General features: G+C 40.6%; 1 protein-coding gene across 1 annotated transcript; it reads right to left on the minus strand.

Moving 5' to 3' along the window:
- Positions 1 to 10,644: 10,644 nt before the first annotated feature.
- LOC124121140 (segment polarity protein dishevelled homolog DVL-3-like) lies at positions 10,645 to 60,598 on the minus strand. The gene is made up of 17 exons (XM_048394671.1): positions 60,562 to 60,598; positions 60,284 to 60,350; positions 59,218 to 59,324; positions 45,252 to 45,323; positions 35,043 to 35,178; positions 33,875 to 33,968; positions 33,217 to 33,286; positions 32,669 to 32,756; positions 32,285 to 32,413; positions 31,792 to 32,012; positions 31,129 to 31,260; positions 29,297 to 29,461; positions 28,478 to 28,495; positions 27,305 to 27,586; positions 25,133 to 25,339; positions 15,722 to 15,952; positions 10,645 to 15,344 (listed from the first exon to the last, which is right to left on the minus strand). Exons 1-17 carry the CDS (start codon positions 60,596 to 60,598, stop codon positions 15,304 to 15,306), a joined length of 2,097 nt encoding a protein of 698 aa, XP_048250628.1. The 3' UTR covers positions 10,645 to 15,303.
- Positions 60,599 to 61,476: the final 878 nt, after the last annotated feature.

Here is a 61,476-nt window from a genome sequence, read left to right on the forward strand (position 1 = left end):
CAATATCATATTATACATGGCTATTTCGATTTGAAAAAAACATGTTTGTTGGTCTGGTTGCACTCAATAATCCAGATGACCACTTAAATAATCAAATATGGACCAGACAATTCAGTGATTGATATCTTGAGTGAAAAGTCTACCCGTTCTATGATGTATGTGTAGTCACGATACTGGGGCTGTGTTAAAACCTATGACCCTGTTGGTCTTAATTGTATGAAATGCTATGGGCCTGTGGGAGAACTAATTGTATTAAAACCTATATGGTCCTATAGGACCTAATTGTATTAAATGCTATGGGCCTATAGGACCTAATTGTATTAAATGATATAGGTCTATAGGACCTAATTGTATTAAATTCTATAGGCCTATAGGACCTAATTGTATTAAATTCTATGGGCCTATAGGACCTAATTGTATTAAATTCTATGGGCCTATAGGACCTAATTGTATTAAATTCTATGGGCCTATAGGACCTAATTGTATTAAATTCTATGGGCCTATAGGACCTAATTGTATGAAATGCTATGGGCCTGTAGGACCTAATTGTATTAAATTCTATGGGCCTGTAGGAGACCTAATTGTATTAAATGCTATGGTCCTATAGGACCTAATTGTATTAAATTCTATGGGCCTTTAGGACCTAATTGTATTAAATGCTATGGGCCTGTAGGAGACCTAATTGTATTAAATCATATGGGCCTATAGGACCTATTTGTATTAAATTCTATGGGCCTTTAGGACCTAATTGTATTAAATGCTATGGGCCTGTAGGAGACCTAATTGTATCAAATGCTATGGTCCTATAGGACCTAATTGTATTAAATTCTATGGGCCTGTAGGAGACCTAATTGTATTAAAACCTATGGGCCTATAGCACCTAATTGTATTAAATGCTATGGGCCTATAGGACCTAATTGTATTAAAACCTATGGGTCTGTAGGAGACCTAATTGTATTAAATCATATGGGCCTATAGGACCTAATTGTAATAAATTATATGGGCCTGTAGGAGACCTAATTGTATAAAAACCTATGGGCCTGTAGGAGACCTAATTGTATTAGATCCTATGGGCCTGTAGGAGACCTAATTGTATTAAAACCTATAGGCCTGTAGGAGACCTAACATTGTGTTTGTTGTTTTTGTTTGTAGTTGTAGTTATCTGTCCTGTAATCAGTTGTCTTGTGTTACTAAACAACTATGGGAATCTACTCAGAAGATACTGTAGTTTTTTTCATAAATATCTTGTACCTAGCTGTGTGTTGTGTGAGGTCAGTTGGATTCATTAGTATGTTAATAATAAATCTGTATACACCACAAATAACATTAGTTTGTTAACACCAATTGCATAGAATGAGAAGTGCATACATAGGGCATATACGGTAAACTGCGCAAAGTGTTCAGACAAGGAACATGACATTTACTTTGGTACATACGGTAAACATTCATATGCGAAGTTTTAGTAAAGATACTAAGGTACACGGTAGAAGATATAGCTCAGTTTTAGAGAGGATATCTAGTTTCATAAGTGATCCTATTTGATGACTGCGGTAATCTATCACCAAGGAGACGTAATAATTTCGGCATAAACGGTAAATAAAATAACAGGGTCATTGATCCGGATAAAGATACGAAGGTACGCGACAGGAGATAGATATCAGTTTTAAATGAGAGAATAGTAAGTTTTCAGTAGCGATCATTTTGGTGACTACGGTAATGTATCACTCAGGCGATGTTATATTGACCAGGCGCATTTCCCATAGCTAACGAACTACATGATAACAGACCTGTGAAGATCCGGGGTAGAATGGGTCTTCTGCAACCAATGCCTGCCGTAAAAGGCGATTATGCTTGGCGTAAGAGGCGAGTAACTGGATCGGGTGGTCAGGCTCGCTGATTTGATTGATGCATGTCATTGATCCCAATTGTGTGGATCGATGCTCATGATATTAATCACTGGATTGTCTGGTCCAGACTCGATTATTTACAGACCGCCGTCATATAGCTGGAATATTATTAGTTGTGGTGTCTTTGGTTGCCGTATACGGTGTCATATTAGGTTAGCAGAAAAATATTTGGCGAATTTATTATGCGGAAAAGTTTACACTATTTGGTATCTTTGTTGCACATGTCATGTCAAAACTTAAAACTAAAAAATTAACACTTACAACCTAAGACGGTAAGGGTCAAAGGGAGACTACTCTTCAAACCTTAAAAAAAAGCATCAAGAAATATATGCAATGTAATAAATCCAAGGGGGGATTATCTCTTGGGCTCAATGAATGTTCCCCCCCCCCCCCGGCCATGTGACGAGGGGGGCCTAGCGATAGTTCTCAATCATGTTTTAACCCCAGCGGTGTTAACATATGTAATTACTGCAATATATATATATTTGTAAAAAGTGAAATATCACAGAGAACCCGTTACCATTACAATTCTTCTTTTATAAAGGCCCTCTGAGACAATACAGACCCGATTGTGTACTGTTTAAGTAATGAGAGGCTAGCTACTAAATTACAAAACTTAAGCTACAGATTTTCGTTGGGATTCAGGGCCAGAAAACCACCACAGAACCCTAAATGCTGGCCGCAACACCGCTAAGCTTACAATCAGGTTAAGATATGTGACGTCGGCGTTTGTGTGCTGTGCTGTGCTGTGCTGTGCATCCTGGTGGTGTATAGACTTTTGCTCATGCCATCGACCACTGGTTTGTATTGTTTGACTGCACGCATTATATACATGTATATGCTTGATTTGCTTGTTTGCGTGTTCTTTTGCTTGCTTTGCGTTGCTTGCTTATGCTATTGCTCAGTGCAGGTGCATTCATTGTCTCACTGACCCGTCCGTTAGAATAGGCCTTCAGCAACCCATGCTTGCTGCATGTAAAATGCGACTAACGGGATCGGGTGGTCAGGCTCGCTGAGTTGGTTGAGGCATGTCATCATCGATGTTTATTATTTCAAACACTGGATTGTCTGGTCCAGGCTCGATTATTTACAGACCGCTGTCGTGTAGCTGGAATATCGCTGAGTGCGGCGTTAACCAACCAAACAAACATTGTCTCACTGACTGAATAAAGCGGCTGACAAACTTCTGAAGAATGGCCATTTGGGTAACCAGCTTCCTTTGTTTGTGATGAGAGGGGCCGAGTGCAGTCTGCAGTTCAATATGATAGAACTGACTGAAGCAACAGAGAAATATTTGAAAACAGCCCTTACCAGAAACCAAGTTTTGATACAGTGGTTTCAAGTCTGATCCTGACTATGAGGTGTAGCAAAGAAATAATTTACATTTCTCCTGTTTTCCACGTCCATTTTTTCAATTTTTAACCCCACGGTAAAACATTCATTTAACTATATATCTGCAAAAGATTGTTTCAATGAAGGATTGGAACTCTCTATTTTCAAGACGTAACACGCGACCAACTGCGCCACAAACACTAGTCATACCTTAACATTTAATATGAATGTGATCGGGAATATATAAATTATGGTTTGATTGCTCGGGTTGAGTGGGGTTGGGTTGCATTGGGTTGGGTTACCGCTGGGACGATAGTTCGATGACAGGAATTTTGATTGTCTCACAAATATCTGAAGCAGCCTGTGCTTGTCGTGAGAGGGGCTGAGTGGGGAGGGGCTGAGTGTGTGTGTGTGTGTGTGTGTGTGTGTGTGTGTGTGTGTGTTTGTGTGTGTGTGTGTGTGTGGGGGGGGGGGGGGGGGGGGGGGGGGGGGGGTCGGATGGTGGTGGTGGTGGTGGTGGGGTGGCGAGATGCGGGAAGGGACGTGCATTGCTCTAATGATGTCTTATAAAATTTGACGCAGCGGTAAAAGATTCATTCAGCTATGCATGTATATTATCTACAAAATATAATGAAAAATGATTGTTACACACAAGGATTTGAACACACGATCTCTGTTTTAATAAAACACTACTCGCTACCGACTGCATACAAATACACATATAATGTCAGATGTAATTTTCTTAGTCATACCTAAACATTTTTCGAGGTTCCCGAAAGGAATTGAACATGCCACATTTAACATGAATATGTACAGGAATTTACATATTTTGACTCGATTGCTCATTCGTGATGTTAGAGACGGGGCCGAGCTTGCAGGGCTACCCACGGCCGACTTGAAACCGCTGTGACGTCAGAACAGGCGATGATGACGTCATACGCTCTGTACCTGAACTATGTGACCTTGGTCCTGAGACAGCTGACAAAGACGCTTTATGCGGTCAAATTTCTGTTGATATTCGGCCAGAAAACGGGTCAACTTAAAGATGACGTTTACTGCCCATTGCTTCAGTGTATGGAACCAGATTTGGAATTGAAGAAATGCCATAATTACTATCCTAATTTACGTGTATTGATAAGGCCACGGAATGTTTTTTTAAAGGAGTTTCAGAAAGAAAATGATTTATATTACGTTGATAAATTATCTATAACGTCACGTGACCACCGCCATATTGGTCTGAAGCTGGATCCAGAGGCGAGACGACAGTGACAGAAGTACAAAATAAGGTGGAGGCACCGTTTTCGCATCTCTTCCAATTTAGAAGATTGGCATGGGGTACAAAGTACATTGTCATTGGCTTGTCTTTTATTTCAAGCATAATTTAGCAATGGGCCGTGTGTAATAGAACTTCAGATACACCGACACTGATCTGCCACTTCTCAGTGATTTCACTGTAGGACAATTATTTATTTTTCCAGAGTATATTGGTTCACCAAATTTAACTAATAATTGACAATAAGTGGAATGAATATGTATAATTTTCATCATCTCAGGAACCGAGCTGGAATATTGCGGAATGGCGTAAACAACAAACCAAATCATCTCAGGATTAAAATACACAGGACAATTCGTGACCCTAAGCACCACCATTCTTCAATGAAATGCCGGGGCGGACTCAGTGTGTTCACAGTGTTCGAAATTTGTAGTCTACATTCACAGCCTAGATTCAAGTTTCATCTTTATTGCAAAGGTGGGAATGTAAGGAGAAATTGTTAAGTTTTACTAGCTAAATTCCAACTACCGGGAACGAATGTTTACACATGATGATAAGTGTTCGTTGTGGCCTTGCAGATAAGTCAACATCAAATAATCCAAATGCTTTTATTTCTGAAACAAATTTAATAAATTTGTGTTTGTTTGTTTGTTGTTTACGCCGCACTTGGCAATATTCGAGCTATATGACGACGGTCTGTAAATAATCGAGTCTGGACCATACAATCCTGTGATTGACATCATGACCCTCGATCAACGCAATTGAGATACGATGACATGCATCAACCAAGTCAGCGAGCCTGACCACCCTATCCCATTAGTCGCCTCTTACGGCAAGCATGGTCGCCATTTACGGCAAGCATTAATTTGTGCTCATACGCTGTCAAACTACATTGAGTCCACGTCGATTTTGATCCCTCCCCAAAGCTTAGCTTTCGACACAGGTCAGTCAGTTCACAGGACCATGTAACTAATACTAATAATAAACAAATTCGCAAAAAACTCGTGGACGAGGCCGTCGTCTGCCAGTTTGTTTGTTATAAATATTAGCTACATGGTCCTGTGGTCAGTCAGAGGCAGGTTTGTTTGTTTCCTTGTTTGTTGTTTAACCCTTTGTATACAGTAATAGTTTGCTTCCTCGTGAACAAATCACCACGAAAATATATTGTCCTTATCCACAGCTAATTCTTACCAAGTGGCCCGAGTTACAATAAACTAGTGCTAAGTATAGCGGAGTTATGCCCCCTTGTCTTTATACGTCTGTTACCTCTCTGTCGTCTTTTGACGTCATAGAGGAAAATCAGTTTTCGTCATTTACGGCAGGCTATATTTGTATTGAATGTATTACGTTTAACATAAGCATATAAATCCATTTGTTATATATTTATGGCGTTCAGATATAAGGCAGTCTTTTGTTCGCTCACAGTTTCTGTAATACAGCTAAATTAAAAAAAATCGTGGCACAGTACTTTTATGGTTGTACGATATAAAGCGGCGAAATTTGCTGTTTTTCAACGCAGAATAAATTCTCGGACAACACTTTGCAATGTCTTTTTTCAAACCGATTTAATATGTGCAGTTACATTTACACCATCAGATGGGAAATTTAATATTCTACATCCCTGCCTAATTTTATAGCCAGTGGTAGATCCTGTGCCGCGTGAGTGCAATTCTCGCACAACCCTAACTTTTCAGATCTTAGGAAAATGTGCGTCAGAAAAAAACCCTCGGCATCCAGAGGGTTAACGCCGCACTCAGCAATATTCCAGCTATATGACGGCGGTCTGTTAGTCCAAAGTTACGACCCGGAGTTTCGCTCACTTGCACAGAGGATACACCTAGCTCTGTGTAGGCTATTTCTTAATTGCTTCACAGATCTCGCTCTCGTGCCTCCGCGTCAGGGTTACATATGTTGGGGTTGGCTGGTTAGAGTGCGTTACCCCAAACTCCATCATTTGCCCTTGGATCCCTTTTCCGCCTCTGTGGTCTGATGGAAAGAGCGCCTGCCCGGAGAGTTGCAGGTGGTGGGTTCGATCCCCGGCCGTGTCAATTTAAACCTAAAGATGTTAAAAGATGGTACTTGTTGTTACCCTGCCTGGCACTCGGCAGTAAGGGGCTAAAACAAAGACTGGTTGGCTCGGAGTCGGTATACTGTGTCTGAGTTGGGTATTCCTTTTAAACTGCGGCATGGTATCTCAGTGGGCTAGCACTATAAAAATCGGCATTAGTCCGGACTAGTACAAACAGCCACACACACACATGCATGCGCGTCGCTATATAAGTGCAATAATCTTGAACGCGATTTTAAAGCCCATTTCACCTCACCTCACCCTTTCCGATCAAGCATCCTTTACGATCTTTGGGGCTTGTACCCCTATCCTATCAAACACCCCTTTACGATCCTTAGGGTTCAGCACCATTCGGAATCAAACACCCCTTTACGATCCTTAGGGTTCAGCATCATTCAGAATCAAACACCCCTTTACGATCCTTAGGGTTCAGCATCATTCGGAATCAAACACCCCTTTACGATCCTTAGGGTTCAGCATCATTCGGAATCAAACACCCCTTTACGATCCTTAGGGTTCAGCATCATTCGGAATCAAACACCCCTTTACGATCCTTAGGGTTCAACACCATTCGGAATCAAACACCCCTTTACGATCCTTAGGGTTAGTTGTTGGGTAGGGTATGGGTTAGACATTACTTTTAGCGAATTAATCCACTCTGATGAAACTTGGAGAAAATGGGAGCTGAGCATGCGTGTAACGGTAAACAACTGGGTGCTGATGACTTGGGAAACGAGCACTTGTTATTTGTGATAGCGCACCTGCTCCCATGGTAAGGTGTTGGCCGAGTTGATCGCCCATCTTTGAATCAAGATTTCCCCTGTGAATATCTGGATTAAAATTGGTCTTCTGCAACCAATGCTCGTCCTAAGAGGCGACTAACGAGATCGGGTGGTTAGACTCGCTGACTTGGTTGCCAACTACGTACATCACTACTCATGATGTCAATCACTGCATTGGCTGGTCCAGACTAGATTTTTTTAGGAATCACCATCATATGGCTCGATTAATGATCAATACGGGGTTAAACAACAAGTAAAAAAACAAACAAACAAACACTAAGACCTAAACAATGCGGGAGGGGAGTAAAACCCTTGAATAATAGACAAATCAACTATCTTGTGCTACATGTTAGTCACAGTAACAGCAGATGTTATTTAGTAGACATTTGTTTATCGTGATTCCTTTGGATTTTGTTGTTCTGATCAATAGACCATGTTTGTTGTTTAACGAGACCTCCTCTTCGGCCTAGTGGATAGAGCATCTGCCCAGAGATCGGAAGGTTGGTGGTTCGATCCCTGGCCCAAAAGTCTTAAAAGATGGTACTTGTTGTTACCCTGGTTGGCGCTCAGTATACTGTGTGGGGTGGGGTATCCTTGTTATCTCAGTGAGCTAGCAATATAAAACACTAAAAAACACACGCACACACGCACACGTACACGCACGCAAACACACACACACACACACACACACAAAGGTGGATGAGTGTAAAAATCTTGAATGTGAGGTAAGACCTCAGGCCACCTTCCTGTTTAACGCTACACTGCAATATTCCAGATCTATGATGGTGGGGGTGTAAATAATCAAGTCTGGACCACACGATCCAGTGACTGGTATTACGAGCTTGACCACCTTCCTGTTTAACGCTACACTGCAGTTTTCCAGATCTATGATGGTGGGGGTGTAAATAATCAAGTCTGGACCACACGATCCAGTGACTGGTAATACGAGCTTGAACACCTGATTTATTTAGTGTATAAGTTGTTGGGGACCTGTAGTCTTGTCCAGGCTCTCCAGGGGTCATTGTATATGTGGGGCTTGCAGAAGTGATTGTCTGCAATAATCACCAAGTCCCCTTTCTGATGTTAGGTTTTGATTTAATATCACACCGTGAGCCACCCATCCCCTCTACAGTGAACACTGGTTCTCTAATAATCGTCAGTTACGTAAGGTGAAGTGGAGATTAGCGATCTAGATTATTGCACTAACATAGTGACTTGTGTGTGGCTGTTTGTACTTGTCCCGACTAATGCTGATTTTATAGTGCTAGCCCACTGAGATACCATGTCGCAGTTTAACATGAATACCCTACTCAGACACAGTATACTGACTCCAAGCCGACCAGTCCTTGTTAAAGCCCCTTTACCGAGCACCAGGCAGGGTAACAATAAGTAACATATTTTTGGTATGACGCGGCAGGGATCTAACCTCCCACCTTCCGCTCTACCACCAGACCATGGAGCCGGTCCTAATTGTCAATTAATCGAGCGTCTACAGTAAGTGATATTCCTTCATCTTTATCATCTCAAGACCCCAAAATACTTTGTTAACGATTGATCCTACTGTTCATGCTTTGCAACTGTCCATGGGCCAATGGTAATATGTTGATTACAAATTAAAATCTCTTATCAATATAAATACTGAGTTCACTTGGGTTGATCCAAAGTACACTTTGCTTGAAAAGACCAATGGCTGTCCCTTTATTTATGTTTCTTTTTCTGTCTGAGGCACATTGCATCTCCATCAGTCTCCAGACCCGTGAAGATCCGTTTTAGAAAAGGCCTTCTGCAACCCATGCTTGCCGTAAAAGGCGACTATGCTTGTCGTAAGAGGCGACTCACGGGATCGGGTGGTCAGACTCGCTGACCTGGTTGATGTATGTCATCAATCAGAATTACGTGGATTGATGCTCATGATATCAATCACGGATTTGTCTGGTCCGTCTCGATTATTAACAGACCGCCGTCATATAGCTGGAATATTGCTGAGTGCGGCGTAAAACAACAAACAGAACCATGTCTCCAACAACTTCACCTGCAATAAGAACCTGACACATTTTCAATGGAACCAAACAGAAAAGCATGCAGACTGCAGACTGCAACAAACGGGGTGCACATATTGAAATTGTGCAATGTTCTTATTACTATGCACACTGTATGGGGATTGCTTCGTGTTTGTAATTTGTGTGGCTGTGTCAAGTGCGTACATATTCCATAGTTAGGTTGCTCTCTGCTGGCCTGAAATCAGACCCTGGATTTAGAGAATAACCACTGAGCCACGAGGAATTATGAATTGTCAGTCACCAGTGAATGTTTGTTTGTTTGTTGTTAACGCCGCTCTCAGCATTATTCCAGCTATATTACAAGTCTGTAAATATTCAACCTTGACCAGACAATCCAGTGATTGACATCACGAGCATCGGTCCACGCATTTGGGACATGATATGACATGCATCCTCCAAGTCAGCAAGCCTGACCACCTGAGCCTGCTAGTCGCCTCTTACATCAAGTCCTGAATGAATGGTGTAAGTGACTGAAGGCAGCCTATTGTTCAGATGTCACATGGCACTTAGACATCAGGGCTTCAATTGACCAATCAACATTGAGACTTGATGAAATGTTCCCGTGTAAATATCCAAAGGTTCATCCACACGAACTTGTGGGTGCCAATCCCGGTTCGCCCCCTTCATGTTTCTGGGTCTGTCGGCACCATAGCCGTTCTTGTCTTTTACCACAGTGGTAAACATCCAAGACCTGCATCACTTTAGACTCCTCCCCATCATGTTGTATCCTAACGATACAAACCTGGCACATTTTCAATGGAGGGGAGATGAAATGGGGCTTAATGTCATCCAAAATATATGTGTGTCTGCATGTAATAGTCCGGACCTATGCAGATCTTACAGTGCTAGCCCACTGAGATACCATGGTGCAGTTTAACAGACACCCCTCTCAGACACAGTATACCGACTCCCAGCCGACCAGTCCTTGTTTCAGCCCTTTTAAGCTAAGTGCCAGGCAGGGAAACAACAAGTACCATCTTTTAAGGTCTTTTGGTATGACGTAGCCTGGGATCGAACCCTGGACCTTCCTCCGGGCAGATGCTCTACCACTTGACCATGGAGGCGGTCCATCTTCAATGGAGATCACACTGTTTGGGATTGTGTATTGTTTGTAATTTGCGTGGCTATTTCTATTCAAAGTGTCTGCATGTTCATTAGTTTGGTTGCTCTCTGCAGGTTGTCCTTGGTAGGCCTGTGATTCCATGAGAACAAAGGAAAGCAATATCTTTGAATATTCGTTTATTATGACAATTTGGTGACATTTACACATGTCTACAGTCAACTCAGATTTTCTTTACAAAAACTGTTTACACAATCAAGCACATGACCTGCTCGGACGCACTCTGCATGCTCTCAACCAGCCGCTACACTACAAAAATAACCCTACGTAAGGCAACATTTCTATAAATAGTCATTCATAGCTTCCCTATCTGCATATGAACATAATAAAGCCCCTGCAAGAGCTTAGTCTAAGAGCCCTAACGAAAGAGCATGGTTTAAGAGCCTCTGTAAGTGGTTTCAGAGCCTCTGTAAGGTTATGATGTACATATACTCATGGGAAGAAATAAGGGGACAGCAAAATATGTAGAGAAAGTTAACTGCTGTGTACAACCTATAGCCTTTATGTCAGCAAAATGGCTGCCATCTTTGGGAAACTTTACGATGTTGTCAAACGTGTGTTCCTCTACTTCTTTCCATCATCAAACATATAAATGTGTTCCTTTACTTCTTTCCCTCAGTATAGTATGAGAGTTGCACAATAGCATGGCAATGAAACATGAAAATAACAACAATACCCTGTACTCTAGGAATACAGGTTCGTGAATGATTTCCTTAAAACAGGACTCCACAAAAGGTTGGTATCAGTTCACTGGGCCAACATAATGGTGACTAACCTACCACATGCAGTCAAGTAACTTCTCATCATTAAATTTAAGCCTGAACCAGATGGGTGGCTTCAGGTTAAATGGTGTAATCATGTCTTATAAAAAATGGTCCTATCGCTTCATGTCAGGTCAGTCTGCGAGAAAACACAACTACGAAAGATGATTCAAATCTTAGAAGTCCTTAGTCTTATTCGAAATGGCAAGGACTTCTTCGCTCTCCCACGGACAAATTGACATAGAATTTCAACCAACTATCTAACTTTCTGTCATATAAGCATAAATATTTCACAAAAAAATCACTTATGAGGTAGAATTTATTGTAATGCTAATCTTCCTCATCTTTGTGCCCCTTCAAATGAGAAAAGAGACAGATCACCACTCATTCATTTAGATAAGGGACTGGTCATTGCTTTTATTTGGAAAAAAAGTCATTTTCCCTTCTTTCTTCTCCTCCCCCTACATACTTGTGTTAAATTTTGTGACACTCCTCCCTCTGTTTCCCCGGTGTCATTTTCTATTGAACCCCCCTCCTCCCCTAATCTCACCGGCTCTCCCTCCCCCATAATTAATGACCAGTCCGTAAGTAGCAACTGAATTTGACAAATATTTAAGTTCTCATCAGCTCTGTGGTTGAAGTTGGTGAAAGAAGGTAAAATATAGGCAAAAACATAAAATTTGGCAATGAGTCGAGATCTGATAATAAATTAAAACATATATCCGCTCTTTAACACTGAAGTAAAAGTCCAGCTTGTAACTACAACAAAGCAGCTCTAAAACTTGTGCGTTGATTGTAAAGGTTCATTACAAACTTCTGTTTCAAGTGGTTTGTATGTGGGACCTGCTATATGGTAAAGCAAGGATATTGCACTGTAGACGGGAAAGGTCCTGTTCTGATGTTTTGGCGATGATGTCGAGGACAACTAGCACCCAAGTCGGGAAACAGAGACAGTTCACCTGGACATGATGGAGTGAGCCAGTGACTTTGGTTTTACGCTGCTTTTAGCAATATCCCATCAATGTCACGGCAGGGGACACCAGAATGGGCTTCAAACATTGTACCCATGTGGGGAATCAAACCCGGGTCTTTGGCGTGGCGAGCGAACGCTTTAACCACTAGGCTACCCCACTCCCGGACATGATGGAAGATGATGGTTGATTGGATACACAATAACAGAGACAACAAATCAAGTTGACAATATTCATATATCTTCACAGTTCAGGTTTCTCTCGATTTCAGAAATAAGCTCAGGTATCTATTTCAGAATCGGCGCCAGGTTTACGTTACATAACAAGTAGGCAAACAATCTCAACCAAGTCTACACATTAGGCTGTAATAGTGACATATAAAATATACTTGTTGAAACAAACAATAAGTGATGCACACAAGAGCAAGTTAAATGGATGGACACCAGATTATCAGCAGAGCAATGTGTTCATGCCAACACTCGTTTAAAATCATCGATATGTCTTATCACAACTTCGTACTTGACAAAGGGAGACAACTCTCATCAACATAAAAAAGCACATAGTAAAACTGTACAGGTGAAGAAGCTTTGTACAAGGACAGAAAATAATATACAATAGCAGATGTAGTCTGTACAAAAGGTTAAAAGTTGTCAAGATAAATAGCATAGTCCATCCGAGCAGGTTTCTCACTAACGGCCACTAGAGTCAGCCGGTCTTGCATACTATGTACCATGCACTCCCACAGCATTCATTCGCACTATCACTCTAGCAGTCATACACTGGTGTTCTGCATTTGTACAAGGCATTCATTAACAAGAGAAAACCACTCAACCCAGAAACCAATGGAAATAGTAGCTGTGCTGTCTCAGGTTCAATCCCAAGTTGTTGCTCTCGTTACAATTATCGAAACAATTTCTATCAACTACTGCTCTAACTAAATCGTAAACTACCATACCATGAGTATGTATGCAAACATGAAAAGAAAACTTACAAACAATTCATCAGAATTACAGAAGTAACAATATACCACCATGTCAAAGACTAAAACTCATTATTATCCACGTTGAGCAATTTTCTCTTGTTTTCAACGTAAACATATTTGACTACCATGCATAACTCAATCTTAGCATGTCCATAAGACATTACACACATATGTATTACATAACTCATCGTAACATGTACGTGTGACGTATGTCTAATATATTACGTAAATTAATCAATCGTAGCATGTAGGACTTACGCATACTATTTGTGCAGGCCTCACAATTTGTGCCACAATGATTGACTTACAAATATAATGTAGGACTTACGTACATCGTAGCATATTCGATAAGTGATGCATACATCGTAGCATGTTCGACGACTTATGTACACATCGTAGCATGTACGTAAACTGCACACGCGTCAGTGTAGTACGTAACTGAGGAACTGCTTGTAAGAACATGGCCTGCAAAAGCAAGGGGTATAGAAGACGACAAACAGTTCACCTTTTAAGTCGGTCTTCGACTGACGTTTGACAAATGACCTCCAGCTGTTCAACATCCATTATCTTATCAAGGCACAACAACTTTCAGAAATTGATTTTAACAATGAATTATGCTAACACTAATAGAATTCCGAAACTTACGTAGTTATTATGGAATTTGATTTAAATCACCTTCATACTTACGATCCTTCATGGAAGGAAAACACTTTATTCAGTTCAATTTTATTTCTTCCAGGATAATTCAAATTATGCCAATAATAGCAAAAATTTCCAAAAATGTCCTCATTAGGGATTTTTATATAATCACTATCAAATCAATGAAATTATGCCAGGTGGCTACCCTCCCAATATAATTAGACAATTTGAACTAATAAGACAATTTCCAGTTCAAATAAAACTTGATTGTCGAAACCTGAAATAAAGCTTTAACATAAATTATAAAATAAACATATTTCTACTTTCACACCATTGCATGAAAGTTCAATTAATTTAGCTCGAAATTGGATGCAGCTGGACACTTTGATATGTTTCTCAGGTCAAACTCATGACGATGACGTCACTGTCAGCAGATAATGAGGTCATCATGAGTGTTTGATGACGGACATGCTGGCCACTGAGACGGAATATTGCATGCCAAAAGGATGCTGGGATAGGTGGGAGGGGCAGTGCTGAGGATGACAGGCCATGCTTAGAATGGGGCTTGGGTGTGGGTTGCCATGCTTGCAGAATTCTTTCCGAATGGTGTCAAAATCAACCTATGTTTTGCTTCTTCCAAAACTGGATTAGATTTAACCATTAGATAAAGTCCTCTTTATCAACACCCCATGAAAGAATTATGCATGAGTTAGTTTATTAAAGGTAACGCATGCAGACAAGCAGATGTGAACAGAACAGCAATAGACAGGCAAAGAATAGAAAAAGTATTTGTGATCAAGCAGACTGCACTCTGTTTTGACAGTGTTAATTTTGGCAATGGTTACACAAGCATTTGGAAAGCATGCATAAGGTGAGTGAGGAAAGTGAATAAGGAAACGAAAGACGAGTTGAAACAAAGGGAAGTAACTGTTGTGGAAACTGAAAACCAATTTCCAGCATTCACGTCTTCTACAGCATTCAGTCAAGCTACACACCTACTGGCTTCTTCAAAAATAACTTTGTATACAATGTTGTGATCTCTCTCTCTCTCTCTCTCATGGACAGGATTCATTGGCCGGTCTGTCCTCGGTGCTAGGTATCACATGATGACACGTCACATGACTAACCACGATCATGTCTATTGGTGCACACCCACCCATGTGAAATCCAAAGCAAGGCTTTGAGAAGTCCAACAGAGGTTTATGCAGCAGGGTTAATTGCATGATGGGAAGGAAAGAGCGTCAGAGAGCGAACGAACGAACGAGGCGGGCGGGCACTGTAGAAGGGTTAGCGTTGTTAGAAGAACGAAGTGGGTTAGATGTGAGATGGCGGGCGGGCTACGGGCGGGCGGGCAACGGGCGGAGGGAAGAATGCAACGGGCAGGTGGCAGACAGGCAGCAACTTTCCGTCAGTCAATCGTGGTCGGTATGTCCTCAATCTCTAGAAGAGCTACAATAAATAACAACACCGTAGTCATGCATTAAATACACACAGGTTTACAAGAATGCGCATATGTAGTAACACAGTAGGCTGAAAATGATCAAAGAAAATAGATAGACATTGTTTCAAATCAGATCCTTCGGACGAACATTGTGTTCTGGAGCCAAACTGTTGTTCCGATCTTCCACAAGTTTGGACATAAGTTATAAAACTGCGTATAAGTAGTCTGCAGTATAACGATTCACTCTACACTCAAGTGACGAGTTCTGGTTCACTGGTGAATTGCTCAATCACTCTGCATGCAATACAATCAAGCTGATTGGCTCTGGAGTCAGTCACATGACCTGGACATGTGACCAATCACATGACATCCACAAAGAACTCACATGGGTTTCCCATGGCCATTCTAAAGGACTGCCTGCTCCCACTGAGGTCTGCTGGCATCTGTGCAAGAGGCCCAGGAGGTGGGGGGAGGCTGCGATCGCTGGGGGCACCTCGTCGCGCGCTCGCTAGGCTGGCTGTGTCAGTGTCACTGCCGCCGCCGCTCCCAGCAGGACTAGCAGATTTTCGGTCGGACTTTTCTTTCTCCTTCTTGCTGCTACCAGATGCACTGCTCCCTGAAAAAACAACCACGTCTTTGAGGAGAAGGGCTTTGGAATTAATACACTGTACTAAACTGTAGATCTCATGCAGACACACTTTACACATTCAAATGCAAATGTTCTAATCTTACTGCATGCAGTTGACATTGTTTAGTGAAATCATAATTACATTTTTTATCATAATTATTCACATTTGTAAAATTATTTGTAATTTTGTTTATGTTCAATAACTGATTAATTAATTATAACTTTTCATTAGCATAAACAATGGACATATGCAAGACTACCATGAAGGAAACCTACTTGACACTGTTAATGTTAATTCTACATGTTAACCTAGGAACATGAACTACGTCACAAACCACAGCTTAACGTCACACTACAGTGACCTCCCTTCACCAGGACATGACAGACACCACAGTTTGAAGCACGTCACACGACAACACAATGAAGAACACTGGTCAGCCAATGTAGCTGTTCTATGCTGTGTACGAGGAACACGACACCATTCCCGATTATTTGCTGACAAAGCATGTTTTCTCTACGACCCCACCTAACTAGCCAAGATGTAATATGTGTTGACATACAGGTAATGCTTTCAGCACTGACTTGGCCCTGTGTGAAAGCGGTCATAATGCTGACAGTGCAATCAAACAGCTGACAAACCCAGGAGTGTTGAAAAGCAAAACGGTGACACAAAAATAATATGATAACCTAACAGTGAGCAAAAGCTAATGTGGAATGTGGACATCCTTTAAAAAGAAAAGAATGTTGAGGCTGTGTCCAACTTCTACAACTACTGTAAATCTTCAAATTAATGCGAGCGTGAATTAAATGCGAAAAATGAGAGTGGTCTTTGTTTGCATTTATGAAACTTTGCATTTATGTCTCCAAAATGATTATCAACAATAAGACAGCCTTACCGCATATTTTGGATAGCGGAAATACCAACTTGAATATATACACAAACAAGATTTAAGTCATTTAAAGAAAAGGAATTACACAATAGGCTTACAGTGAGTTATCAGTGCTGGGGTCAAGAGCTCTACCCACTCGTGTCAAACTAGGCATCATTGACCATTCCAATCAGTGATCTGTTGTTGGTTCAATTATTTTATTGCCTTAAAACTTCCTTAGCGCCAGTCAACAGAAAAAACATATAACTGTGTTGTTTTTAACACAACAATGTTTATTGTTATTACGGAAGTGCTTTACTCCGTGCTTATAAGCAGTGCTATTTGTATTGGATAGGATTAAGGCAAGGCTGTGTATCTTTCCACTGTGGATGGGGAGGGGGGAGTTGCATTTTTGGCTCGGTGTCAGCAGTCGTATTAATTTGGAGACGCACTAATTTCAAGATTTACAGTATATGGCTTGTAGTGAAGAGAACAACCCTTTAGGGATTCCGGTCAGTTACAGTCCTCCGTATCCCATGCTGGTCACAGGAGCTGACTAACGAGGATAGGGTGGTCAGGAATCAGGACTTGTCAGTGTGTTATCTTGCCCATGATAGTGGCTCATGTTTTCAGTCACTGGTTTGTGTGGCCCAGACTCAAGCCAGGATATTGCTGACTGGTATTAAACATTCACTGAAAGCAGCCACGAGGCAATGACACAAGCACCTGCTGCACTGCTCACAAACACCCAGATGTAAAACAAACAACCTGCTGCTCCATGTTGAGAGAACCAGAGGAGATGTAATAGAGGGAAATGACAGCATCATTGTACAACAGCTCAACTACACCTGAATTATGATGATGTAAATGAGGGTACTGATGAACAGGGAGAAACTAGCAACGTGACATGGCTGGTAGCACAGCACATAGGTCCTATCAGTCTGGAGTGGTAGCAACGTGACATGGCTGGTAGCACAGCACATAGGTCCTATCAGTCTGGAGTGGTAGCAACGTGACATGGCTGGTAGCACAGCACATAGGTCCTATCAGTCTGGAGTGGTAGCAACGTGACATGGCTGGTAGCACAGCACATAGGTCCTATCAGTCTGGAGTGGTAGCAACGTGACATGGCTGGTAGCACAGCACATAGGTCCTATCAGTCTGGAGTGGTAGTAACGTGACATGGCTGGTGGCACAGCACATAGGTCCTATCAGTCTGGAGTGGTAGCAACGTGACATGGCTGGTAGCACAGCACATAGGTCCTATCAGTCTGGAGTGGTAGCAACGTGACATGGCTGGTAGCACAGCACATAGGTCCTATCAGTCTGGAGTGGTAGCAACGTGACATGGCTGGTAGCACAGCACATAGGTCCTATCAGTCTGGAGTGGTAGCAACGTGACATGGCTGGTAGCACAGCACATAGGTCCTATCAGTCTGGAGTGGTAGCAACGTGACATGGCTGGTAGCACAGCACATAGGTCCTATCAGTCTGGAGTGGTAGCAACGTGACATGGCTGGTAGCACAGCACATAGGTCCTATCAGTCTGGAGTGGTAGCAACGTGACATGGCTGGTAGCACAGCACATAGGTCCTATCAGTCTGGAGTGGTAGTAACGTGACATGGCTGGTGGCACAGCACATAGGTCCTATCAGTCTGGAGTGGTAGCAACGTGACATGGCTGGTAGCACAGCACATAGGTTCTATCAGTCTGGAGTGGTAGCAACGTGACATGGCTGGTGGCACAGCACATAGGTCCTATCAGTCTGGAGTGGTAGCAACGTGACATGGCTGGTGGCACAGCACATAGGTTCTATCAGTCTGGAGTGGTAGCAACGTGACATGGCTGGTGGCACAGCACATAGGTCCTATCAGTCTGGAGTGGTAGCAACGTAACATGGCTGGTAGCACAGCACATAGGTCCTATCAGTCTGGAGTGGTAGCAACGTGACATGGCTGGTAGCACAGCACATAGGTCCTATCAGTCTGGAGTGGTAGCAACGTAACATGGCTGGTAGCACAGCACATAGGTCCTATCAGTCTGGAGTGGGTTTAACACAGCTGTGACCAATATCTCCTTCGTATCATGGAGTCAACTTTGTGTTTGAGGAAAGCACTAAGGATGCACACTGAAGAGTGAGTCAGTGAATATTGCTTAACGCCGCATCAGCAATTTTGCAGCTATTCGCGGCGAGCACATTGAAGATGTTCACCACTTCGGTGAAATCCTTGATTGCAAGCAGAGGATTCTAGCAGCTAAAGTGTTTCAACTGGGGGTGATGAGTTCAAGATATGATGACGATGCTTGGTGATGATATTCAGGAATGACACCAGATGTTTGGCAATGATTAAAACATGACATTCCATGCCACAGACAACATCATGATGAGACTATGAGTGAGTGAGTATTGTTTTACACCGCTTGTAGCAATATTCCAGCAATATCACGGAGGGGGACACCAGAAATGGGCTTCACACATTGTACCCATGTGGGGAATCAAACCCAGGCCTTCAGTGTGATGAGTGAACGCCACTAGGCTACCAACCTCCTATGATATTGATGTCATTAATCACTAGATGATGAGACAATACTGATGTCTGATTACCATGCCAACATGACATTCCAGGCTATGAGATGACAATGGTGAATGTCTTTGGAGACGATAGCATGAGGTCAAGGTCGTTATGCGTTGTCTCTGATGACGATAGTGAGATGATGGTGTTCCGTGCAACGGGTCACTAACCTGTCTTGTTTTGACTCGCGGACGTGGCGGCTTGTGCCGTGGTTTTGACACCAGGAATATTGTTGTTAGGTTCAAACGTATCATCATGACAGAGAGTTTTGTGAAGGAACTTCTCGGCCGCACCGTGCCAGTGCCGGGGGAGACACAAACATGCATTTTGTACTGGTAGTCAGAGAGAGAGAGAGAGGGGCATATGTCAAATACTGGATACCATGGTAACAATGTTAGTTACTATGGCAACCATATCTAAATGTCAATGTTTACAAATGATAGATAACTTCACACAGGCTTTCTTCAGGCCATTAAGGCCAAGCACCTGCTGACCCAATTTGGACAAATTTGGACACATAAATGTTTTGGGGGGTAAGAACTCTTTTCAAAATTTTGATCATAATCAGAACTTAAAAAATAGGATTTATCAGTCACATTAAAGTCCAAATTGTGACATTTAAGCTTTAAGCTTGTAAATAGAGCAGTGCAAAGTCTATACAGTTTTGGGGACAAAGATTCTGATATCATTTCGACCTACATCTGTAAATGTCAGACTGAATTATCAACCATGTTAATTAGTTTGTTCTTACTTTAAGCAAAGTGTGAACATTCCGACCAAATTTGGACACCAAAAATCTTGTGGTTCTTACTAAGGGTCTCAATATTACGGATCAGTTGGATGCATCTTTTTCAAAATTCAGCAGCGGTTTAAAAAAGGAACTTTCCATTTAGGTACCGTATTTACCGTATTAAGCACCTTGTTCCAGTAAGCGAACCCCGACCAACTACTAGACCAATCTGTAAGTAATAATTATAAGTGCCCCTACAAAGACTAAACATTTATGTGATTTACTATTGTAGAAGAAGTTTCAGTTTCATCAACGTTTGAACTGTTTGAATATGGTTTTAGTAAACATCCTCCTTTGCAATTTCCGAAGTGCCCGGGGTGCTTTTACGGCAAATACCGTATGTGATTAACCTATCATCAAAATCAACAGCAGTGGTTGAAAGTAAGTGGGGGTCCTGAGAACCTTGAGATTGCTGCTAGTATTTATATCTAGGGATCCCTAAATTCTGGACAGTTAACATCAGGTTTTTTGGCAAGGCCTGCTTGACTTTAATGCTCACTTTGAACACTGAGGGAGATCGGAGACTAGGCAGATCCAAAACACAGCATTATTAGCCAGTCTTACGATATTTAAAATGGCTGAGAAGGAGAAGCAGAAGTTGAAGTCCCCTCTACTGACAGCTGAAAGACTGGTGCAAGTTATCATCATGTGAGAGTAGCCCATCATACAAAACAAGATCAGTGATCACAAGAAGAGGACATTAATTGAAGATTATCCCTAGATAGTACAAGCAATCGTGGGATGTATCATTTGAAATATTGATTTGTGTTGAAACATCAACAATTATATCCAGAAAATACTTGAGGATGTCTGCTGGTGTTTTTCGTGTTCACTGCCCACACGCTGTTACATAGCGTGAGTTTTTTAACAACACATTTCTATCACCAATGTGGTGCAAGTCAGATCCCTAGACTTAAAGTCAAACGTCAACGACAGCGTCATCGTCATTTCAAACAATATATGAATAATTCCCATTTTAGTCAGGTCTTGTATTGCTTAGTGCAAAAGCAAACAGAAGCACACAATATTCTTGAAACTGTGAGGTCTCTGCATTGTAACCTTGTTTTGTAAAGTCATAGCTCTCTATCTCAATGGAATGTCACTGCACAGTACATAGTGAGGTAGTTTGGAACAGTTTCATCCATTTGCTAAGAAAATAGCACACTATCGTCTAGGAGTAATGATCTTTTCTTACAGATTACCATTTTATCCAGATGTGGTAGTTAGTAAGCACACAACACAATATACAGTAACACTTTCGTTCTGTTTTTAACTGAACAGTGACATCCAATAATTCTTATTTGAATATTACCATAGAAAATGTGAAAGACCAGCAGACATCCTGCAGATAAGATTGTATGTTCTTATTTTCTCAAGAGCGTTGTGAAAACTAGACATAGAAGCTGACAATGACTGCAAAGTAGGATAGCCTGCAAAAAACTGAAACTTGTAGTGCATATTCCAATACTCCTATGCTTCCATAGCCTGCCTGCATTCACAGCTCCTATCAGTCCAGTTGGGGGACATTTCTCAATGTCAAAGTTCAGGATGAATTCCGGCAACTGCACCTTCGTGTGTCAGAGAAACCAATATCAAGCAAGCAGAAAAGAATAGCAAGCTGATAACGAACACACTGCTGCGGAAACGGAAATGGCGCAACATGGCAGAGCAAAAGCTGTACACAGAGAACAAGGCTGCCGAACAGCACTGGTGTGTGTCGTGTCAAGACGAGACAGGGGCATGATGGGTAATGTCTATTTGAAGTGACGATGAAGGTGATAGGTGTACATCCAGGGTTTTACTTGACAGTGTGAAGACAGCCACTGCCAATACAGTGAAGATGGAAAAATAGATGTATTGTTTCTATTTGTTTTTCATGATCCAACTATTTCTTCTTCCAAATGTATTTATTTCTGTTTACAGATTATTAAATTTGATGTTGTTAATACAAATATAATTATTCTTGGTAAACTGAAAAATAAATAAATATGTGGCTGGTAAGATGAAAAATATACTTGACAGTTTTACAGGTAAGTCATTTTTTCCCCCATTTTAGAAGTAAGACAATGCATGAAGAGCAGAATAAAATTCAAGAGTCGTCACAAATAGAATGAAAGTGTGGTTACAATCTATTCTCTCTTTCCCGTAAAATTAAAAAAAAAAAAATGAAGGCAAGATGCAGTGGTACATGATGCAAGTAGAAACAAAACATCATCCTATTTTTACTGAAGACTGATCGTTCAAAGAAGTAATTATACAGAAATGAAGTTTAATGCCGCACTCAGTGATATTCCAGCTATATGGCGGTGGTCTGTAAAAAATCAAGTCCGGACCAGACAATCCAGTGATTGACATCATGAGCATCGATCCACGCAATTGGGACACGATGACATGAAGTGAAATGATACAGCTGCAGGTGCCATAAGTTGATAATAAGTATCTATGTAGCATGTGCCAATATTGATGAGTTTGTGGGCTGCCGGTGTCATAAGTTGATAATAAGTATCTATGTAGCATGTGCCAACATTGATGAGTTTGTGGGCTGCCGGTGCCATAAGTTGATAATAAGTATCTATGTAGCATGTGCCAATATTGATGAGTTTGTGGGCTGCCAGTGTCATAAGTTAATAATAAGTATCTATGTAGCATGTGCCAATATTGATGAGTTTGTGGGCTGCCGGTGCCATAAGTTGATAATAAGTATCTATGTAGCATGTGCCAATATTGATGAGTTTGTGAGCTGCAGGTATCACTTCCACACAGGAAGATAGACATCACTCAGTGTAGGTACAGACAGGAGACATATTGTTACATGTGCCATGTTATGATGATCAATCTGTAGATGCAACACCATTCGTACATCATGCACAGGAGTTTAGCAAAACAATGAAATGTTCCACCAACAACTGCTCAGATCATAGTTAACAACTGACAATCAAGGAAAGACAACTCTAAAACTGCTTCTACTTGGTAAATGTCTTCACTTAATGCTCCTTCGAACTCTTCATGCAGAAAGAGCAAATGAACTGTTCTTGAAAACAATCAACTTAGTTTAAAACTTGATGTTGTGACAATGAATGAAAGAGACTGATCATGACTCCACAAAATGAACATGAGACAGATTTGAAACAAGAAAAATTGAAATTGTCAGCCAAAATAATATCTATATGACACATTTTGTAATTATCTCCCTTTGTATACTTTTACACGGCATGAGAGAATAGTTTCACAGCCAACAGTGTACTTATCAATTTATTGGTCGGTATAACCACATGATCCACATTAAAACCTTTACTGACCAGACATGAAAGTAGTCTAAAACACATTGGATGAAGTCATTATTCTCATGATACAAATTCCATTTTAATATGAGATACAAATAAGATTTATTCCATAAAATCCTAGCTTTGTGAAAGGTTTATAAGTATCCATATTCCATGACAATTTGGAGTTAACTACAAACGGTAAAATACACAGCATATCACATTGTCTATTCAGATCTCTTGCAGTTAATTCAATGTTGACTTTAACTTTGTCTACCCAGCATTAGTAGCAATGACGGAGGAATTAGTGGCAGCGGTATGGGTGATGCGTTAGATTAGCTGATGCAGTTATGGAAAGTACTTATTACAAAGTTATCCATACCATTAAGTACTCAGTTTGTTTTACAAAGACTATTCTCTTACCGTTTGGCCTTAATCATGGTATTACTAACACTTAATATGCTCAAACTGGATGGGGCCATTTTCTAACTTTAAAAGCATGCCTTATTTTTGTATCTATAAAACACTATCTATTAATACTAACCACATATACAAACAGTTGACTTCTTTCATGCTGACAAAGACACCTAAAGGCTAATTCTAACATACTACAACATGCTGACAAAGAAACCTAACAGGCTAATTCTAACATACATAATAGGGCTGGGACGGGTAACTCGGGTACTCGTGTCGGATGGGTCCTGAGTAGGACCCGGGTACCCACAGGACTACCCAGACCCGTGGTTAGTCACGTGATATATTGTTAAATGACAAAAACTCACTATAGCGCAGCGGTTACACTAATGTCGCTAATGTTCGCATTTCCTTCTGACGATGCACACATTCCTTTTGACTTGTATATGTTTGAGCAAAGAACAAGCTTCAGTAAACTTCAGTGAACGCATGATCTGATTGTTTGATACATGTATCTAAATAGTATCTGTATCTTTTAGCCAGGGCTGCGGTAAACAATTACCAATCAGGCATTTTGTTCCCAACTCTTGAAACTTGCAGTGGGTACCCGTGTAGGGTCGGGTAATAGGGGGTCAGGTACCCGGGTACCCGGGTAGTAAATTTGGACTCGTCCCAGCCCTAATACATAAAGTACATCATAAACACTGATTTAAATAACTACACATACAGTTACTGATGATGGAAATAAAATACATCTACAACTATGTTTAGGATAATCTAGATAGGGTCCCCGTAGCTCAGTTGCCTGCTGGTGTGTCAGTCAAATGATTATTTCAGAGAGAGAAACATTAACATTGAAGACTGGCTACTTACTATCAAGTCAAATTATTAACCATTACTTCATGTACATAACAGTACCTCAAGGTCACTGATCAGTTAACACTTAAGCCACAACTGTCAAGTACTTTGAGGATGTCCATGGCGAGAAAATATTTGATAGCCTCACAAAGCTGGTCAGTTTCCAGAGGCATCTCAGTGAGAGGGTTACAGTATAGGAATTTGCAAATGCCCCATCAAAGTCACATATTTAATAATGTGACTTTAAAAACAGAAGTAAAGTTTTTTGTCAATACAAATCCGAAACTTGTTTCATTTCAAACTGAGGGTGGACAAAAGAAGGGCAAATCATGTGACCAAACAATCAGCAGTCAACTTTTTGGAGGGGGGTTGACGGAAGTGCAAGGAGAAGACTACAAACCCAAACTACTCGAGGAATTTCTCCTCCATGCAATATGATGTCTGCTCCCATGCATGGCGTGGGCGGTGTGCTCCGCCAAGCTACGCCGGTGGGGATCACACGAGGAGGACTGTTGATGGTGATGGGCACTTTGTTTATCCTTATTTTCCCAAAGCTTGCGCAAATGATTGTATGTACTAACTAAACATGTACAGTCTTTAGCAGCGACTGAAATCAACAGGAAATCAAAAGAAAATCACACATATTGAAACAACACAGTACAACAGCTGGCATTCCTGGCCAGACTCGGGACATGAATGAAGCGAAGTGTGCAAGCAACTAGGCATGCATAACGAGCAACACAGAGAAGCATGCTTGACGTGATGTGTGTGAATGTCATGCCGGGAGGGTGGGGAGGGAGGGAGTGAGTGAGTGAGTGTGACATGCTCGGAACTGATGAATCACCATCACAATCAAATGATAACCACAGATCTTAAATAACTAGTTTACAAATTAACCACTTGTTATATCTGGACTCCATACTTTATCCTAGATACATATTAACGACCTTGACCTTACTCTTCACAATGCATCCGTTTACAGAGTATCTCCACATACCAGTTCAACAAAGATCAGAAAATTTGTGAGAGATTCCAATATGAATAATGAAAGATGCTCTGAAGCAAAGAAGCAGGTCATGTGACCCAGACTGAAATGTCTCGCAGACTAAGCATGTGTGGCCGTGACCTAGCAACCAACATGCAGCCATGACAACGCAGGTGTCGCCAGGACAACCATGGTAATGTGACAAGTGGCAAATAAAACAAGCAGCAGCTAGGAAGCAAGAGTTGCAAGCAACGGTAAGACGGACTTGCCCGTATCATGCTACTGCAGAGTAAGGAACAAACAAACAAATCAAAGTTAGCCTTTGAATTTCACATTAGTACAACAGCAACAACTAGTACCATCAGGTCATCTGTCCTCTCTGTTGTCCAAAATATCTTGGATAATACCTATAGGCCTAATCCGTTTCTCAAAGCAGTGTTTCTTCAGTAAATTTACACCATGGTTGTCCAAAATATCTTGGATAATACCTATAGGCCTAATCCGTTTCTCAAAGCAGTGTTTCTTCAGTAAATTTACACCATGGTTGTCCAAAATATCTTGGATAATACCTATAGGCTTAATCAGTTTCTCAAAGCAGTGTTTCTTCAGTAAATTTACACCATGGTTGTCCAAAATATCTTGGATAATACCTGTAGGCTTAATCAGTTTCTCATAGCAGTGTTTCTTTAGCAAAGTAGAAACATAGTTGTCCAAAATATCTTGGAACACTTAATCCATTTCTTAGGTTATGTTCCTTTAGCAAGTAACACCACAGTTATCTCCCTTTGACTCAAACGCATCCAATTATAGTTCTTAAATTCCTCAAAGTTTGAGATTACATTCAATAAAATGAAAATGATCTTAACATAAATGGAAAATATTTGGTCAAGATTAACCACCCCGGTCAATATTTCCAACTAGTCATGGCCAAAGAGGTCTTTGGCAACCAACATTTGTTTATTGTTCTCATTCTTTTATATTAATATATCACATTCAAACACATGTTTCATAGGCACATAATAAGAATGTACTTAGTTGAGCATTAGCAAGACTAAATATTAGGTTAGTAAAAGCAAATCACCCACAGCCATTAATGTCTAATTGGCAAGCCAATAAATATAAACAGAGACAAAATGCTTATTTTCATCATAAAAATGGGAACATAGAAAAATACATCTTAACTTTAACATGAACTCAAGTTTAAGCAAATTGAAATGAAATACTTTTAACTTGTCTCAATTGCAAGCTCAAATAAAGCAAAGCGAGAAATAAAACAGCAGTAATTTTGGATTCTCTGCACAAACTTTCTTTGTCAAATTGACAAACCCCCTATAACCAAAATACTCTAACAATTATATACAAAGCTAAGGATTCTTTTTGGCTAGGAATGGACAATACCATTTACATTGAAGGGGAGACAGGTTGATACATAAAACACAAACTCTCTTTAAAAAAAGAAACCTACACCAAAATGAATCAATCCATAGATGATGGATCTGAACGGACAATTCCATTCGTCCTCAAAGGGATGATAAGTAGGAAGACATACTACCCAAAAACATTCTATTTCCACAACCACCGCCTTACCTGATGCACTATGGACACTCCCTGCACTGCCATTACCTCCACCACCAGGGGGCACTGCACCAACAGGTGGGGGCGGCATGCCGTCGACGAAGCTGCCGACGTAGCTGGTGTTGTCAGTGCTTGTGTAGCTGTAGGGGGGTATATAGCTGAGGTTCTGGGGCAAGTAGTTGGAGCTGCTGTAGGGGTATTGATTGTTCCACGCAGGGGGTGGCAGGGGGGCGAGGGTGTCACGGTCGGCTTCTGATACAGAGTCCACGTCTTCAAGACTCAGCGATGTCAGATCTGGAGAAGGAGTAATGAATATACAGTGCTGTCCAGCATTTAACTTGCATTATTTCTATAATACCTGTTGTTATTTGTTGTTTAATGCAGCACTCAGCAATATTCCAGCTGTATGGCGGCGACGTGTAAATAATCGAGTCCTGACCAGACAATTCATTGATCGTGAGCAACGATCCACGGTGTCAGGGTATGACACGCCATCAACCAAGTCGCCGAGTCTGACCACCGTTTGGTAGCAACTTACAAATTTATGAATATCGATACCAAATAAATAATCCAGTGCCACAGAAACGTTTATGTGTAATAAGATGGACAATGAAGAGGCAGAAAATTTAAACCATTAATGGGCCAGCCGTTCTTATTTGTCATTAAATTTATAACTTCCAGGTCATCATAAGTAATGTTTTATCAATAAACATACAGAAACATTAATATTATTACTTATGCATATACAGTTTTGTTTGTTGTTTGTTGTTTAACGCCGCACTCAGCAATATTCCAGCTATATGACGGCGGTCTGTAAATAAAAGAGTCTGGACCAGACAATCCAGTGATTGATATCATAAGCATCGATCCATGCAATTAGGATCGATGACATGCATCAACTAAGTCAGCGAGCCTGACCACCCGATCCCGTTAGTCGCCTTTTACGACAAGCATAGTTGCCTTTTATGGCAAGCATGGGTTGCTGAAGGCCTATTCTACCCCGGATCTTCACAGGTCTGTTGATATACTGCCATACTCTGATATGCTGTGATACTCTTGAGTCAACATAGTGATACCAAACTTCCCACCAATGACACCACTGTTTTTAAGTAGTTTAGAATTCTGGCAACTGATTAAGGAGGAGATATGGGAGGTGACAAATGCAATCAGTGACTGCAGGCTTACCTGGATACTGCGGAGGACCTGAAACAGGAGAGAGGAGCAAGTATATAACATTGTATACACCACATGGGAGGTCATTATTATATTGTTGTTATACACCAGTATATACACTGGGCCACACAAACCACTGGTTAATATCATGAGCACTGTGTCAGGGTGTAACTTTTATCTGATAACGCCGCACTCAGCAATATTCCAGCTGTATGACAGCCTGTACAGAATCAAGTCGGGACCAGACAATCCAGTGACTGATGTTGTGAGCAACGATCCTTGTGATGGGGAACAATGATACGCTATCAAGCAAGACTGAGTCTGACCACCCCATCCATTTGGTCACCTTTTACCACCAGCAGACATAGCTGGGTACCTATTCTAACCTGGGTTCTCCATGGAAGGTCACACAGTGATGACACACAAGCCTGACCCCCCGGTCAATTTTAGTTGACAAGCAAAGGTTAAAGTAGACTACTCTAACCTGGAATCCCTATTCACACTACATTATCATGGAAATTAAAAAAAAACTGACCAAAGATGATGTCGTAAATTAGCAGGTGAGTGAGTGTGTTGTAACACTGCTTTGAACAGGATTTCAGTTATATCATGACGTGTCAGCTTGATGTGAGAGGAAATGCTAAACAGTGTGAGTTAACAAGATTTGCTTAATGCTACTTTGAACAGTATTCATGTTAACAAGTTAACACAAAATGATTCAGGCCGTAGACTTTACCACATGAACATGGGTATTGTGCTGACAAAACCTGAAATATAATCAGGCAACTCTTGGATTTGAACACTGAAAATGATTAAAAGACAAAACTTTACCACAGAGATCTCCAAAGACGTAGTAGCACTGTTCTGAAAACGTCAGCTTGTTGACTGTGTGCCGGATGTAGCCAGCTTTCAGCAGATTACAAGCATATTTCCTTGCATCTCTCCGGTCAGCGAAACCCTCCACGTGCGTAAAGAGCCAATCTACAAGATCGGAACCTGAGCGAAAGAATAAATGACCTGATTATCATGTCACAACAATTTGTCCGAATTTCTTGATTCAAGATCACTCTTTCAGCATCCTTTTCAGTCTTTATTAGATTATTAGTTGAGCGGTTTCTTTACTGTAAATATCATTTGTTAAGAATAAACAATTGGTTTATGTGAGCCTATGGCGAGAATAATACATATCCTTCTTTCCTAACACATGATATTTACAAGAAGACGCACACACAAGGAAAATAATCTCTTTATCAAATAATGCCATTCTTGTAATAATCAATGTTTAACACGTATTTTCACTCAATGAAGTCATGTTAGGAGGAGGAGGAGGATATGAATGAACCCCATGCATCATATAATGCCCAATGATTTAGTCGTGTTTGTCTGCACATACACCCATATATTGCCCAATGATTTAGTCGTGTTTGTCTGCACATACACCCATATATTGCCCAATGATTTAGTCATGTTTGTCTGCACATACACCCATATATTGCCCAATGATTTAGTCATGTTTGTCTGCACATACACCCATATATTGCCCAATGATTTAGTCATGTTTGTCTGCACATACACCCATATATTGCCCAATGATTTAGTCATGTTTGTCTGCACATACACCCATATATTGCCCAATGATTTAGTCGTGTTTGTCTGCACATACACCCATATATTGCCCAATGATTTAGTCGTGTTTGTCTGCACATACACCCATATATTGCCCAATGATTTAGTCGTGTTTGTCTGCACATACACCCATATATTGCCCAATGATTTAGTCGTGTTTGTCTGCACATACACCCATATATTGCCCAATGATTTAGTCATGTTTGTCTGCACATACACCCATATATTGCCCAATGATTTAGTCATGTTTGTCTGCACATACACCCATATATTGCCCAATGATTTAGTCATGTTTGTCTGCACATACACCCATATATTGCCCAATGATTTAGTCGTGTTTGTCTGCACATACACCCATATATTGCCCAATGATTTAGTCATGTTTGTCTGCACATACACCCATATATTGCCCAATGATTTAGTCATGTTTGTCTGCACATACACCCATATATTGCCCAATGATTTAGTCATGTTTGTCTGCACATACACCCATATATTGCTTGTTTGTTGCTTAACATAGCACCCAGCAACATTCCAGCTATATGACGGCAGTCTGTAAATAATCAAGTCTGGACCAGACTATCAAGTGATTCACATCATGAGCATCGATCCACACAATTGTGATGCGGTGACATGCATGAACCAAGTCAGCGAGCATGACCACCCGATCCTGTTAGTCGCCTTTTACGACAAGCATAGTTGCCTGTTACAGCAAGCATGGGTTGCTGAAGACCTATTCTCTACCTGGATGTTCAGGGGTCGCCCATATATTGGAAGCTAATATCTATCTGAACCTATTCGGGAAGGTCAGACGATAACTCATTCATCAAGCAGATATTGCAATGGAGGAACACTGAATCAACTTGATCACAGCTACTCTGTGAGGGATAAACTATCAAAAGGACTATCCATAATTGGCAGCCATTGTGGCCATTTGATTCCCAATTAGTTGCCATAACAACAATCACTTGGTATTGAAGCCTTTTCTGCTCTAAAACATGAAGCATACATATAAACATATATATATATATATATACCTATAAAAGCATTTGGTATCGTTATTTTGAGCCACATTCTGTCTCGGATTTCCAGCCCTGAGTCTGGCTGTGCCATCGCCTTGACAACGGTTGCCATGTCAGTATTCACTGTGAGATTTAAGTCATCAAACCCTGAAAACAAAAAAATAGCTTGTTAATTTTATTTCATTTGTGCTTAAGCCATTAAGTACAGTTTATAAGGGCAACAACCATATTGCAATGTCATGTAGCAACGTATATTGTTTCTTGCATGTATACGTCAACAATCCCAACAGTTTAATCATAAGTACTTAACATAGTATTCAGTAGCCAGCAAGTGCCATATGAGCAAGTTGGGTTTTATGCTGCTTTCTTAGCAATATTCCAGCAACATCATAACAGAAGAAATAAGCTTCACACATTGTACCCATGTGGGGAATAGAACCCAGGCCTTTGATGTGATGAGCGAACGCTCTAGCCACTTAGCTACCCCCATCAACCCTAAACCCTGCAGGAAATAGACAATCCACCTCCATTTCTTGCCCCAAATGATAAAAACAACAACAATGAAACAAATCTGTCCCATAGCCTGAAGGATGCTCTCAGGTATGGGGCCATGTGTTTTGGGCAGTTGGGAAAGTGATATCTCCCTACTACCCCTTCCAGATAGAGGGATGAACTTACGTTCTGACTCAGGTATAGAGCTAGTGAGTGAGGAGCTAGTTGACGTCATATTGCTGATTGAGGTGCTGGGTCCGCCACGCCCCATGTAGTGTTCCCGCATCGCAGTCGTATGTGCAACCCACGCCGACGGGTCGATTGGCCGAACTGGCTCCTGTCTTGGAACTGTGAAATAACCTTTAGGGTTTGGGTCCCAACATTTGGCTACGACTAGTGTGATTGGACTGAAACAAGATGACATAAATCAGTTATCACACAGGTGATTCCAATGGATAATGGCAATATCTGAACATCTCATAAAACTATTCATCAACTATACACTGTATCTGCCAATTGCTACATTAAATACCTTTTGAATACTGTTTGGATATTTTTAACACAAAGCTTATTAAGTGAGGGAATGTAGTTTAAAGCTACAGGATTAATATTCCAGTTATTTGTAATAAAGCTTTACAAATTGCAAAACTATTCAAGTAAGCCAAGGTATTCAACATACCCCGGTTTCTGTACTGCCTCTCGTAACGTCCTTACGGCATCATCGTTACTCATGTTCTCGAAACTGATACCATTCACCTCGAGAATCATGTCCCCTGGTTCAATGCGGCCATCTTGAGCTACAGCGCCGCTGTAATGAAGAAAACAGAATGGCTTCTTTTACATAACTGAAATAAAGTAGTCACTACACAATCCAGTGAGCATTGACCAACGGGATACGGCAACATGCATCAACCCAGTCACCGCACCCGATGCTGTTAATCACCTCTTACGAAAAAGTATGGGAATTCTTCACTGGGAAAGGGTTCCTTGAAGAGTCAAGGGATATCAAGATCTTCCAGTTTCAGTGTTGCCATTATGACAGGCGTCAGTCTGGCGTACTCACCCTTTCATGATGGAGCCCACATAGATGCCGCCATCCCCTCCCTTGTTGCTCTGTCCCACAATACTGATTCCCAGGAAGTTGACTGTATCTGTAACACAAACCAACATCACTGTAACACGCAATCATCACTGTAACACAAACCATCACTGTAACACAAACCAACATCACTGTAACACAAACCAACATCATTGTAACACACATACACCACTGAACATAAGCCAACCTTAACTAATGCAAATCATCTGTTGATCTCAAATTTGAATCTACAGGTCATGAATATTTCTTTTTGTCCTTTCCAATCACATCCAGTGATAAGAAGCATTAGCAACTACAAATCTACTTAATGTTGAAGTTAATATTGACAGAGCCTTTAACAGTTTGCTGACAAATGGTAAGGCATATGTCATGAAGTTTTAGTTGTATAGCTGTTCTTTTACTGATGATCAAACTGATGATAATCCGCACACCATGCATACCAACTGCATATTCTTCCATTTACAAAGTAAACAGCAAGAGACATGACACTACTGAACAGTGCATCAACTTACCCATATTAAGTGTAACTGTTATTATGTTTAGAGACATTGTCGAATCGGTTATACTGCTAAATGATGAAGCCTGAAACAAAACACAGATCAATGATAAACACAAAAATAACAAATTCAATATCAGATGGCAATAACTGTCTACAAACCAACCCTTTCCAAAACTGACCAGAGCGTCAACAGTTTTCAGTATTCACCGAAACACAAGACTCGAAAAATCATGTTTTAAGATTTAATGCCACATTTAATAACACTATAATTTGTGCAAATGATGCCAAGAGCTCAGTTCGAGCAGTAAAGACCATGTGCAAACAAATAACACATTATGAAAAATAATTACAAAGTTTGAGATAGTTATTTAGAAGGTTTTTGGCACAGTGGTCTGTAACTAAAAAGTCTGAAGGAGCAAACCGGTGGTTAGGTAAACATCATGCTGTCGGGGTATGATGACACACAATCAGCCAGTCACACATAACCACCCATTCCTCTATATATCCAGCTCTATTACAAGCCTGGGTAATTGGCAACCTCTTCTCCCCAGGCATCAAAATAAGGGAATATCCCAAATGATTGGTGAGCAAATAAATATCCCAATTACACTAATGCAACATTAGCATTTATTTTATATTAAAAAAAAAATAACATCAGGATATAATCTTACTCTACTGATAGGAGGCGGCCGATGTCTCCTCCGCCGTTTCCGATGGCGACCATATCGTGATGACATTCCTGTTGTATCAGTAACTGTTGAAAACCTGTAACCACAAAATACAATGATCAGATTGGTGCACTGGTCCAAACACTGCACTGAGCAGTATTTCAGTTATATCACGGCTGATAATGAATTTCTGATTTTGGTAGAGACACATACATGAGTTCCCAAGCGATGTGCCATCCATTATCCATACCCAGCAGCCATGTTGACCAACTGGTCCTAGGGGAGACAACTTAACCTGATACATGTTCCAACCCTAATAGTGATAACATATACTACTCAACTTTTGTTAAGGACCCAACTTTTGACTAACGAGGACTAGTTGGGTATTGGCCTGACTTTCATGTTGTAATTTAGTGCAATAATGATTCAGGTATTGTGATGCGTACCACAACATATCATATGCATTCTATCATCCATAATTTGTTATGAACCTGAAGATTTCCCCCCCTCATTGATACCTTCCCAAAATGCCAGAAATTTTATGAACCCTTAAGATGCCTGCATGTTATCATTACAAGGACTAGTGGACTAAAAATGTTAGTTTCTGCCGCTGCTCGGAGATTGTATTCAATGACATTGGTCATGCAATACATAACTCAATGGTACGACAGCTTGTCAAGCGAATTAACCCTTGTTAAAAGGTGAGGTCAAATTGATTTTAATGTCTCGTCCACTTTAATGAAGCGACGTGCATGTACATGTATGCATGTGTGTGTCGGCTTGTTCTAGTACGGACTGATGCTGATTGATAGTGCTAGCTCACTGAGATACCATGCTACAGTTTAACATTAACACCCCACTCAGACACAGTACACCAACTCTGAGCCGACTAGTCCTTGTTTTTGCCCCTTAATGCCGAGCGCCAGACATGGTAACAACAAAGGAACCATCTTTTGGTGCGACGCGGCCGAGAATTAAACCCAGGACCTTCCGCTCTCCGGGCGGACGCTCTACCACTGGACCACAGAGATGGTCCCTTGTTATAATGTTCAGTTTGAGAGTGAGTGAGTGAGTTTTAGCAATATTTCAGCAATATCAGGGCAGGGGGCACCTGATTTTGCGAGAATGTACAGTGATATTGAACGAAGCCAACAATTACATGGTGTCTCACCTGCTATCATCCTCCGAGTCAAAGAAGCTGGTGGTTTCGAGATCACTGCTCATCATGGTGGATGTCTCATACTGATGGGGGCCGGGAGGCCGCTCTCGATGTCGTTCATGCTTTGCATGGCCATTAATTCGGGGACCTGAAAACAACACATCCACTGTAATTTGTGTCAACAAAAGATCCAACCTTTCATGTCCAGTTATTACTGATGGTTTCACATTTTTAACCTTTAATGTCCAGTTATTACTGATAGTTTCACATTTTTAACCTTTCCTGAAGTTGATGCCATGTTTTCACATAGATGTCAACTGCATCTATAGCCACTCAAGATGTAACTAGTAACCTACACAAATCAAACTTCAAGCTCACAGTTTTCCTAATGCACAGTAGAAAAACACAAACACATACCAAGTATGTCCAAAAAATATTCAAACTTGGCAATTTCACTTGTTAGTCAGTTGACTTCTTCTACTGTTTCTATTTATGTTATATGTAACTGAGACTGAACATTCTGTGTTAAGGTCTTTCTTCCAGCTGTTTATTGTTGTTTTGTTTGTTTGTTGTTAAACGCGGCTCAGCAATATTCCAGCCATATGATCATGTAAATAATAGTATCTGAACCTGACAATCCAGTGATTGACATCATGAACCTCGATCCACGCAATTGGAATCGATGACAGGCATCAACCAAGCGAGCATGCCTGACCACCCGATCCCGTTCGTCGCCTCTTACAACAAGCATAGTTGCCTTTTAAAAGAATGGGTTGCTGAAGACCTATTCTACCTCGGATCTTCACGGGTCCTTTAGTCATTAATGTGGGATGTGTGTTCAGTGGGCGTGTCAGTGGGGTGTGACCTTACCCAGTTGACACAGACCGAACACAACATGTGAGGTCACAGGGGAGGTAATGCCGTTAGTGGAGCTATTGTCAGCTTCACGGTACACACTCATCCCTGACAGTGACAAAGTGACAGTCTGCCAACTCCAGTTGTCCCACCAGTTGTCATGGTGATGGACAGGACAGGCTGCCTGTGCAGGGGGTGTACCTCATGGCCTGAGGGTGTAATGTGTATATTCCCTAAATATCTTTTTCACAACAGGGTCACTTATGACCACAAATGGGGTACTGGGGACCTATTTTAACCCAGATCACCACCCAGGGAAATATTTAGAGAAGAAAGCTACTTTCACCAACCTAAAGACTAAATAAATGTCATAGCAATAATTTAAAAAAAATATTGTTTTAAAGCAGTAAAAATGAATTCTAAGTGGAATTATTTCTTGTTTCCACTAATATTAAGCCAAGTTTTTTTCTGTCAATTAAAAATTGAAAGCACTTATGACAGACACAAGGGAACTTGAAGCCTATTTTGCCCAGAAACACCATAGGGAATATTCAGTTTTTCTTACTATGTCATGACTACTCATTTTGTAGCCAGTCTCTTGTGGACAAATTCTGTACAATACATACCATTCTCCATGGACAAAGTCAAGAAGGAATGGGAGAAATATACAGAGGTAGACACCATTGGCCATACACAACTAGTCCACACTCATTTCTGACTAGTGATTTGTTTTGTAAAATAACTTCGTTTTGAGAGAAAAAACTAGACCCTCTATATTTTCACTGGTCTCATTTCTACATCCACATAAATATGCTGAAAGTATTATCTGTTCAGAAACAAAAGGAGATATTGGTAGTCAAACGAGCATTTCAAAGCTAGTCTAAACAAACCCAGCTCTTGAGAGCAGAATACACCAGCGGTCTACGTTCCCCAAACTGGGAGCAACAATCCTATCTATGCACAACCAACACAAACAAAGAAGTTCAACAGTTTTTGCCCGTCTCTATTTTAGCTGGAGAATGTCTGTCCTGATTCAATGTAAACAGATGCATGTGTCAGTAGGGAGGGAAGATGGTGATTACAGAGCAGAATCCCATCCTCACACGATTCATTAGGCTCTTCACACAATTCATCAAGCAGTAACAAGCCCTGATTCCAGCCGACTGTCCCAGATGGTCCCCCTACACTCCACACCTACAGTAACGGCTGGGAGCTTCACCACTACACCTCACCTACAGCGTCGTCTGGAAGCTTCACTGCTACACCAACACCTACAGCATAGGCTTGACTAGTCCGAAAGAACATCTACCACACAGGCCTCAAATACTGGCTAAAATTGCAAACTCAACAATTGAACTATTTACTGGACTTGGCATTCAGACCAGTAGCAAAGTCTCAAGGGTCTAGAAGCTTCACCGACAACACTGCTACACCACACCTACAATAAAGCATCTATTGGTTGTATGTGCCTTATTAATGACAATGTGTAGGTGGTTGAATACACATTTGGATAGAAAAATGTTGAAAGAATTCAATATCTAATCAATCATCCCATCTAAGTAAACTATGAAAATCTTTATGATACAAAGGCCTTGATTGTCATTCGTGACAGTTTTTATATCTATAGAGAGAGTGAATATAGCTATATCATGTCGGCTTGTGACAAAGACAGGATCTGACAAACCAATAGATGGCTGTGTGAAATATGATACAGACTGTCTGGTTCAATAACACTCGATAGACTTGATGACCACTGCATGTTGGTCAGAAACATGAATTGAGGTGTTCCCTGCACTAGATGTGTGAGACTTCACATGTGAGTAAGTTAGGGTTGAAGTGCTTTTAGCAATATTCCATTTATATCACGGCAGGGGACACACATTGTACCCATGTGGGAAATCAAATCCAGGCCTTTGGGGTGACAAGCTGACGCTTTACCCACTAGGCTACCCCTCCGCCTAACTTTATTATAAGAGAAGTCACTTACATTAGACTCAGTCTACTTGTACAGGGTAACTCTTCAATGAGGAAATCATACTCCAACAAATACTACAGCATTGAATGAATACAACATCCATTTGACAAATCAATTTGTGATGATTTATCAATCACTTGGGGCAAAGAAATTAATCCGGCAAATATTAGGATGATTGTTGAGCTCAAAGGTCATAACCCCATCAATGTCGCCTCAACAAGGATCTAGAAGAAAATGTGACAGTTCAACTAAAAATAAAACAGTCACGTCCTAATTGGGTTGTTACTGCCCCATCAGTCGAGGGCAATCACCATCAAACAGCAATCACTAGAGATTCTTCCATTGATCTAGCCAAGTGATTTCACTGCCTACAATCTCATACAGGCACACCATCTCCCCAGGGACTTATTTAGGGTCAAGTTGCATCTTCCCTCAATACTGTATAGCATAAGACCCGTATCACCTTGGTTACAGGCAAGTACTTAATATATGACACTTCAACCCTGGGGTTGACGACAAGGCTTCCTTCTTAGCCTCTCAGTAGTCATCCAACATTTGTATCAATCATTTGTAGCAATCATTTGTAGCAATCCTTAGCCAGATGGATGAGTGAGTGAGTAGGGTTTTTACACCGCTTTTAGCAATATTCCAGCAATATCACCTCAGGGGGCATGAGACATCTTCACTTTTGGTACCGATGTGAGGAATCGAACCTGGGCCTTCACTGTGACGAGCGAAAGCTTTAACCACTCGGCTACTGTATCAGCCCCTCTTTACAATGGCTACTGCTAACTATCTTACATATGACCTGTGTTTGAAATAGATCAAGCATAAAATGTAATGGGTACTTGATGTAACAATAATGCTAAAAGAAAGACATTTTGGAGATAATCAAATCTTGAGGACACCCCTTAAGTTTAACCACAATGCGTCAGATTAACCTTGAGGTGGATGATTGCTTCTGAAACTCGAGTTAGTTTACCTGATGCCAAAGTCTGTCTTTCTTACTTATCACAACACCACACAGAAAAGGTCAAGACTTTATGGGGGTGGATGTGTGAAGTGTTAAGGGTGGGAGACTGAGGCTGAAGGGTTGAGGGTGGGAGGCTGAGGCTGAAGGGTTGAGGGTGGGAGGCTGAGGCTGAAGGGTTGAGGGTGGGAGGCTGAGGCTGAAGGGTTGAGGGTGGGAGGCTGAGGCTGAAGGGTTGAGGGTGGGAGGCTGAGGCTGAGGCTGAGGCTGAAGGGTTGAGGGTTGGAGGCTGAAGGGTTGAGGGTGGGAGGCTGAGGCTGAGGCTGGAGGGTTGAGGGACGAAGAAGACTGAGGCTGGAGGGTTGAGGGTGGGAGGCTGAGGCTGAAGGGTTGAGGGTGGGAGGCTGAGGCTGAAGGGTGGGAGGCTGAGGCTGAAGGGTTGAGGGTGGGAGGCTGAGGCTGAAGGGTTGAGGGTGGGAGGCTGAAGGGTTGAGGGTTGGAGGCTAAAGGGTTGAGGGTTGGAGGCTGAGGCTGAAGGGTTGAGGGCGGGAGGCTGAGGCTGAAGGGTTGAGGGTGGGAGGCTGAGGCTGAAGGTTTGAGGGTGGGAGGCTGAAGGGTTGAGGGTGGGAGGCTCAAGGGTTGAAGGTGGGAGGCTCAGGCTGAAGGATTGAGGGTGGAAGGTTGAGACAATGAGTCAGAAGGAAGAACACAAGGCTGGAAAGTTGAGGGCTGATGAAGCTGGCAGAAAGTGAAGGATTGTTGGATGGAGATACGGGGAGCATGAAGCTTGCAAGGCATGGTCGGAAGACTATGATAGAATTTGTAGACTTGCTAGAATGCCTCCTGGGCAACATCAAAAGCCACATCCGAATCCAGCTACCCACAATCCCCCATCACAGGCTCTGCTAGCACTATCTACAGCCTTCGCCTACTGTGTAATACTACAGACATGGGTGGAGACTGGTTAACTGGCAGTCTGGGCAGGATCAACATCTAGCTACCCACTGCCAACCTCAATGTGTGCCAGCAGTTTCCTTCATCCCCCATTACAGGGTATTAGCATGGCATTAGCCTACAGATCCCCAGCTCTACTCAGCACTGATTCAGTGATTGCCATCTCAACCAGGGAATCACCAGCAGCTGTTGGGATTCTGGGCCTTGTCAGACAAAACCAACCTTGCTGAATCTAGATAGACCTTCTCCATGGGTTGGTGGGTACAGCACCAATGATGGGTGAATACAAGCCCAAGTATAGCCAGTGTACAACCCATCAGCATTATCAGGCTGGATCAATAATATTTATATGGCTGACTTACAAACTATTTGAGTTCATGGGGTGAGTTGACACTGGAATATACAGACCTTTTATCTTACATGTACACAAAATTGCGAATGATTATTTTTTATATTTTAGTTTGTGTCAATGAAATGTTTCCATGCTTTTCTTCATCCAAAATTGTAAACATCAAGGAGAAAAATATGGACTTTTTCTAAAAATATTATTTCTTCATGTCATGTTGCCAGATTGTACTTGGGTTGTAAGAGGCACCATATCCTTTCAACATAGTCTAACATATAGCCTATGAATTCTTTTATTACAAAATACATTTCTCTCCTCTAAAAGTAAAACAAATAATTTTCCTGATGTTGATGTGGAATAAAGCTGGCTAGACTTGCTTTCCTATAAATCTAGATTAGTTTTGTTTTCATAAAATACATATATTCCACAGTCATGGTGCAGGACTACACTTCAACACGGACATTTGTTATATCAATTTGTGAACTGCAATGAAAATATTGATCATTCCATTACAGAAAATTACAAGTATTATCCCCCCGAATAAGTTCCCACTTTCCCTCCTGTGATGCTATTCCCTGTACACTAGAAACAGTTCACAGATAAAGTTGATGAGTATTTCCTAGACCTTAAAAACCATCACCAGATCATGAACTTAGGTGTCTTTGATCCTAGCTTGCGGAGTCATATCTCCCAAGTTTATTAGTGGACCTGTTTGGTCCATATTCTGTCTGATGTTGCTGTGCCAACATATGTACACTACCACCACCATGTATTCATCTACCAGGAGCCACAAAGATCCGGGTTCGAATTGGTCCATGCTTTTCGTAAGAGGCGACCAACGGGATCTTGTGGTCAGGCTCGCTGACTTGGTTGATACATGCCATCATATCCCAGTTGCGTAGATCTATGCTCAAGATGTCAGTCAGTGGATTGTCTGGTCCACGTGCCATTATTTACAGACAGCCATCACATAGCTGGAATATTGCTGACAGTTTTCATTTCAGTTGGTTAATGTGACAAGCATGATTCTCATCATGCCAAGGAATTCCCAAAAGCTACATATAAAACCTTTCTTACTCATCTTAAACAAAATACAACATTTCTAACTCCCCCATAGAAAGAGTTAAGTACTGGCCTTGGGACTTTTCCTCTCCGAAAAGCAACTTGTGTAACTTCAAACCTGAGTTTTGCAGTTCAAAAGGTAAATACTTTGTGCCGTTCCACACAAACCTGACTGAAAAAACTTGCTTGTCCCATACAGCGGACAGATTGAGTTCAAACCTGTGATTCCATTGTAAAGATATTCCCAGTGTTTCAACATCCTCATGTTTTCGTGTAATCAGACAGCAGCCCATCCAAGTCGGGGGGGGGCTGGGGCATATAATGAGACAAGTGGCCCCCAACTGGCAACGTGTCGATTGTGTTGCCTCTCATGCCTCATTCTCAGCCTTTATGGTGGCTCTATTTGAAGAAGCCTACTTGCATGAAATTCAATTTAGAACGGGGAGAAAAGTAAAGTGTACATAGTCTGTGACTTAGAAAGAAGATGTAAATTAACTCAGATGCATTTATTTGTTGAGAAAGTGTTCCAGCGTAACACATACCTCCCTTCAAACTCTTCTCTTTGCCAACAGAAAGTACTTAACCCTATGGCAAATGCTACGTCATTTCACTATTATCCTATCTCTGGAAACTAACTAGGATAGGCTCCAATCTTTAGCTACACAAACACAGTTTAATCGTCATGGTAATTAGGAAGCTTCTTTTCTGCTTCCCTTGACTAAGATGTAATTTGGTAGAAACATCTCAGGAAATTGTCTTTTTTATGATATTCATGAACCGAAATACATAATTTGGTGAAAAGTGATATTCTGTCAATATACCCTAAACCGATAACAGCGCTTTTTGTAATACATATTAAATCTAAAATCCTCACACAAGAATGTCTGGGAATGTGACAAATCTCAACTCTTCTAAAACCAATTTCACATTGAGCATATGCATAAACAGTAAGCTGCAGAATGAATGAGCAGGGAAAGAATGGTGTAGCTGAAGCCTAAACCAGTTTGCCCAGCGTGGAGCTCTGACTGTACATGCTGTAGACACAGCATGGCTGCTGCAGCAGCTGTGGTCATCAGTCATGCTGCAACAACATTGTGACAGGCTCAGCTCCTGCATCAAGTCAAGTCAAGGTGCCAGTTTCCCATACAGACATCCTCTTAAAACATTCACTTTTGTTTGTTTGTTGTTTAACGCCGCACTCAGCAATAGTCCAGCTATATGACAGCGGTCTGTAAATAATCAAGTCTGGACCAGACAAACCAGTGATTGACATCATGAACAGTGATCCACGCAATTGGGATCGATGACAGGCATCAACCAAATCAGCGAGCCTGACCACCCGATCCCATTAATCACCTTTTACGACAAGCATAGTCGCCTTTTACAGCAAGCATGGGTTGTTGAAGACCTATTCCACCCCGGATCTTCACAGGTCTAAAACATTCAGTAACTCACCAACTGTTCCCTGACACATCGGGAACATTGCTGACTGCGGCATTTAACAACATTCACTCTTTGCTGAGTGAGTGAGTTGGGTTTAATGGTGCTTAGAACAGTATATCAGTTATATCACGGTATGTCAGATTAATGTGGGAGGAAAGCCTGAAGTGATGCAGTACTCAAACCATTTTGGTGAAACCCACGAGTACGGGTATGGTGCTGACAAACCCAGAAATATAATCGAGACAAACCGGGATTCAAATCATAGTATTCTGGCGTGCCCACGGGATTTGACTTTCCACAGTGAATTGCAGCGCTATAGATGAGTGGGACACACGTGTCCCTATGATGTCATCAACTTTGGATAAGACATTCTAACTCTATGAAATTTGGAAATATATATACAGGACATTTTGGATGACAGTGTCAGTGTCCTATAAAAGTAACTCTATGAAAAGGTACCTATTATGACCAGTGCTGATTATTAGCTATCCTGTTTCCTACTAATCTTGACTTAGCTAAAAAATACATAATGATGATAAAATATTTAGAATGAACAATGTTAGATACTGTCTGATTTATTATTTCATTTTACCACACGGCAGCCTTTCCATTTGGTCACCTTGTGAAAAAACAAAACACATGATGTATTACAGCACATTAGGAGGTAATCTAAGCACATGTTGACCATCACAGCACATAGTGTACAGCACCAAAACACATGAAACATCCAAGCAATGATGTGGGCAGCACTAAGCTGGTGAAGCACAGTGGGACAGAGGACATTTAACATCAGTGCAACTGCAACACACTCCACAGAAACAAGGACTTTGTATACTAGTGTGCACTAATGTTGGACTACATCACTGTATACATCAGCTGTCCCAGGGGATCTGCTGTATTTAAGGTTTCCTGTAGATTAACATTTACTCCTATAAATAAAATTATCTTATTTCAAAATATACAAATGTAAAAACAATTAAAGACAGCCTGATTTTCTCATATTACTGAAGTTAATCTGTCATGCCAAGACAAGTTAACTATAGTAATAGGAGAAAGAATCAGATGGTCCTTTACTTTTTTTTAGTAGTATACATATCCACAAAATAAATACAAATGGAGCCCAGAATAAAGGTTAATTCAGTGAGGCAAACTAGACTTGCCAAATCATTCTAGACATTAGTTGGATTCATTTATTAGTTTATTCTGTCGGAGCTGGGAGACAGGCTAGGTTTCCTGCAATGTAATTGAATCTTGGGATCATCTAATGTGTTTGTTGTTTAACGCCGCACTGAGCAATATTCCAGCTATATGACAGCGGTCTGTAAATAATCGAGTCTGGACCAGACAATCCAGTGATTGACATCATGAACATCGATCCATGCAATTGGGATCAATGACAGGCGTCAACCAAGTCAGCAAGCCTGACCATCGGATCCCGTTAGTCGCCTCTTACCACAATAATAGTTGCTTTTTACGGCAAGGATGGGTTGCTGAAGACCTATTCTATCCCGGATCTTCACAGGTCAGGGGACCGTCTAAAACATTAGGGTCATGACAAGGACTCCTTGTCTTTCCTGCCTAATTTAGAACACTGACCACTCTGTACCTTGGACTACTAGCCAGAGGCAGGAGTCTAGTCAGATTACAATGGGGCTAGCAAACCTACTAATAGAGCTCATCTGTTCAAAAGTAAGCTAGTAAGAGCTCAGGGGTTTAAAAGCAAACTCAGATTATTCTGATTAACTGGTCTGTAGCCAATTTGAGCAGGATTACTTTAGTCAAGCAAGCTTAGACATATACTACTCAAAAGAAGTTAAAGAGTGCTCGATTCTTTCATATTACTATAGTTAATCCGTCATGCCCTGACAGATTAACTATAGTAATATAAGAAAAACACCAAACGATGAGTTTGGGCTAGTGAACTCGATAGTCTTTTTTAAAAGCAGTTTTACCACAGGCATGGTGCTACTAGTAGCTAAAGTGATGGTGTACATAATTTCTTCATGATTAGCACATATATTTTTCATTATTGAAATCCCCTTAAACAAGCAATGTGGTGCTATGCACAAAAAGGTAATAAGCATGTAGCAAGTTCACGAGGTCTGTGCTTTTTAACCATTAACCCAAACATAAATCGTACATGTTCTAGTCAAGTTAATGTTCCAAAGTTCTCATGCAAAAGAGCAGAATGTGTTGACAAGTATGCTAGTGAATTAGTCTAGGCTAAAGGCTAAAATGTTTTTCTGCCAAACTAAACTAGTCAGTCTAGGCTAAGAGTTTGAGTCTAGCACAACGAGTATCTGATCTACACTGCGACAAGTGCTAGCATACGAACTTGAAGCAAAGCCTCAGTGCAAGACAGGCATGTGAGTACTGTTGGAACAAAGGTGTCTTGAAGCCTTAGTGTCAGCTGAAACAAGCAAGAAGCTTGGTGTTCTCACACCTTGGTGCCATGTGTTACAATCATGTGCCATGTGTTACAATCATGTGCAAGCCAACAAGAGCAAGTGAACATAGCAGCAATCAACGTGCAAAATGTGAGCGAACGTGCATGTTTGGCCGCGTCCATGCTGTGGCAACGCCGATGCTGTGAGCAGAGAAAGGTGAAGGTCTTACCGAGGTGGGCGGTGTGTCTGTCCCTATACTGACTAGAATGATTATGTCGCGAGCTCCGGCTCGAGGGGCGGTCTAACACAACCAAAGAGAGAGAGAAAGACAGGTCAGTCTCATGCTACAATCAAATTAAATAACCATACATGTGATATATAGGAGGGTCCAGACAGGTAAGAGGCCAAAAGTCTGGAAATATTTCTGTATGTTATGACAGTTATACATCATAGAGCTGGAGTATATATAACATATAGGACAAATATTTTTTTCTCTCTGACCAAACAATATCATTCTTCAAGGAGGAAATGAAATACAATTTACTTTGGAATATGAAGCTGGTACAATTTGAATCATAAGAAACAATACATCTAAATGCAACATATTTAATTAATTCCACACTACTCTCTGCCAATGAGGAATCTCACAGAATCCAATGAGGGAGGGGGCAGTTTTGTGGTATCACATGTATGACCCTGTTAAAAACAGATAATGTCATGTCATGCATCATTTCTGGTCACATCAAAACTGAAAGAAAAGAAATAAATAAGCTACAAAGTCAACTTACCCATGCATTCATAATAAAACGTAAGTAAAAGCAAGTTGAATATTAAAGTTATTTGTGTTGGTCTGGCTTGGGTCATGCAGAGCTATCAGAGATCAAGAGGAAGAATAGAAATTGCTGGAACAATGTAAATCATTTTCGTAGTATTCTGTTGCAGAGTAAGAGAGTAAAACTTGGGTTTACAGCTGCCTTCAAATGACATGGTATGGATCTGACAATCTTATCAGGACAAATATATTTAGCAAACACATCCAACTGAAGTACTTCATTTTATAGAAGATTTTCTTTCACAAAGGGGCATAAACTTTACAAATAGTTTTAAATAGCTGTGAGATTGCTTAGAAGAAGGGTCAAACATTTTATCAGATGTAAGCAAAATTATGCAAAAACAATCTTGGTTTGAAATGCAAGTTTAGAACTTGGAAATTAACCGTAATTTTCACTAGTCGACTAAATGATCTGAACAGAGTTGCCATCTATCGTATGGTAAAAGTGAAAGTCCACAATGAAATGTCATTGGTCCGTCCTGAATCTTACTAGTCATGGACTAATGGACTTTTGCTATTTCCAAACCCAGAACTGATCCTTAAGCAACCGTTATGCCATGTTTTTATGGAATCTTTCCTGATATCCATATTTGTAAGCAATACCTCACAGAAATAAGCCAAAGTCTTTTCATGTCAGTTCTACAATAGCATCTTTCAAAATGGCCACCACTTGATGCTATCTGGTGGACAACTAGTGACATGTGGTAAGCAGATCAGGCCTCCTACCAGACAACTACTTCTGATATGTATCCTTACGCACTTCCTATGACAGGAACCACATCAATCAAGAATCAGTACTAATCAAGCAGCCATTAATATTCATTAAAAAGATCAGCCAGTCTCAAGCAGTTTGTCATCTCGACAGTCCTCTCGTTACCATTTGTCTGACTTCAAAGCTAAACGAGTTCCAGTACCTGATGCATATTTTGTGCTGAAAGGAAACTTAACTAAAAAGATATGATTTTGTTTGAAGCATAATTACATATATGTACTGTAACTTTTCCCTTCAATTCAGCTCTATTGCATTAAAATGCTTTAACCAACTTTCAAAACCTGGCCATCCGGAATGTGTGGCAATTCATCTGGTGTGTGTTAAACAAGAAATAGATGAAAAGAAACATTAACAATATTACTGCCCACAAAAGATCAAACAGGAGTCAAAGAATATCCATTTTCACGCCTTCACATTCAGCTGATAATGTGTCAAGTTACATGTTCTAACATAAGCGTTGTCTATTCAGCCTTGGGCTGTTGTCACTCTCATGCTCTCTGTAATTTTTCTCAAAGGATTACCAGAAAACCTAGCTTCTGTTTCAAAGATGTTCATCAAGTAAGGGTAGGTTAATTTTCCCAAACGATTTTTACTGAAACAAACCTTTGCAAATAACCAATTTACAAATGTTCCCAGTTGTCCTGGGACGTGATTAATAACCATACTGAGTGAGGGAGTGAGGTATTACAGCTCTGGGCCATCAAAGGGCGATGGACACCAAGAATAGACTTCACACATGGTTCCCATGCTGGGAATACAATCCAGTTCCCTGGCATGACAAGCTAACACTTCAACCAAGAGGCTACCCCAACACCAGTTTGACGACAGGGTGAGTGATTCAATTAAGCCAAATCAGCAAATATCAAGCTCAATTTTACAAAAGATACTTCCTGTAAGAAAAGAGCACATTATTCTTTATGGATTTGCAATAAATTCCAATACTTTGAATCTTGTGCTGTACCTGGGATTGCCCAGCAGTTCACATACAAGGTTTGAAAAAGAGAATGTCTTCCAGTTTTCAAGCGCAACAGAATAATGCTTCTAATCCAAGAGTACTCAATGTCTCCAACAGGCTGCCCTTTAATCTGATAAAGATAAGCAAGATAAGAATACTGACATGTCATTTTTTACCAAGCTAGACACCTCACTGATAAAACCACTAGTCCTGGGCTATTCCACAAGTGATCTCAGCTCTAAGACGATCATATCTCCCAAAGACTTATGACAATCATAGCTTTAAACTAAGTATGCAGATTGCTTTGTGGACTGGGACTGACCACTGTCTTGTAGACACAGTGATCTGAATAATTTTGTGACCAATGAAAGCATAGTTACTTCCTTTCATTCACTGAAATCGAAATCACGCACAATAATCTGAGACGAATCGTGTCTTGATTCAGTTGGAATAATGCAAACAATTACTTGAGAATCTACCAAGAATACTGAATACATAAGTAGTCTTTAAATTATCTCCCAGACAGTCTGGCAGATGGGGGCAAATTTCATGCAGCCCGACAGAAAAGTCACCAGCCGTGGGCTGGTGGGCAGGCAGTTATTTCGGACATTGTGTAGATAGCGTATTTGTCAAACCCTACCATATGAGTGAGTTATGTTCAACACTGCTTTGAACTGTATTCCAGTTACATCACGGCATGTCAGCTTAATGTCGGGGTGAAAGCCCGAAGTGATGCAAGTCTCAGACGTTTACCACTTTGTTGAAACCCACAAATACGGGCATGGGGCTGACAAAACTGGAAACATAATCACAGCGATTCGAACCTATGCTAATAGGGACCCATGCGCTAGGAACGCAACTCTGCACCGTGAATTGCGGCGCCATAGTCTGGGCCACCCGTGCCCCATGGCTCCTTAAAAGACTGGGCCACCCATGCCCCTCTCGCCTTGCCATATGACTAAGAGCAAGCAAGGCTATATCTTTGCAAATGGTTCTTTATGTATTTAGAATATGGTTACAAATTTGCAAAGGTCACCGGACTGCCTGTCTGCTGGATATATATATACATATACACATGTATGCTCTTAGATATTCATCAAGATCTACAGACAGGCTTTGTCTCAGTATGGGGTGAGGGCATCAAAGTAAGACAGGAATCCTCTACAGGGATCCTAGGTTAAGTTTGAAGTCGGAAAGATCAAAGGCATCGTTCACCTGTTGAGTCGACAACAACTTGTGTCTGAAGACACCACTCTCTAACGGAATGGTTCCAGTCAATCACTGTGGCAATATCAGCCATACATTTACTGGGCATCAACAAACATATGGTCTACGTTTCTCTCGTTGTAACCGTATGACAGTAAACTTGGCATACAGGAGATCTTTAATCTGTCGTCAGTTCATATACACCTAATCATCATCATAACAGTAAGGCCATATGAAGAACCTCTGTATGCAAAACGTCCCTGGACTAACTGTCAATACCTTATAAACTTAACATTATTTCCTCATATCATGGGTTGAACATGAGGGGGTAAGTGACTAGGGCTTCAGGTTGCTGAGAACAGTATTTTAGTCCCATCATGTCAGCTCCATGTGGGAGGATTGCTTCAAGTGATACAGGCTGCAGACACAAAGTCCTTGGATGAAACACATGAGCATGGGTATGTTAGTGACAGACCAACATAATGAATGTGCAAAATCTGGGTTTCAAACCCATGATCAGCTGATTCTGAAAAGAGAGACAATTCTACACGCCAGCTTTTGGTGCTTAAGACCACTGGGTCACAGGTGCCATCTACATAGCTGCCAACTTTCCCAAATTACAATTAGTATTTTGTTCCGTTGTTCTGGTCGGGGCACCAAAGCCTCATGATAGTGTGATTCCGAAACTTGACCACAGCAGTTTCTGGTAATACGAGTGGAGTGTCTCGATTGGACGGATGTAAAACTATAAATAGACTTCACACCAGTTGATAAACAAAAGGAGCTTGTGTTTGCAGCAGACAGTGTAAGGCCTAACAAAACAAGGTTCATACAGACGTGGAACACCAAAATTCAAGGCCTTTTCAAGGCTGCTAACGGTCATGTTCAAGGCTATATTAGTCGCAAGACCTAAAAGCAATATTTATTTTTCACCCAACAAAACATAAATTAACTATAATAATAATTGTCATGAATTCTTCAGGCACACAAATCTACCAATGTGATAAATCTCAATTAAGCATCTTTGGTACATATTTCTGTGTGCTTTCATACTTTGATTAACAAGTTTATGTAAATTTGTACAAATTCAAGGCTTTTAAAGTTAATTTGGTGATTTTTAAGGCATTTCGAGGTTTACACTAAAAATGAAGGCTTTTTCAAGCTTGTTCCAACACTGCAAAATGACCTACAAATTTAGGAATAAATCACATTTTGTATATTTGTTGCACATTCGTAGCCAATATGAAACATTCGGACAACTGTCAGCTATGCATACAGAACACTTTATTTCATGCACTATCTACACTGAAAAAGTGAACACAATTAAGGAAAGCATTGACAGGCAATAATGATAACTTGAAGAATTTTCCCCCTCCCCTTCACTATTAACGATACACCAGACACTAACAGTTTAATCTGTTCTACTGATAGAAAGCACTTCCATTGAAAACAGCTGTAACATTTTTTCTACTGTTGTTTTGCTGGGTGTTCCCTTTCTTTTCACCATCAGCATATCAACAGCTGTGTAATTAGGATGCATCTTCAGAGTAGCTGGATGCAGATTACTGGAGTGAGTGAGTGAATGGCGTTCGATGAAGCCTGTAAGAATAGCCAGGACATACTGGAGGTCAACTGCATAAGAAACGGTCCGCACTACATGAAACTTGAAGCAACCCATACTTGCTGTTAGAGGTGACTATGCTTGTCATAAGAGGCGACTAATGGGATCAGGTGGTCAGGCTCGCAGACTTAATTGAAGCATGTTATCATATCCCAATTGCATAGATAGATGTTCATGTCATCAATCACTGGATTGTCTGGTCCAGACTCGATTATTTACAGACCACTGTCACTTTGCTAGAATATTACTGAGTGTGGCATTAAACAACAAACAAACAAACAAACAAACATGAAACTTGATGACATACAATTAGCCAATCAGAGGTGATCATTCCCCATGTTTCTGCAAGCACTATTCATACACAGATCTATGAAACAAAATATGTTACAAGTTCACCCTTTTCACGATTTGAAAGATGAAGTTTTACAAGCAATCAACGGGACAAGTTCCACGGAAATAATCATTGGTCCCTAAGAGCATTTGATCGACAACTCCAGAACATCGACTGTTATTAATTTCACTCATTCTGCCCTTAAATTGCAAACATTCCATCAATGTCTCTCCTTTCATTCTCTTAAAGGTCAACACAATAAGGATGTTGTCATTACATACGTTTCACTATCATGTCCTGATTAATCTACCAACAGTGTCAAGTGGTCGTCAAAACCGAATCTTATGATTAATATGAAGAAAATCATCCTAATCCATGACATCGGAATGAATATTATTTTTGTTGCTGAAGTTTCCAAAATGCCATCATCCCCTGGTACCACTGAACACCATGGGGCACAGCACCAAATGACCAGCTCCAATGTCAACAAAACTACATTTCCCTTCATTATTTCACAACATGAGCCCAAGTGTTCTGTTTCAAAAGCCTTTATTACTGGGATTGTTTCCTGTCATTATACCTGTTATTAGGACTTTTTGAAGTTAATGACCTCTGACCTACATAACTTTGGACATAAAACATGATCAGCACTAAGTGTCGCATATGAAACTTGTCAAGGGGCACTGCACTTTTGAGTTGCAATGAGAATCATCAATGGCAATTTCTTAAACAATGTCACAAATATTTTCTTCATAAAAGTTCTACTGAAGACAGAATACAAGATTGACAATACATAAACATTTTTGCTAGTTTCATCCAAGGCTAATTAATTGTCCACAGTTCTATCATCAAATCATTCGCCATCCTAACAAATCATATTTCTTTTTCATCAGGAATCACTAATGGAGCAACATTATTGTTCAGTTTCTGCTAGACAAGATTATTTTTTCAGAAACTTCCCAGAAACACCACCCAACCACAACACAACACACGATATAATAATCAGAGCCTGTAACCAATGTAAATCACTGTACCGAACTACTGGGTATTTCAAATAGGATATCCTGTTATCATAACATCATACTTGAATGTGCTGGCATAGATTTATGTTGACACAGGTATTCGTGTTACCATCTGACTTCTCCCTCGCTCAGCAAGGCTCCTGTCACACATGTGTTTCTTACATAGCTGCACCCTATGCAATGTGCTTTAACAGATCAACTATAGCCCTGTCACAGCATCATTACCTCCTCTGCTCACTAAACAAGGCTTCTGTACTCTCTGCCTGCAGACTAATTTCTTCAATACCTCATATTTGAGGGTTTCAATACCTCAAAATTGAGGGCTTAGCTCAGTGCCAATGACATTTTTTAGTGTCTGGATTTAATGTATTTCAAAGTTGAAAAGTCACCAAAATAATTCATTGCAATGAAACAAAGCATATTGCAGATATTTACTTTTTTTAGTACTGCTCTATATTGTAATAGATTTAGAGAAATTATTATTATTCTTTGAGATGGTAGAGAATAACATTCAACCATTTGTCTTGTACTATTCAGATGAGTGACTTTCCAATTATGTTTTTTGACCACACCTTGTTCAATGATGAGGACTGAGTATAACATGTACAAATCCCAAAATATTTCTAAAATTACTCTGTTAAAGCAGCACATAATATCAGGAAAAGGGAAACTTTGCTGTGCTGAGGGGGGGTATTATGCTGTTGTATTTAATCAGCTGTCAGTTTTATCCGGTGCGAATTGAAAAGATAACTTAGTATTTGACACCAGTGCTTTGGTGCAAAACCTCATTGATTTGACTCCAAACTTAGAAAGAAATTGAAAAATCGGAAAATATGTTGGCAGGTTTGTAATTAGTGTCAAGGGAATCTTCCTGCCTGGAAGATGAGAGCTGAAATCAGTGCTGTCAGCTTGGCGATGAATCAGTCACACGTGACTGCTGATAAATACGCATGCACATAAACTCCATGAACCAGTCATCATAACTACCGTCTCCATGCATCCTTGAAGGTACACATTTCCAGGAATATTGTTTTAAGCTTCTATCAAGACAAAAACACATCTTAGGCATCACCTAATTAGAAGGCCCATGGAAAATGATCATTTGATGTACGAGGTCTTTGGGGCTAACATGGAGAACCTACTTTGGTGGATATTAACATCTTGAATTGAGTTTGGATCTTTTCTCAGGCCTTTGATTTACTAAGTATCTTTTCTCTTAATTTCACCATTCCCAATATCTACAACAGACCAGAAGTCTATATGTCAAGGCAAAATTTGCAAAAGGTGTACTAAATCTAAAAAGTAATTTTGGGGTTGTAAATTCTATCAAAATCTATCACCGATGTCAAATTAAGAAAAAAAGGTCAAATTACTTTAGCACACAAAATATCTGAAACAAACTGTGAAAATTGAGACCGAATTACACTTCTCTGTGTGTATTGCCTCCAGCTTAATCACCAGTCTTTATCTAAACTACATCTGCATGTAAGAACGCCACAACCCACAAATAAGCCATTGCTACATTAGTCAGCACTCATTTCATTGCGTTTTGATATTTGCCGAGATAAAACAGAAATAAACGCCTGAGCAAATACACTTGCAGAAACTGTTACATAACTACTTGACAGTGCATTCACATAAAATGTAATGGGCATTCATCTTAAGTATATTATCAAGAGTGGGACTGGGAGGGCGTGTCACTTAAAATATGTTGAGGTAAACTGTTAACAAAATAGGGCTCAAGTGACAGTGTGAGTGAGTACACTTTTAACCAGTAATTTCACATCCATATATCTCCCAGGGACGATCTGGGTTAGAATTGTCTTCGACAACCCATGCTTGTCATAACTGGTGACCCATCAGGATTAGAAGGTCAGGGTTGCTGCTGACTTGGTTGATGCATGCCATCGTGTCCCAATTGCATAGATCAATGACCATGATGTCAATCACTGGATTGTCTGGTCCAGACTGGATTATTTACAGACCGCCATCACATAGCTGGAATCCTGCTGGGTGAGGCATTAAACAAACAAACAAAACAGCCATACATCAAATCTGCACAAAACACACCGATGACTGACAGAGTGAGCAACACTCCACTCCATTGGGCTATGAGGACACAATCTCAGCTTGTGGTTTCCTCCACAAGACTGATTCCTTGTCTACTGAACGTATTCGGTCCAGCAAGCTTGGTTAATAATAATCCATAGATAAAGTTCAAGGGATAGAAGCTAGCCAAGAAAGTCTACTATCCTGAACAGTGAATATATGACACTTTTTTAGGGATAACAACTTCTTTTATTCTTTGCCATGATGTTTCAAAGCTACTTCTTGCCTCTTCACCTGATGAAGGGGCAATTGTTATCCATAAAAAGGTGTCATATATTCATGTTCTTCCAACTTCAAAACACCTATCAAAGACTTTAGCTTGAACAGTGATAACATATAGCAATGCCAATAACTTTGAAATTTCACTAGCCTTTAGTATTACTTTAATATTAACAAAACTGGTCCAGGCTAGTGCTAATTTTCATCCCCGCAACAACACTAAAATAGACTGAAAATGATGGGTAATCTCAAAAGACGTTGGCAAAGACTGCAATGTTCCAGCTCAAGTCAACACTATCCATAGTCAGCTCCCATTGGCACCAACCAATCCCCATTAGTCCTTGACTTACAAACATGAGGCAATAGTTACCATGGAAACCAACTAGGGACACAGTATATTTAGTTCTATTTGTATTCTACCATGGGCAGCTACCAATTTGGATTCTACATTATCAACGCTCATATTCCTATACCACAACACTTGAATCTTCTGGAGTGGTACGTTATCAGTACAACACTTGAATCTTCTGGAGTGGTACGTTATCAGTGATCAGTTAAGCTTCTCCTAGACACAAGTATTGATTTTTGAGTTATTGATTCACTGATCATGGCAGTTTCAAACAATAAATCAACTGACAACATGACAGCTTTCCTTCAACTCTCACCATTCTTGACCTACTTACCTACCACAAACTTTTCAAAACAATGCCAAACCTTACCTTACTTCACAAATCAATCAACATACAGAAGTGCACCTTGTATCACTGTTTAAATCTGGACTCAAAACTTACATTTTCAAACACTACAACTGAATGTGTATATGTTTATTATCTTACTCTCCCCTCTCTGTTGTTTATATATGTACATATGCTGTGTTGTGCATTGAGCATGTCCCTCAGTGATTAGGAATTTTGAGCCTAGAAACACCATTATTATTATTATTACCCCCCCACCTCCCCAAATGATCATTTTCCATAAACTACAACACAGTAGTACTAACTTCACTTATGATCTTAATGAACATTAAAACGTCAGAGAAACAAATATCTTCCAATATTTAAGTTCTCTGATTCTACTTATGAGGTTACAGACAGACATAACAAATACATCGACCAACCTCCCTTGAAAGGTACAGATCCAAAACATGCCAGAAAATACCTTGCCATGGTAGCTCCTCAATGTCAAAGTCGTCATAAAATCGACTTTTCATGATGTCAGAACTGCAGGATCTTGCTTTTGTCCCAGGCGAAGATCTGATTCAACTGTAATCAACACTCCTACAGGTAGACACTGACACTTAACCACTGCTTAGTGTTAGTCCTGACACAACATGCCATAAATCTCATATAACATTATTGTCTCCCGTCATATAAGACCATACTGTCTGTGTGATACAACACTATTGTCTGTGTGTATAACACACAACTGCCTGGAGAGATATACCCTGTATAGCACAGCTAGACAATATCACGTGTCTATATTTGTTTAGCACAGCACTAAGGGGTAGGAAGGACACCGATACAATGTTTATACCACCGTCAGAGAAAGATAAAGACTTCATGTCACATGGTAATGGCTACCAATTGTGATAACAATCTGGTTGTTTGTATACTAAAGATCAGGAACATACACGACTAAGGGCAGATATTAATCTCAAGAAGGTTTTTATGCCTTTATTTGCGTGATTAGAAGGGATTGAGTTCCTGACCAATAATGGCCATCACATGACAGGTATCAATACCTGTTAATACCTGGTCCCATCTACTGGCTCTGTATTGAACAGTCTGTGTGGCACCTACATATTGATCACAATGTTCACTCTCAAACTGTATTCACAAATGGGTCGGCTGGAACCATAAATAATTGTGCAGATGGGTCATATCAATGAATAATCCTTCTTCCGTTCAACTCCAGATGTTGCCATAAGAAGGTGAAAGAGCCTCACTGACAATGATTCTCTCATTCTGAGTGTGTTGGTCAATGCTACTTGAAGCCATATCACCACACAGGAGAAGAATTGGCTTCATTCTACTGTAGGGACAAAAAACATTTCGGATAAAAGTACAACTCTTCCAACCAAAGCATTTGTTGTGTACTGACTTATTCAGCTGTATGCACTGATGTAAGGAATGCAGGCAAACTGATGTCAAGTTACTCCTGAACTGACTCAAAAAGAATTGATCCGTACCTACAACTTTGATATTGACAGAATGTTGGCATGTCTTTTTTTCTAAATTGCCAATAATCTTATCTTCTATTTACACATAACATGTCAAACATGCCAGGATTGTCTCCCCTGAACCCTGTATCCTGACCCCACACTGTCAAGCCCTTGGGCATCAAGCAACAGAATCTGAGTTTATCACTGCAATATTTCCCCCTTAGAGTCCCCTGACATTTGGAGGTGTGTGGAGTGTGTTATTTCATGTGGTCGAGACGGAAATCAGAATGAGGCTCAATCCTTATCCGAGTGGCATCCTGGGAAGATACTCTACAGTATAAATAAACATCTATCCAATCACGTTTAGCTCTTCACCTGCTTGCACCCAGACAGGGGGTGCTGTATCGGGGTCGCACATCAATACACATAAACTCAGTTGCGGACGCATTTTAGAATCATTTAGGGCTTATTTTACACCTGTGGCATAAGGTGGTACAGCACGGGTATGGTGCTGACAAACCTAGAAAAACATCATCAGGCCAACTAAGACTCCCACCAAGACCTTAGGTCTCTGGCATGCCAAAACCTGCAACTCTGCACAGCGAAAACCAAGATAAAATCTAGAATAACAAATTATATCAATTTGTAGATTTATCTGCACATACCTGATTTGTAAATTAGAGATCAAACATGACACCTAAATTATTAAAATCCAAATTAATTTTGAAATGGCGAATTGCGATACATTTTCAAACTTTCTTTTCAAGATGACTCATATTTCATAATCTCAAATTTATTCATCAATCACAAATTCCCAGGACAGCAACAGTATCGACACATTTCCTGTACATCATCTCATTGTGTTTATGGTTTTGCTACCAAATTAATCAACGTCTCCCAAAAGGAGTATAGATATCACCACAAACTGGAAAATTGCCAAAAGTTATCTTCATGACCATACTTTACAACATAGTCATGATAGCTACCAATTCTATGTTATTTTTCATTCTGTGGTTGAATAAGATAAAACAAACCTATTAGTCAAAAAGACCTATTTGGAGCTATTTAAAAAATAATAATAAAACAATAATTTTTTTCTTATCCTAAGTATCAGAATGTTCTTATGTTCTTTGGCAAAACAGTCTTGAAAATACAATTATGACCACCCTGCCACTATTTTAGCATGTCCTAATACCGTATTTCCTCGATTATACGCTGGTGATGAAAAAAGCACAAATACGCCAGGTAGTTTCATAATGCATTACATATTGTATTTCAACTACTGTAAGCGTTCAACACATTGTCCCTGGAAAACTAAAGCATTTTATAGAACTTTTAAACTTCGGTACCGAAGGAGAGTTTGAGCGAATCATAGTCAGAAATTGGAATTATAAGGCTGGTTCTTGATTAAACGTTGGTAGTTAAGAGTGTCTGAAAGCGTTTAGTGGAGGAATACGGTACTTAGGCTATGGAACTGAAGATCTATCATGCTCTGACATCTCAGACAACAGTAGGTACACAATTATGAATATTACCCATATTAGGGTAGAGAGATAAGTGTAATCTGCCGAATGATATGATGATGTGATATGATGTCACATTGCTGAGAACAATAAGGCATAACATCCATTGTTCATGACATCACAAAGAGATAAGGTTATGCTATCTGAACAATATGCTAACTTAGCAATGTTTCTCCAAAGGTTGGACATTTCAACATATTTCCTTTCTTAAAATGATAATGAACAATATATAGAATACATGAAAGTCAGAATTAAGCTTATTTCACTTTTCATGAAAGAATGCTGTAAGTCCACCACTTAACACCTAGTACAAACAATCCGTAAATCCTTCTAGCTTGTATTCTATAAGCACCCAGCAACCATCTTCCTGAGGCAAGGGCATTAACTGACTGTGAAAGTCGAGTTTCTATCCTTGCCCAACTAGGCTGGAATTCCTGTGCACGATTGTAGCGCTACCAGTGACTATTACGAGTTATGTCTCTCCAAGCCTCTCCTATGGAACAATCAGATTCCACCTCTCGTATCATTTGCACTTATTCTGACCAGGAACCCAAACCAGGAAACAAGCCTATACTACTGAAGGCCTATTTTGCCTTGGAATCCCAACAAGCAGACAAGTATGAGTTATTGGGGACATATTCTGACCAGTTCAAAATTTGGGGAGGTTCATGGCCTTGTGGTATTCAAACTTACTGGTGTCAGTCACAAACATGAAACATATTCTATCAGTTTCTGCTGTACATTGTTCCAAATAAAACATGAGACTCAGGTGGTGTTAATAATAAAATTGGATGTTGAAAGTTACAGATAACCTTAAGGATCCCACAATTACAAATGCTGCTATACAATGTCTTTAACCTGCATTGCCAGTTAAAGCCAACATCGACATATTATTCCATTCACATATAAACCAAGTACGTCCTTCATCAAGAGTTTGTCCTAGGTCTGTAGACACTGTGTAAAGTCGTTTCTTAAGTTATCATCACAGTTTACCTAGCGATAGGCAGCTATCAAGTACTGTCAGAGTTTATTCTATCAATCGCTACTAGCCTCATAAGTGATTGAGTGAGTGAGTTGGATTTAATGCCGCTTTGAACAGTATTTCAGCTATCACAGCGTGTCAGCATAGTGTGGGAGGAAAGCCCTATGTGATGCACTTTGGTGAAAAACACAAGTACGGGTATGGAGCTGACAAACCAAGAAACATGATCAGGGGGAACTGGGATTTGAACCCATGCTCCCAGGTTTCTGGCTGCCCAATGGATGCAAACTGTCATGCCTTAGACACCTGGGCCACCTGGGCCTCCACTGGCCTCATAAAGGCATATGTTTATCTCCTGGGTATATATGGGTATAGATATATATCTCCTGACTTTGCACCAGATATATCACAGTAACCTAGAACATATAAGGGTGTATATACAAGGGAGAAAACTCTACATACCTCTCCTTGCCGCTGCACTGATAACTGAGTCCGTCTCCGTGCATGTGTCACAAGTTTCATCTCGACTCACTACTGATGCGTTTGCACTGAAATAAACAATGGCACGTCTAAATATAATATTTTATGCTCGTTAGATAGGTAGATAAATGGTATCTGAAAGACACTCCTGTAGTAAACTCTACATCTATCAGGCAATGATTCTGATGACTCCTTGCCAAACCTCTGTATGAGCAAGGGAACTGTTTACCAAATGTTCGAGTCACGGTACACCTGTGTATAAATCAAGCCTGGGCCAGACAAACCAGTGATTGACACTATGAGCAATAATAAACACCATTGGGATATGATGACACGCAAGCAACAAGTCTAGGCTCATAACCCAATCAAAGAAGTAGCAGATGTAGTCCTTGCCTAATAGTTATGGTATCACAAGGACCAGTAGAAATTTGCCATTTGTAAAGGTGTTGCTTTATGTGATAATTATAAGGACTAGTGGAACAAAAATGTTAGTTTCTACTACTGAGTAGCCTCTTATGACCAGCATTAGATAGTGGGGAACAACTCCAATAGATTCACACTGACGTGGTTAGTTCAGCGTGTAGAAACCTGCAAGGGGTAGCGATCAGCCAGGTATGACATAGAGCTAGATGAATCATTTCATTTTTCTTAGAAACGGACAGTTATTTCTTCTTTCAAGGGACAATAACCCTCAGCCACTGGTTCACAGAAGGACTGTACACAATACATTGTGGATCTCCTTGCATCTACCTTGTTTATCAAACATAATGTACCCATGATAATAGACCTCTAGCTAATGTACTTGGAAAGATGTTTTCCCTCATCCAGTCACCAATCAATCTGCCATGGGAGAGAAACTGCCCTTAACAGTTTGAAAATGATATAATTCTTGGTCTCCCTGTCTCGGCACCCCCAAATCATTGAACTCTCCCAACCAGTGAGATTCCTGGATTCAGCATGAATTTACATGATCATCCTACATCAGTTCCTTCCAGAAATATTACAAGTTATTTCAGGATATTGTCAGAAAATATTGCACGACCACTACACATGAGTTCGTCCAACTTCAACATTTATAGTTGGAGGTAAACCTTTCGCTGTAGCTCTGTCTGGATCTGCAACAGCAACAGCAACAACAGCCACAGAGCAACAGCTGTTCAACGGCTTAAACAGACATCTTGATTTCAATCATGGAAACTACGCTTGGCTTGCCTCTCTTATGCAATGAAAGCAAGCACTGCTTCTTTAGAGTTGTTTTGACAGATGTCACAGTGCTGTTTCGCAGCAAATTCCCAATTATTTAGCCTGTTCCTGAATAGGTAGAACCAGAGCTGGGTCCTTCAACAATGAGCCCAAACGCCATGGTTTATTGTATCAATATACAAGGAGTCAGGATACAAAAGCGAAATTAAGTGTAACAATGTAACCTTGGGGTCACAATTCAACATTACTGAGCTCCAAATTGATTTGATACCTTATGGATCAAGTACCCAGTTACTTGTGAGCTGTTGCTTTCAGCAACAATCCAGTGATATCATACCAGGAACCCCAAGAACGACATTTACCCTTCAAGACTCAAACGTCTTCTGTATTTTGCTGTGATGAGCAAAGTGTGAACAAAAAGACTACATTATGACAGTTGCTGTAAACTTGGGGCTGAATACTGGCCACTGAGCAGGTCCAGATAAATCCTGCGTACCCATCCACTCTATATAAAATAGCAGTAAGTGGTATAAAGTGGGGACAAAAAGACCTGGCATTACACTACATAGCCATGTGCAGGCAAGTAGGACCCTGTTATGGCGTCACAAGTAAGTGCTCTCACCACTGAGCTAAACCTTCACCTTCCTTGACACTGCTGCAATACTGATGAATGCAGCATAAAAACTCACCTCCTCCCTCTATATAAAACGGCAGTAAATGGTGGGTGTGCTGTTCAAGTGATTGTTAATGACAACCTGGGCATATGCTTATTCCCTCATAATGGAGGGCTCATAATCCAGGGTTCACTCAAGTGTGAAAGTATCCGGCAACTGGTTACATGTTACTACACTGGAACTTGGTTCAGTGCAACTGTGTGCAATTTCACTCAAGTAGAAGACATTTTCACATCAAACTGCTGTTCTACATTCTCAGATTCAATCTCTGGAATGTTAGGAAAAACATATTTGATTACATTAAAACATTTTGTTTTACACTTCTGTGGGGGTAGTGGGTGAAATAAGCATGGTATCCCCACTT

Source organism: Haliotis rufescens, unplaced genomic scaffold, assembly GCF_023055435.1.
Source record: "Haliotis rufescens isolate VD_foot unplaced genomic scaffold, xgHalRufe1.0.p SCAF_13, whole genome shotgun sequence".
Classification (NCBI taxonomy): Eukaryota; Metazoa; Mollusca; class Gastropoda; order Lepetellida; family Haliotidae; genus Haliotis; species Haliotis rufescens.

What these genes read in the sequence shown, in the direction of transcription:
- LOC124121140 (XM_048394671.1), bottom strand. Translation starts at nt 60,598, where the DNA reads ATGGCGTTTGGGCTCATTGTTGAAGGACCCAGCTCTG. An exon ending in CAGACACACCGCCCACCTCG is followed by an intron (nt 35,179 to 45,251) that starts GTAAGACCTTCA and finishes TGTTGTTTTCAG; the next exon opens with GTCCCCGAATTAATGGCCAT. An exon ending in AATGGCCATGGGAAACCCAT is followed by an intron (nt 15,345 to 15,721) that starts GTGAGTTCTTTG and finishes TATTTATTGTAG; the next exon opens with CTCTTCTAGAGATTGAGGAC.